This window comes from Euprymna scolopes, chromosome 7 (assembly GCF_053919585.1).
Source record: "Euprymna scolopes isolate OS-2025 chromosome 7, ASM5391958v1, whole genome shotgun sequence".
In the NCBI taxonomy this organism is placed as follows: domain Eukaryota; kingdom Metazoa; phylum Mollusca; class Cephalopoda; order Sepiida; family Sepiolidae; genus Euprymna; species Euprymna scolopes.
This window is the reverse complement of record NC_136488.1, coordinates 77,911,680-77,983,768: the sequence shown is the minus strand read 5'-3', so window position 1 is coordinate 77,983,768 and position 72,089 is coordinate 77,911,680. Positions and strand designations below refer to the sequence as shown.

The window sequence follows — 72,089 nt, the reverse complement described above, 5'->3', positions numbered from 1 at the left end:
GCCCAGAAGCTTGTCAAAACATGAGGTCTCCTTAAGACGAGAGCCATTCATTTCAGTTGATGCCAGATGGGGATCTGAACGTTGATGATGTAAAGATAAAAGCTTGGTCTTAGATGCATTGAAAGTAACAAGCTACCTTTATCTCCATTGTATCACTGGCTCAAGATCAGAGGAGAGAGAATCAGAGAGAACTTGGACGTTTACGGTCTTAGATGTGCTACCATAGAAAGTAGTGTCATCAGCATAGATGTCTACGAATGATGTAAGGATGTTATTTGAAAGATCATTAATATAGATCAGGAAGAGAGTAGGATCCAGGATGGACCCCTGAGGGACTCCAGCATTAATACTAAGAGGTGATTTCTGCCCATCAACCACTACTCTTATGAACCTATCAGAGAGAAATAATTTAATAATTGAGAAGACATTTCCAGCTATACCATAGCTGGATATCTTGTGAAGTAAACTTTTATGCCATACTCTATCAAAGGCATTTGATATGTCAAGAGCAATTGCCCTAGAAAGGTAGCCTCCGTCGAGAGATTCGCAAATCCTATGAGATATAACTGCAAGCACATCTGCTGTAGATCTAGCATAACGGGAAACATAGTGCGTGTCAATAAGAAGGTTATTTTTGCTAAGATGGTTGATTACTTCTCTATTTAACACATATTCCAGCAACTTACTCATGACGCACAGGAGACTTATTGGCTTGAACTTTGTTGCTCAGGCCCCGCTGGCGCAGGCCAATCGAGTTGATTATTTATTTACGCTGTTATGGGAAAATAAACGATGTAAAAAAACAGAAAGTATTAACAATTGTTTATGTGGATAATGTAAACGCGAAAGATAAATAAACAATTGGGACGCTGAAACTTACTCAGTAAAACTACGTTTTATTGTTGAGTTGATTATTTACGCTATTATGGGTTTATGTCTGTGTATGCATGCGCAACCGGAAGTTGAAAACCGAGTGTTGGGTTACAACACTCGTTACAAGGTCATTTGAGTTTTATAATTATATACATTTTGTTATGAGTATAAATATTAATAGTGTATATAGACAGAGAGAGAGAGAGACAGAGACAGACAGACAGACTGAGACAGACAGACAGAGAGACAGATAGACAGAGACAGAGAGATATAGAGAGGGACAGGGACAAAGAACGGTTTGGAGAACAGTTAAAATACAGATTTCTTTTCTGGTGTGCATGTTAAGTCAGGAATGAAAGTATTTCCACTGTCTATTGGCATTGAAATTTGAGAAATAGACTGGTTGAGAGATAAGTCTAAATGTCTGATCATTTTATTTTATTAGGTTAAGAAAAAAGTTTTGGAATTTTTAACTGTGTTTTCAAATGATGTATTTGCAAATAAATTTTCGATATAATCCCCTTACTTTACATTTTAAAGAGCTTTTATCGCGTTATGTAATCCTTTAAATTACCATCGTTTTAAAACAATGATCCTTTCTTTTCCAAACGTTGAATAGCTGATGGGGGAAAAAAAACAAATTTGCACAATTTTCTTATTTCAATCCTAGCTATGTCTAATAGATGCTGAAACAGCTTGCGATGTCAAGGAAGTGTTCGGCTGAGGAACCACGAACACAGTGGCTTAAGAAATCTCGTAGCAGTGACGAGAGTCTTAAAGATAATGAGCGTTTTGGTCGGCCATCGGATGTTTACACCGATAAAATAAGAGCTTTAGTCGAAACTCATTCAGGCATAACTGTTCGAGACTATGCTTCTAAATTATACGTAACGTATACGATTATTTCCAATCAGTGGAAAGAGATTAGAAAGACAAAAAAGGACTTGATAAATGGGTGCCTTGTGAATTGAACGACAACCAAAAGAAACACTTTTATTAAGTGTCATCTTGCCTTCCTTTGCGCATCAAGAACGACCCGTTTTTCGACTGTGTTGTGACTTGAGATAACATGTGGTGTCTTTACGAAAACCAACGACCCTTCGCTCAGTAGTTTGACGCCATCGAAGCTCCACAACAGATCCTGAAACCAGAGTAGCACCAGAATAAGGTCATGCTGATTGTTTGACGGTATATAACCGGTTTCATATATGTCAACTTTTTGAAACCATTACGGCGGAGAAGTACTGTCAACAAGTGGATGAAATGCATCTGAAACTTCGGCAATAACATCCAGCATTAGTGAACAGAAAAGGTATAATTCTCCCTGATAATGCCAGACTTCACGTTGTTTAACTGACCCTACAGAGGTTGAAAGAAGTTGGCTACGAATCTCTGACTTATCCGCCATACCTTCGAGACTTCTAACCTACTGACTTCTTTTTTTTAAGCATCTCGAAACTTTCGATATTTAAAATGATTAAAAACCCTAAGTGATATAAAAAAAACGCCTTCAGCGATTTCCTCGCATTCAGAACCCAAGATTTTTAAATTACTGGTAGAAATACACTTGTTTTGCGTTGGCAAAAGTGTATTGATTCTGATTGCGCTAATTTTCATCAATAAAGTTTTGTTCGAGCCGAGATATGTTCATCTAAATTTAAAAGCAAAAAGATTCAACACTTTCTAGTCAACCTGATAATAAACATACATAATTATGTGTTTACATTATATCTTTCAACCTATGTAGGAGCCTTCCTAACAAACAGAGACAATATTTTTCTTTTCTGTATTTAGAATTGTACCCAGAGACTAGTGAAGTGAGAATCAGGGAAGCAACAAGTCAAACTTTCCACCCCCGCAGAATCCGTTCACAGATAATCGAATACAAATAACGTACAAGGGCCCGTTAACACTTACCGTACTTTGGGGGTAATTGCGCTAACTAGCTAACTGTGCTCTTTTGGCAACCACGCATATAAAGATCACTTTTTTTTGTTAGCGCAATTACCCCCAGAGTTGGTGCAATTACCCAACAGTATGGAATAGACGAAAACAGATATCATCAACAATCTCCGTTCTACTGACTGTATAACATCTAAAACGCCTCTTTTCTTAACCCCATAGATGTGATGTATATTACAAGCCGGGTCACGGATCATTATCACTATACAATAGGATAACACGACCGTTAATGATTCAAAATCGCTGGCGACGTTCCATTACTGGCGACACCATAAACACTATAACAGTATCTCAGTTTATATGCCCTAACCCTTGCGGCAGCGATCTTGTCCACAAAAGGTGCAGCATTCTCCGATCAAGCCGCAGCATTATCACCATCGTTTTCATCACTCACTTTAGCAGACTTTTCCAGAGGCGTATTTATTTATAACCAAATAAAGTTTAGTTTTGCCTGTTTTTATTTGTTGTTTCTTTTTTATATATAAATTATCACATTTATCACGATTCAGTTGGTCTCTCTATAAGTAAATTACTTGCTTACGGATGCAAATTAGTTCCAATCATCCAATCAGAAACATCTGTCAGTATGAACACGGCTTTTCTGTCGCATGAAAACATTTGCGCAGTACGAGAACCATCAAATACACTTAGTATCCGAAAATCATCGTTTTTCGTCATTATTGCTACACTCATTTAATGTTTATGCCTTCTCCTTTAATTATTTACGCTATTCGAACTCTCTACTTTTTATCAATTCATTTGTTTCATCTAAAACCTTAATTTGTAGACGAAAGGTGAACAGTAACAAAAGGGTTATATGGTGAAAAATATCATTCTAATATATATATATATATATATATATATATATATATATATATATATATATATATACGAAAAGCATATATTTAGGCAGCAGCCTTTCATTTAATCAGATATTATCAAATAAAACACAGATACTTTGCTTTATGAGTCTTCTTTTTAACTTTTCGATTTTTCGTATTACATTTTTTATATAAAAATCACAAATATTGATGAAACGTCTTGATTTTAATTTAAAAATGATTATACGGAAAATCGAAAAAAGAACCATAAAGCAATAGATCTCCATTGTATTTAATCATGCCTGCTTGAATATATATATATATATATATATATATATATATATATATATATATATATACATATATATATATGTGTATATATATATACATAGTAATTGAGTATTGAGCATTTTGAAGTAAATACGTAATGTTTAAGCATAAATCTATACTTTCGTATATTAATTTTATGTGAGTAAATTAAGTAGTTATCCTTAGTTCCTGAAACAGTGGAGAACTCTCAAAAGAATTTATTTCACCACAATTAAAATAGATATGGAAAGAGTAAATTTCGAAACCTCGCTAAAAAAACATCCCCATACCTTGCAAGCATAGCTATATTATTAAATAAATCCAAAAAACAGATGAACTAATACGCCGAATGCGATGGCGAGCAACTTTCTTCCTTAAAAATAAAAACGTAAACAAAAAAGAATCCTATGGTTTTAAAACACTTAAAATGCAAAAACAGTAGACCTTTTGATAAACTTTGAAAATGACCTTTTAAACGTAATTAAAAACTTAGAATTCCACAATCAACCTAACAATTTCCAACGGAAACTACACAAAATCGTTAGAAACATAAACAACTCTAATAAAATCTTGGTAAAAGCAGATAAAACTAGAAACTTTTATAAAATAGATAAGCAAGAATGTAACAAACTAATCAAAGAAAACATTATAAAAAACTACAAAAAAAACTAGACACAAACGAATACAACTACATAGATATAATAAATACTGAAAGTAAACAAATTACCGATAAATTAAAAATTAGCGATAGAGTTGGCAAATTGAAATCTGGAGAGGCATACATTCTGCTTAAAGACCACAAATGGGACATTAATAATAATCCTAGCACCCGCCTGATAAACCCAACTAAACCAGACATATGTAGAATTAGCAAAACTATACTTTCTAGAGTAAACAAACAAATCAAACAAGACCTAGAACTAAACCAGTGGGCAAATACTGCCGAAGCAATAACCTGGTTTAAAAATATAGAAAACAAAGATAAATGTGCGTTTATACAGTTTGACAGCATAGACTTTTATCCCTCGATATCCGAAAAACATTTTAACATTGCCCTAGAATTTGCCGAGGCATACACTGATATATCCTCGGAAGAAATCAATACCAGTAAAAAATGTAGAAAATCAGTTCTAATAAATAACAATAACCAATGGATAAAAACAAAAATGAAAAATTCGTTTGATTTGGCGATGGGTGTCAGGGATTCTTCAGAGGCATAAGATCTTGTGGGATTATTCATTCTATATACCCTCACAAGCATATTTGATACTACGGATATCGGCCTATATAGAGATGACGGACTTGCTATAATAAAAAAAACTCCAACAAAGTCAAGGGAGATATTTTTAAGAAAATCATACACAAGGAAATAAACAAATTAGGCCTAAAAGCAGGCGTATCAGCTAACATAAAAATAACAAACTTCCTGGACGTCACGTTAAATTTAGATAAACACGCATATGAACCCGACTTAAAAGATAACGCTACTCCGATGTACGTAAACCCTAAGTCCAATCACCCGCCATCAATTATAAAACAGATTCCTAACTCGATCGTAAGTAGACGCAGTAATAACTCAAGCGATGAAAATGCATTTAACAGGTCAAACAATATCTACGAAACAGCCCAAAAAATAGTGGATACAAAAATATCGATATCAAATATAAGCAACAAAACACCAATAACTATAATAAAATTAAAAATAGAAGAAAAAGAACTATAATTGTGTATAGGCCCCATACAATCAGATGTAAAAACAAAACTTGGCAAGAAATTTCTAGATCTTATTGAAAAGCACTTTCCCCCAACCAACCCTTACACAAAATCTTCAATAAAAATACCTTAAAGTTATCCTACAGTTGTTGCGAAAATTTAGAGATGATAATAAAGCACATAATAACAAAATATTAAATAAAATAATGTAAACAACAACAAAATAAACAATAAAAAAGTAGACACCATGACAAAAATAAAACTAACACCAGCAGAAATAATAATAATAATAATAATAATAATAATAATAATAATAATAATAATAATAATAATAATAATATTAATAATAATAATAAACCAACCCCAGACAAGAACAACCATACTAGAAATAAAAATACTAATAACGAACAAGATAAATACAACTGTAGACACCGCACACATTGCCCCCTTCAAAATAAATGTCTAACCAAAAGTGTAGTTTACCAGGTCACAATATTTGTGAAAGAAAACCCGAATAACAAGAAATATTACGTAGGTATGAGTTTTTTAGATTTCAAAACCCAATACTATGACCACAAAAGCACATTCAACAATAAAAAACCCGTATGAAAACAACACTAGCGAATAAATACTGGGAACTCAAAGAAAGCGGACATTCGCCCGTAGTCGAATGGAAAATAATAAGACAAGCTACCATGTGTAGGGATCTAGATGACCCATGTAGATTATGCCTTCATGAAAAATTTGCTATCCTGTACTTTAAAGAACCCCAACATTTATTAAACTGTAGAAGAGAAATAGCAAACAACTGTGTTCACAGGATAAAATTTGCTCTAGGATAGCGATGCAAAATAGTTTTAAAACGTACAAAAACAATAGAAAATAAACAAATAAATAAATTAAATAAACATGAATATACATAAACGATCACACATATATGTATGTATATATATGTATATATAAGCATATATGCATGTACATATATATATATATATATATATATATATAAACTAACAGTAAAAAAATACTAACCTAATTTTAAAACAGATCAAAAAACTAAATAGAGCACACACAAGAGAACAGGTCAACCAGAGGTCAAATAGGTCTTTGTCCGATAAATGCATGCTGATTGGCTGATAGGAAGGGCGCGGTGGATACTAGAAAGCTGATTGGCTAACTAAAATCTCAATAGAAGAGGAGCATATAAAAACGATAAACAACTACATAATTCGAACATAAACCTGAAGAGTCCTAGAGCAGATGAAACGCGGAATAGTCGGTGTAGCTTAATCGCCATATATATTTTATAAATTACTAACTAGCACTACCAACGTATTGAGCACTTTTGAAGTAAATACTTAAAGTTTACGCATAAATCTATACTTTTGTATATTAATTTTATGTGAGTAAATTAAGTAGTTATATATATATATATATATATATATTTATAATTTTTGTACTTTAATATTCATATCAGAATCCCTTTTTTTCTATTTATTTAGTTATTTATTTGCTTACACACTGCGCGAATTAGGCACACAGCTGTTTTTTTTAATGTTGAGAGTGAGGGGAGGAGGCCCAACTCCTCCGAGAGTGAAGTGTAGAGTGACAATTGCTATGAAAGGTTTCCCCGACATTGACCAAAACTGATTGCTCAAGAACAATGATCTGATACGAGCGGTTACCCCTCACATATTATTTGATTGCAGTATCTGCCGAAACAGATACTACATTTTGATAATAGAAAAAAGATCTTAGCCCGAAGGCCAAGAAGAAAAAAAGGCGGACCTTTGTTCTATATATATATATATATATATATATATATATATATATATAAAACTTCGTTATTTATGAGTCGTGGAATTGCATTCATCTGCCAAACATCTAGCCAATTTGCATTTTCTTTTAAACATTAATTTTAATTAATTCCTTATTAGTTTTTTACGGTTTTCTTATGGGATTGTCATACTTGGTTTACTATTACGTGTAATTATATTCATGCAGATATTACTTGCGCAATATTTGCATAAAAAGATGATCGTAAACTCAAATCTGTTACTATATATATATATATATATATATATATATATATATATATATATATATATATATGTGTGTGTGTGTGTATATATGTGTTTGTGTGTATATATATTTGTTTAAAAATGTTGCCTACCAAATTCCTCTGTCAGTCTTCTTTCTACATGCATGAAACTAAATATATAGGGCATTCTAACCCATAAAAACTTTATGTTTCGGTTTTAACCGGGGAAAATCGGTCGAGAAGTATGAAAACAAAAAAAAAAAATAGTGTTTGCCAGGTTAAGGTGGAACGACGGCATTACATATATGCATGCGTAACGTAATAGCTATTGGTTCGTATTTTAAGTTTTAGCTTTGCACCAAACGGTTCATCATGGCTCAGGCATTAACATCAAATGAAAAAATTAAATCGAACGCTAAACGTTTTGGTTTCGATTCTCGGTTGTGGCGTACGAGTCATTAATTTAAATTCATCTAGAATGAAGCAAAAAATATGAGAGTATACGAGATGAGTGAAATCGATAAGGCCATCATAAATAATCCAAGAAGCAAATCTTTTTAAACGTATCATTCTGTGCAATAAAGTAACAGCTTTAGATGAAGATTAATGGTTTTTATTATTTAAATTATTTGGACTATTGCTTGTTGGTGGAATTTTACTGATAAAAACCGCCAATGTATGTAGAGATATTCAATAGCTGCGTATGCCTGCACGCATGCAGGAAAAGGTGAAACTCTTTACCGTTAGAAAATGAGGAAAAACTGTAAAATTAGAAGTGCAGTATAAAGTATGAGAATTCAAACTAGGAACACAAATCTTGGGCGACAATAGCTTATTAAGTAAAACCTGTACCGAATAATCATTACACGCGCACACACACACACACACACACACACACACACACACACATATATATACACACACACATATATATAACTACTTCATTTAGTCAGATAAGATTAATATACAAAAGTATAAATTTATGCGTAAACTTTAAGTATTTACTTCCAAAGTGCTCAATACGTAGGTAGACCTACTTAGTAATTTATAAAATATATATGGCGATTAAGTTACACTGAAGAATCCTAGAGTGGATGAAACGCGGAATATTCAGTGTAGCTTAATCGCTCTATATATCTTATAAATTACTATATATATATATATATATATATATATATATATATATATATATATATATATATATATATATATAACATTTATTACCGTTTTATCTGTTTAATTACACATGCTTCCACTACCGACGTATCTACGGTCCAGTAAGTTCGTCAGACTTGGACAGACTATCGCCTTTTTAAATCATAATAATAACCACTTCTATCCAAGTCTGGCGACGTTACTGGATCGTTGATACGCTTCAGTAGCGGAACATGAGCAACTAAACAGATAAAACGGTAATAAATTAAAAAATATATATATATATATTTGCTCTGCAATAGTATTTCGCACCTTCTTCAAATTTTACTATTTACCAGTTCTTCTCTCTCTCTCTCTCTTTCTCTCTCTCTCTCTCTATTTCTATACACACACACACTCACACACACAAACTCACACACACACACACACACACACACACATATATATATATATATGTATGTATATATGTGTGTATATATACTGGTTTTATCGATTTATTTTCTAGACGCAAATCAAATGGAACTCGCGTAATTATTAAAAGGGCTAAATCTAAAACAGAGCTGGTATATAAGCTACTTCTTATACACACCTTATTATACACTTCATCAGACCAAAAAACGAATTGACTGATTCTTTTATTGGTCTGATCTGGTGTTATTTTTGAATTGGGATTCCACTGAAATATGTATGCCCATATATAAACAATGATGTTTGTATAATAAACAGTATATATATATATATATATATATATATATATATATATATATATGTGTGTGTGTGTGTGTGTGTGTGTGTATATATGTGTATATATATATATATATATATATATATATATATATATATATATATATACAAATAGCGAGAGTAATACGTACTCCCATTTAAGAAGACTATGCACATTAGCCAATAATATGTTAAAAGATATGAAAATTCATATTAAAACTGTTCGCATAAATTCGTGCTCTATCTGATATGAGAGGTAATTTAGTATCAATTTTTACCGACACATTTTTTGGAGTAGCATTTTTGATCCTCGTTACTAACAGATAATTACCAATAACTTCTACCTTTTAATGGCTGAGGAATTGAGAGCAATCTATCCCCTGATTTAGTTCAAAAGTGCGCATATGTTCCCGAGTTCGATATAAACATTCCCGAGTTGGACAAGACGCACTTAAAGAAGGTCGGAGGTCACTATAGAAATATAACATTTTCACACGAGAACAGTTTTCTGAATAATACCAATAATTGCAAGAAAATATATGCTTGAAAATGTCAATGAGATAGGGTCAAAGGTATTGTTATATTTACACATTTTAAGGTAACTTTGTATAAATTATGACGACATAAAAATACACGAAAAATAATTTCCTATAAGCCAAAGGTTAATCTATTTTTATAAGCAGTAATAATCATGATGTCAGGCAAGCAAAAATATTTCATTCGTACTCACTATAAATAAAAGACCTTTTGAATTGATGTTTGTGGATTTGATATGTATTATTTTGATTTTCTTATAAACTATTATGGTTTTGCATTTTGGAGATAAGAATTGATGATTCGTTTTATCTGGTTTCTTCAACATATTGCTTTCATATTGAATATAATTTTGACAATGTATTGGTCGATGTAAACTCCGACTATATTCAGGTGGATTTTATCTAACTCGGAGATCGTTCTGTTGAACTCGGGAACCTGCTCGGAATTAAAAACAAAATGGATTTATTTAATTCACAGCGTTGGCATGTTTTTCTTCCGGCTGTCCTGAGTGGTTATAAATCCTGATAATTTGCTATCGTAGTTTAAGTGTCACCCGCACTTAATATTGGAAATTTATTTTGAAATGTGTAACGTTTAACAGAATTTCTCCAAATACTTTATCCTCTATGCGACTGTTTTTGTTTGTTTTTGTTGATTTTTTCGTGATAATTTTCTTTATATTTAATAGGTTTTTATTCTTATATTAGATGACAGTCTCATGACGTTTAACTGCTATAAGATATTTAGAAATATCTTTCCCAACTCTAGAAATTAAACGATTATAATGCTAAGTTTTAGATTCATTATACAGTTCCGAGTTCGACAAAACGCGTTTGAGAAAATTTTCGAAAGTAATATCGCGCGAAACCTTGTAGGAATAACATTCAAAATGTAAATGTATTAACGAATATCTAATATGTAAAAGGCTTCATTTTTATCGTCCTGTTTCCATATTTTAAACTTTATCTCTACCGAAACTAAAAGTCGCAGAGGGGCGTTGGGAGTCTCAAATGATATGATTGTTAATGACCGTTCTTATTGGGTCTTTAGCCCGGTAAAATGGTCAAAGAGATAAAAATGGGTCAAACTTGAAAAAATCGTTACATATTTTATACATTTATCCTAGTTTATTTTTACATTTTAATTTCTAATCAGTTAATGTGCGTGTAACGTTAGAGCAGTGGTTACGTCACCAGCTTTAAATGCTACAGTTTTGCTTTCGTTTTCGATTCTGGCTGATGGCAGCCAAATATTTTTTATTTACTTTTGAAATCACGACTCCATAATAATATAAAAAAGAACCCCGTGATACGACATTAATTAGTTCCAGGCTTGGGATCGTAAGATGAAATCGCGGTATGACGAGGTCCAAGAAAATTTTTATATAGTACATATTAAAAATTAATAACAATATATTATATAAATACAGTATATAATACACATGTATATAATCAAATAACATTATATGTAATATCGTAACAAAGGGCTGGAGCACATTGTCACCTTTAACACCGTATCCAGGGGCTACCGTATCCCGCACTCACCGTGTCCCGGGTTATACTGTATACGAAATTTGGACAAATTAAAAATATTTAATTTAAGCGTATTTTAGGACCGAACACCTTCCCCCCCCCCATCCTAGCATAGATATAAAAAAAACGGTTGTTGTAAATTGACGATTATTGGAGATCAACATTTTTTTTGCTCAATGCCTACAAAGATATGCATGAACAATAAGATATTTATGAATGCAAATAAAAGTAAACGCCACCAAATTCCAGCTACTTAGCAAAATCTTGAATTTTTTAGAATCAGAAACTGAATTGAAACTGATTTTCGTAATTCACGAAGAGCTATAGTGTCTCCCCTACCTCTCCCTATTCAATTGTTCCAATCATTAATCTGAAAGCCACACACTAAGCTGCCATCAATTTCGATCAATACTCACACCGCACACTCTCTCTACCTCCGTCTTGCTCATCCCCCCGTACAGTCATCATGGACCGGCCGGATATTTCGACTAATTATGCCATTTATAGTTTGCTGGTAGTTTGCTCGCGAGGAACGGTTTGTTAGAGGATTTCGCCAGGCGATACAGGCCGTCATTTTCTGTCAGGATGACTAAGAAGGCCGTAGTAACCCGATTAGTGTGTTTGATAATGTGCCAAGCAGGATTGACCCGATAGCTCCGGTCGCCCTCTCTGACCAACCCGGGACCAGATCTAATCCATAATGTTGGCCAATCACTGCACGTTTAGTCAAATGGAATGCTGGCCTGGGAAAGATCATGTCAGAAATGATGGAACACATGCGATATTTTATTTCATTAATTTTATATGTCCTAAAAAATTATTATCAGCCGTTAATTAACAGGTCGGCTTTCGGAAATGGCAACTCAATGTGCGTTAGCTATTTCGGAATTGCCATTCTATGACTGTAAAAATAGACATACACACGTACACATATTGTGCATGTATTTATCCACCATTTTTTTTCATTGAAGCAAGCATTGTTAAAAATAAAAGAACTCCAAGTATAATTGTACTTTTTTATGCATTCGATTTGCTCTAATATCTGTGCTTAAATAAAGTATGTCTATCTCATAAATTTGCCGCTCTTTGTCGAATCATCATCAGGAAAATGAACAAAATGCTAAAGAAAGGAAAGAAATTCACAGGGATGGCTCTACCATTGGGCAGTGAACAGTAAGATGCCAAGAGAACGTTGCCACTCAGAAACGACGTTAACAACTACGTGATGCCAATATGATTATGATTGGACTACATTGTTTATTGTTAATCATTCTAAATTATTTTGAATGATTTCATGGGAAAACTGCTGAACATTATCAAACTGATGCTTTGTAATCGTTCAAAAAAAGTACATTGAAACATTATTAAAACTGCAGATTGAGCAACGACAACGCACAGAGGAAGGACAACAATAATTATTTGAACACGCAAACCGATCAGATGAAATACTTCAATAACAGTGCATGGAAAAGCTGTTGATACAAGTCATAAAAATAATGCGTTCACGGATAATAATACCGCATTTTTACAAGAGTCAATATGAAATGTAATTGAAATTTCTGCTACAGACCTGAAGAAGGTAAATCATTTGAAGTTTATTTTAGTATATAAAGGTTTTCAGTATCAACTGCAAGCAGTGGTAGGACAAGAAACAGGTTCGTTTATTATTAATGAAACAAGAGACGACCGATCATATCAAGTTTGGATTTTATTTTACCACGTAAAACGTCGGAATAAACTTTCACCAATACGATGGGACCTCTTACAGAACTATTTAGCCCCAAAGTCTCTTTATTCCATAAGCGTTGGCCATGTCTAGATTTACAGAACATGACAAAGATGATTTCGCAACGTGCTCAGCCATTGTAAATAAACATTGCGACGAACTCAAACTTACAAACCTCAGTGCAGACAATTTTAAATGCTCAGTATTTGCGCAGGGACTAATTTTTGTCGAGATGGTGAAATTAAAAGGTGTGCCTTAATATTAAAAAAAATGTACCAAACCTAATCCCACAAAAGTTTACGGAAGACTGCCAGAAAACAGAAATTCTTGAAAAGAGATTCGATGGATATCGAAGCATGATGCAAGCAGATAAAAAAGTAGACATCCAATAAAAAAACACGTAAAAAATAAAACACAAGTAAGTGAAAAAGGGCACACATATCGACACGTAGATAGGAAAGAAGTGAAGAGAGAAGAATCCCGTCTTCGTGTAATCGACGTGATATTTCCCATTTAGTTAAGGAATGTTCATATTTATTAAGATAATGTTTGATATGTAAATAAATAAAACACAAATGTACACATTGCAGGAATAAAATGAAATACAAAACACGAGTGTGTTTGGTGGAGACTGAAAATAACGAAGAAATATTGCGAAAATATTTGACTATAAAATTTCATGATAAACAAATAAAAATGGTACCTGATTCGGATTCAGACCTTTCGATAGTAAATTTAAATACCTGGGTGAAATTGTATAAACCCACAATGCTGAGAACACACAAAACAGCAAAGACTGTTAACGGTACGAAAAATAATTTCAAAGGTGAATTTTTAGTGAACATCACATAAATGTGAAAGAGGAAAACATTAAAAGCTTATGCATTAAATAATACCACTAATCTACTGAGCTCGGACTGAATTCGTAGATTCAAAAATTATGGAACCGGCCAATCAATATTGTTTTGAAAAACGGAAATAAAATCTACAACATATACTGATGCATTAAAAGACACATTAAAAGGAATCATTTTTTGCTCTAGCCAAACGGAAGGCGTAAAAAAGCCGATAGTTTCGTAGACTGAACAAAAGTAGCTCTCCCCTAACGAGAACAGCGCCGGAACGTAAATCAAGAAACGAAAACCAAGTAAAAGTCATGCCAACCTCGCCAACCGACCCAGTTGTAAATGTCTCAAATGCTGCTGCAGGCGATTTTTCACTGGATACGGAAACTTCACCTACACCACAACATGCACCAGTCGCAACTCTATATTTACCCAGTATTGGAACATTATTTACCGAAAGACAACGTCACACAAAGATAATACATGCAGCAAAATATTAGCACTTCAATTTTTTTTTCAACAATTTTTTTTTCATCAGATCAACAGAAATAGTGGAAACCCCTGGGATAATATTTCCCATTGTCTGATCGATTATTACATGTGGGGTCCTAGGTAAGGTTTATTGCCTCTTAATTACCTGTGAGAGCGTATGTTCACGCAAGTAATCAATTGTTTTATTAAATTCTCCCAATAAATACACGAGAACATGCCAATACAACGTTGTTCTTGCAGATCAAAAGAGAAAAAATGGCCCTGAACAATGAATTCCCCAGGAATCATGTGCTATGGCAACCGTCTACGATACATTTGATATTGAGCCTCCCTCAAATACCATCAGAAACACGACGTTCATATTCCATCAAATGAGGGAAAACTACAGATACACCGTCCGCAGTTATCAGTATGAGAGTGGGTATTATGGTGGAACTTACTTATGTTACCTACTAATAGACTATTCCAAATTCCAATAAATACCGAAAGACTAAGCCGTAAGATCTCAGTCGATATCCGCTACCTGTACTGGGCTGGTTACTGAAGTGTGGTGTCTGCACAGATGATGCACTCAAATTAATTGTCCTTAGTCAATGGAGGGGGACACCCTTCTATACTAAGGCAATTTTATTTTTGCAGAATGCCCCTATTGAGGAGTGCTGGTTATCTCCCACATCAAACCGACCTTGTGTCACATGGGGAACAAATAAATAACCAGTCGATATCCGGTCGACAAAACTAGGTTGTTCTTCGACTACGACGAACATCTCACCAATTGTAAGGTTTGCCAATACATGTTGTTACCTTATTTTGGTGGTCTGTTTTTTTTTGTTTTTTTTTTGTAACCCATTTAAACAGGGATCTAAAAAATCAAACCATTTCTATAAGCTAATGCTGATTGTTTAATTTATTTTGTTTATTGTTTGATTAGTATTTGGGAGGGGGAATCTCATCGTAGTTATTGCAATTTGATGTGTTTAATTGTATGCTTTGTTTTATAGTGGGTGTATTCTATTATATTTAATTGTATCTATTTGTTACTTTTAAGAATTATAGAAGGTTGTTTTGGTCTACTGTGTCAAAAAGGTCTTTTAAACTGTTTCTTTTAAAGTAATAGTTTTGCAAATTTGTTGAATCCTTGTAATTTATTAGAGTATGTTTTACAGTATAGGGTTCCTGACATTGAATTCAGATTGGAACTTCTTCGCTCTTTTGTAAGTATGAATGTCTGATAGCAGTGTGTCCTCTTTGGAATGTTGCTATTACTAATTTTTACTTTCTTGGCATAATTTTAGTAGAGATGTTTTTCTGTTTTATTTAGCGTTAGTAAAGTTTCTTGTATCTGTAGGATTTCCGTTTAGATATATTTGTTGATTAAGGGTCTGTAGTTAGTAAAGAATACTTTTATATTGCCAGTGTTCAATGTTAGTGATCTTTTTGCAGTTATATCATTTTTTTTTAATTTTCCTTGCATCCTCTTTGTCTGGGAATCTAACATAAGGATGATGTTTGTGTTTTGAAAGCTATAATTAATTCGTTGTAAATAATCGATGAGTAATTCTTTATAAGAATTGATAATTAGGGAATTGTTTAAGTTTTTGTTTTTTATTTGTTTTTATATGATAATTTGTTATAAGAGGATTTGTCTTAGTTCGTTTAAAGAGTGATGTCAAATGCTCATTCTATGTCTGTTGTTTCAGAATAAAAATTAAGCTGCTGTTTAGTAGGCGTTTTTTAATGATAAGTCTAGCTATGGCTGCAATTTAGACTGGGGTCAGGTCTTTACATGTTTCGGTGTATACATGTGTCTAGTTTAGGTCTATGTAGAGCAATACCTAAACTGGACACATATACACGTATAGTTTTTTCTATGAAACTTGCAGAGCGTGTATAAGACTTGGAATCTTTTGTTAAGATTATGATAGTTGGTTATATAGACAGTTAGGGTTTTCTAGAAATTTAAATTTTTGGATTTTGTTTTTTACGAAAATATTTTGGTATTTGGAAAATATTTTGGTATTTGGAAAATATTTTGGTATTTGGAATGGAACACACGTTTGTACATAAGGTTATTAAGGTTTGAGTAGCGTTTAATGTTCTATCGGAGTACTGGTTATTCTCGTCTCAGGGCGAGTCGATATTGAAAAGCTTCTGCATACATACTGTGTGTTGGTGAAGTTCTATCAGCTCCGACAATTATACTGAGTCGTTGGTTACGAATTATTCTTAGATCTATTTGATAAAATTTTCAGGCACATCCATAGATGAAGCTAACATAGTAAGTTGTTCCAATGAGCGATATGTATATTTTCAATAAGTTTTTCTTATCTTTTCCCAGATTGCAGTGGGAATTATTCTCATTAACTGAATTGTTTTGTTACATGAATTCTACCACCACAGTAGATATCTCACTGCCGATGAAATTCTCTATCTGTATAAGAGCCAACTACGTTTTAAAATGGAGTACTCGTTCTAACATTGGCAAGAGCTACTCGGCGCGCACTATCTTATCTTAAAGTATAAAATCAGCTTTGAAACCTAGCGGATTCCCTTTTTTCTCCCCTGCAACCTCTTTCCCACAGAAGAGACTTTGTAAGTCTGTCCCTGCTGTATCGTTATTTTCATGGCAATTGCTATTCTGTGCTCCAATTGAAAAACTTTACAAAAACACTTGACTGGCTACAGCCACTACCAACATTTCACCTCAGTCTCTATCTGTGCCTGAAACTAAATGCAAAATTCATGAACGAAGCTTCTTTCCCAGAAATGCCAGCCTGTTGAACACTGTCCCGCTGGCCTGCTACCTGGATGATTACAATATGATAACATTCAAGTCTAATGTAAACAATTCTTGATGAGCTATGCCCTTAAACAATCCAAGATTTACTCAATCTACACTATTCATGATTACTAAATTACCACCTTAAACACGTAAATCTTTGTTTTGAAGTGGCTTTAGGACTTTGGAAAGTGGGGACTCTCTTGTGAAAAATAGTTCTGAAGCAATTTAAATGTTCTTTGTATGCCAACTTTTGTTGAAGAATATGGCTAGAAATATATGTTCTTCATTTAAGGGTATGTCTTTATTATTTGGTTTGAGAGAGTATTTGTTTTTTTTTTATTTACAACGCGCGGCTCTTTACAAACAGATTTTTCTACCTCTAACTTTACACCATGGCAGAGATGAAGAAAAGGAAAAAGAAACAAAAAAAAACACACTGAAGATAAAAATTATTTGTTTATTTCCTCATATTAAATTGTGAATTGGCTTTCAATCGCACTTGATGCGTATTTTATTTCATTCAAATTAAATCAACGTTTCTATATGAACTCACATTCTTGACGTTATTCTCGCGTTGCCTGCGCTTAGTTCAAACATTTCAAAATACAACCGCTGGATACAACGTGCGGCTGTTTACGAACAGACCTTTCGTTCTCCAACTTTACAACATGGCAAGGAAGAAGAAAAGAAAAAAGAAACAAAATAACACACTGAAGATGGGGGTATATCTTTGTAAATATATTTGTTATAAATTTCAAACAAGTAAAGTATTTGTTCATTTCCTCATATTACGTTATAATTTGGCTTTCAGGCGCACTTGATGCGTATGTTGTTTTATTGTTTTGTAATTGATTTGTATAAGATCAGAAAGTAATCGAAATACAGAAAAAGGTTCTTCACAGAGATTCATAATGTTTACAATACGTTGACTATGAAATTTTCTATGAATCCGAATTAATAAGTTCCAGCAGTATACTACACTGCCATGTAGTGGCAATTGCCTTCTCGTAATAAAAAAACAGATTGGAATTAAAAGTTTATATTTGAATAAGGCATTTCCGATGAATGTTTCTAATAGTCAACTGTGATCTGCCGTTTTATGTAACCAGCTCGAAATTTAGTAAGGAGATTGTTGATTTTTAGAGTTTAAGTTAGTCTGTTGTTGACCAGGGTTTAAAATAACACCTGCTTAGGCAAATGCGTCCATGGCTGGATGTGTTTGATAATCTTTTCCAGTTTTTAGTATGAAAGTACTGTTATTCGGTTTCAAGAGATTGGGTACTTTACCATTTATGCAGATATTATTGAAGATGTTCAGAATGCATTTTATAAAAGGGTCTGAAAGCTGTATGAAGAATTCCTAGTGTATATTATCTGTTCATACGGAGATATTAAGCTATTGGGTAAGGAAGTTCTGTAGTTCAGCGAAGGTAAAAAGCATTTGTATTTTTCAGTGTTTTTAGAGTGAAAGTCCATTTTTCTTTTTTCGCTATTTTCTTACTATTCTGCATTTTATAGTAATTTGTAGGAGAGGAGTTTTGCGCCGTGTGTTGAGCAAACAATGTTTTGGTGATTTCGTTGAGGTCAGTTATTATTGTATTGTTTTTGTTTAGATGTTTGCGAGGGGTGGTTATACGTTTCTTACTGGTTTTACTATCATTTCCCACGCTGGTTTTGTTTTAAATGAACAAGTTTATTTTGGATATGAAATCTTTTCATGTAGACATTTGAGATTGTTTAATTTTCCTTCGCGCTTTGACTCTGCATATTTTGAAAGAATTAAAGTTGTCCTCTATTGGAACTGTCCTCAATTTGTGTAGAGCAGATTTGCGTAATTTGCATTTATTGTTGACGCAAACAGTGTTGTGTTTGTGTTTTTTACATGGTGTATAATTGTGTAGAATCTAAGATGAATACGTTTTAGCACACTAATACTCACACATACATACATATATGTGTGTATGGGTGTGGGTGTTTGTGTGCTAGAACGTATTCATCTTAAATTCTACGCAGTTATACACAATGTAAAAAACTATGTATTAGAAAGTAAGTGTAATAGTTAATTGAAACCATTTATCTAATAAGAACCCATCAAAATGAATAGTTAATAAATGAACTCATTTTTTTAAAACGAATATGCAAATAAGTAAACCTTCAAGAAGTCTATCGCATATCCATGACTAAGTATATTAAGAAGTTGTGTTTAATAATTATTAAATAGAAAAAAAAGTAGGCTTTTTAATGGTAATGTAATAGCGAAAAAATGAAATTCTTACAAATATATATATATATATATATATATATATAATAGTACATCTAGAATGAATGACAAAATGCTTTACCAAAATAATACATTCAAATTAATAATTATAGATCTTTTTGAGAAAACAACGATAGTAAAAGAGATGCTGCTCCAGTAATAATTAAAACTTGTTAAATGCAATAAAATTATACAAAATCAAAATAGGTTTTAATTTAAAGTTATATGCGTCGAGTAGCAAAAGTAATAATTGAAATTCTTGCAGCACGAACCGGAAAAAGTATAAATTAATGCATGATATCATCATTTTTACTTTCTTTCAATAAATTATATATGATATACTTTGTGTGGCTGTCTTATAATATAAGTGACGAAGACAGAGATTTGAATGTCGGACAAAGGCATATCCACCGTGAACGTCGTATGGAAAAAGAGCAATAATTGCATAAAACAAAAGCAAACACAACAGTATTATTCGGGATATAATTGGAAGCAGAAGATATTGCCCGTCTTTGTCACAAACAATAAGAACACATATATAACTTCGACAAAAAGTGATTTAAAATGGATCTAATAAAGGAATAAATGAAAATTATATAAAAGTCGAACAGAACCAATCGACTGAAAATTTTGTTATTAAATATATTAGTCAGCTAGAAAAATCATTGGACTTTATCCATCTATATAATACATGTTTTTATACGATTTGGTTAATGAGTGAAAATAGACTTTAACTTTATTGCGATTGTATACTGGTAACTATACATTTTATTTGAATAGTTTGTTTTTGTTATAACGAGCTGATGGCATAGGACTAGAGCTGTTCACTTGAATAATTGAAGTAGCATTTGTTCACTTATAAAAAGAAAGCAATGGAAACTATAATCATTTTTAAATGGTAAGAAAGCATTTGTTTTTCATGACCCGATTATAAATGAGAAGTTAAATAGGATTACGTCTCTTTATATTTAAGGAATTTGTTTGAGTAACGAGATGATGACATCTGTTTCTATCGTAATATCGGCATATTATTATTATTATTATTATTATTATTATTATTATTATTATTATTATTATTATTATTATTATTATTATTATTGGTCCACAAGGGGCTTTCGCACAGGTCATCAAAAGTTTTTTTCTTGAAAACAGCCTGTGGTCTTCCCTGGAAGCGAAGTGACAACAACCCTCCCCAGATTTCTATTACTTTCCACCTCTTTCGACAGTATTTGCAAATAAATTTGTATTATCACAACATCTGCTTGCCATTCATTTCTCGTTTGCAGCGGCTATTGCTCTTCACTTGAATTTTAGTTACAATAAGCCTCTCCAAGATCCCAGTTCTATCGAACTTATACAACTGAGATCTGTTAAGTTCTCTCTCCTTATGCATGGGTGCCGTATTGATATTTATATATTTGTATGTCTTTTAAAATGTTCTTTGTAGATAAATGCTATCTAACTAATACATTAAAGAGGAGTGTACAATGTCTGCGAGAATGTCATAGAGAGAACGAAACTAGCTTGTGCAGCTAATGAAAGAAACGACGCTTGAGTAATTAATATGGTAAAACACTAGATACTTGAATAGCAATCCAAATGAGTCGATTATTCCGTGACACTAGAATAATTTCCACACTATAACCTCCATATAATAAATCAGCTAAAAGGTAATGTTGTAGAGGATATTATGGTTATTACAGAAAATATATAATGCCCCGTAAAGAATGCATTAATACATGTGAGGATAGTGTTATGACGACTAAAAATGTACAACACGTGCTTTCTCTGTCATAGGAGAAAGAAATACCTAGAAAAAATTATCTCATGACAAAAGAAAACAAAAAGAACATATAATGCACAGCCAACCTTCAAAAAGGAGGATGTAATGCTTTGGATGATAGTATCATAACAGTAAAAGAGTTACCATACAATATATTTAATTGAGAATTGGATGCACACTATATTGAGCATAATAACGCGTTGGTCACGTCACGGAGTGCAAACATAGGTGTTCGAATCATCTTCGTTCAAATCAATTTATCAAACCAATACCTGTCTATGCTTAGAAAAAAGTAAGCATAATAAATATTAATATTTTAGTTTCACTTTAGAATGCTATCTTAGAAATCTTCATTACAACGATAAATAATAATATAATAAGTTGAAAAGAAGGTTATTGTGGGATTGTTAATTTTGATTTCAAATGATGTATTTTCAAATAAGTTTCGTGATAATACCTTTTACATATCATTTTTAAGTGCGTTTTATACTTTAACTTATCGTTTTAATTACAAGCGCTTTATAAATTATGTCTTCTGTTCGGAACATCGAATACAAGATCGAAATAAAAGCAAATTCGCACAATTTTCTTATTTTAATTCAAGCTAGACCGAAAAGCTGCATAAACAGTTAGCGATATCAGTGAATCGTTTGACCCACTTCTGGACACACAACACAACTGTGCTTAAAGAAATTTCGTGATGGCGACGAGAGTTTTGAAGATGGTGAACGTAGTGGTAGACCGTCCGATACTGACAAGGATCACTTAATAACTTTAATCGAAGGCAATTCACGCAAAATTGGTCAAAAACTTACTTCTGAATTACCAGTGACGTATACGAAAATTGGAAATAGATTAGAAATACAAAAAAAAAAAAAAAACTTTATAAGTGGATGTCTCACGAATTAAACGAACAAAAAGTTATGAAGTGTAATCTCGTTTTTTACTTAAAAAGAACGACTCGTTTCTCGACCGGGCTGTGACACGTGATAAAAAAATGGGTTCTTTATGACAATCGGCGACGCTCATCTCAGTTGTAAGACGCCGAGGATGCTTCACGACGCTTCTCGAAGCCAGAGTTGCACAAAAAGATCATGCTGACTGTTTGATTGTCTGCGACCAGTTTCACCGTTACAGCTTTTTGAATGCATGCAAAACAATTCAGAAATACATAAAAAATGTTGACAACAACCCCTAGCATTAGTCAACAAAAATAACCCACTTCTCATCCACAACAATGCCCGACCATACATTGCTTAACCGACCTTGTATAAATTGAACAAATGTGTCTACGAAACTCCGCTATTCTCTTCAGACTACTCACCTACCGACGACTAAGTTTTCAAGCATCTCGACAACTTTCCTCGTGAGAAATGCTTCAATACCGTAAGCGATATCAAAAACGACTTCACCGCACGTAGCACGTAAGATTTATTCTTTAGTGGCATAGATACACATGTTCTGCCTTGAAAGACGTGGGTTGATTTTGATAGAGCTTATTTCTGTCAATAGATTTGTGCATGAACCGATACATATTCATCTGAATTTAAAAGTTTCAAACCGCAACATCTTTCCTGGCAAATTGAATTTTTCGAATTCAGTCAGCCAGATATCATACTCTATTAGCAAAATATCTGTATTATATATACCGTTGATTTAGTAATATTGGACTAGTTTAGTATTGAATAGAGATAACATTAATATATGGATATGCTTCATTTCGTCGGCCAATTGTAAAGATTATCTAATTTCATAGCCAAATGTAGAGAAGTTTAGCAATTACTGGCCGATATCGTAAGCTTTTTTTTCACTAAAAAACATCGTTAACGCTGGTTAATGCAATCACATTTAAAGGGAAGCTTAGGTAATATTTACCATGATCTAGCTAAGGACAGATTTGACAGAAAAAACGGAAAGAGGTAGAAAATAACGTTAACTTTGTTAATGATATTTCCACGAAAAAATTTCGTCATACGAGATGCATTATTCTCTTCTTCGAACGACATTTACGTAAATCTTATGTGTCACTCCCTTAGATTTAAAATAGGTGATCATGACTGCAGTGAGTGGCAGGAAGATAATTTACTAGAAATCGAAGCCAGAGAACAAGGAAAAGGTTTGGGTTCTATCACAAAATGAGGAAATCGAATTCGGATCAGTGCATCACGTCCGATCATTTTCGGGGTAGATTCCAGTAGTGCATCATCATTTTGTTCTTCATTTCACACACATTCACACACACTAATATATATATGAATACAAATATATATATATATATATATATATGTATATATATATACATATGTGTGTGTGTGTTTGTGTGTGTGTATAAGCACCTACGATTTACTCTACATGTAAGCACGTATATTTATATATATAAATACATCGTTAACGCTGGTTAATGTAATTACATTTAAAGGGAAGCTTAGGTAATATTTACTATGATCTAGCTAAGGACATATTTGACAGAAAAAACGGAAAGAATAGATTAGAAATACAAAATAGAAATACATATGAATACAAATACATGCATATATACATATATGTATATATATACATATATATATAAATATATATATATATACACGCATGCACGTATATATATGCATGCATGTATATATATATGTGTGTATGTGAGTTTTAATTATATATTTATTAGATTTGTGTATATATAAAGTATGGACACAGTCAAATGCAATATATACAAGAAGACATATGAAAAAGGCGACCTCTCGTATCTGTGTCCTTTTGTTCATCTATTCTAGTCCAATTCGTAACCAATACATCTTACTTTAAATCTTATAATGGTAAATTTATCTGAGAGGAAATACCAACCTTAATCTTACCAGAATTTAGAGAGCTCGAACTCTGCGATGATAAAAGGTCTAATTAGAACCTTATATGGCTAATCATCTCGTAACCATGCTCGTATATGTATATACACCCATGTACATATGTTCATACATAAACAAACACCGATATCTGCTGCAACATATCCCCTCAACCACATGAACATATAAAGGAATTCGTGTCTCCTCACATCCAAACGCCTTTATACCTGAAACACTTTCTCTGTTTTATGACATATTACATAAGTATTTTACTGCATTATACACAAACCTGAATCACGCTCATTTCTATCTCGATGCCGTCTCTTCCAGTTTACTGTCAGTCTCAATACGTGAAACTAAATTACACTATATATATATATATATATATATATATATATATATATATATATATATATATATATGTCATCCACATAAATGTTATGGACTTCTTGCCACTAGACTCCAACAGTGCAGATTCAGGAGACGTGTGGTTTAGGATTGCGCAACATTTGGCTTACAATAGCACGTGCAGTTTCCCGTACAGGGAGTATCCCTTGTCTTTCGATATTGAACGAAGACATTGTTCATCGCTAAGAGCGCTGATTGCGTAAATGCATGTTACAGAATAGACGTTATTTACATTGTTTTCTCTTGTTATTTATGAAATCATTTTTTTTTCTTTTTTCCTTTCCTCTTTTTCTTCAACTTCTCTACCTTTTTTATTGTTTGTTTTGTTTTTATTATTGCTTTAATCCTTCATCTTCTTTTTCATCTTATTATAATTACCTTATTCTTATGCTAATTATTTATTATTATTATTATTATTATTATTATTATTATTATTATTATTGATTCTACTATTAGCATCGACATCGTAAATGCCGCAATGATTGTTTTCGCAGTTGCGTTTAGACTTGTTTAGATTTGAATTGGTTATTTTTATTTGCCTGCCATTTTTTATATTTATTTTCTGATATTCCTTTGTTTATCATTACAGTTCGTTCGGTGGTGAAATTCGTCTACCGTACTCAATAACAGGAATTTTAATGAGTGCCGAAATTTCAAAACTCTGGCTAAAAATCGACCTGTAATTACAGGACAGCACGCAATTGCGCGCGAAGCCACCACCTGCTACCTCAGCCAACGCTCCATCCAAAGCAGACCCAACCTCCTCGTCCTTCAGTAAAACAGAATAAACAACATATATATATATATATATATATATATATATATATAGTAATTACATCAAAGACGATAAATGAAAACAAAAATACGATTCATAATGAGTTTTCAAATTAAATTATAATTGAGGAACATACACCTCTTTCTGTCTTTTCCTCCGCTTTCCTTTCAGTCTGTTTAATATATGTAACAATATACACATACTATACACTCTCTCTCTTTCTCTCAATCTTTATCTCTCATGATCTCTTTATACATGTATGTATATTTATATTCATATATATATATACATATATGAATATATATATATATATATATATAAGTATATATTGGTATGTGTATGGAAACACATAAATTAAATCTCTCTCTCTCTCTCTATATATATATAGAGAGAGAGAGAGAGAAAGATGGAAACAGAGAGAGACATTGTTAGAGAGAAAGCGGGATAATAGAGTGTTAATGTAAAAAGAGTGACTAAGATAGGACATAGTTAGAGATAAACGATACACTTGCATTCCATAAACTGTTATTTATATAGATTTGCTGAACTAGATTGGACATAACATTAAGTAAGTCTCAATACGGGTTCACATAGATGCATATATTCTATGCAACATTCCTCTACTATTAAAATGTTTGTTTAATACAGAATTAAAATTCTTCTTTACATTTTCTTTTAAGAAAATGAGAATTATTACTGTGGTCACAAAACAAATTTAAGATGAATAGAGTTTTATGTACCAATCATTTAATTTGGTGCAAAACTTTATATTTGTATGAATCAAACTAAATATATTGATCTACTTTAATGGTATGTTTGTGTATTTTTTTACTAATGTGTCGCTATGTTTATACATTGTTATCTATATATTAATAAAATAGCATGTGTGTTCGTTTGTGTGTCACGCTTTTCGGCAAATTTGATTGGTTGGGATTTTATCCTGGAATAGATATTTAATTTCGGAATACACATTTACGAACGTATTAGGTTCTATTCGATTAACGTGTTCGCAGATATATTTATTTTTAATTCTATAACATTTAGTGTTTTATCTTACAAAAGTTGTTAAGAAATAATACATTTTAAGTTATTCGGTAATAAAAAAAAAACAATAACACGCATCTCTCGGCCGGTTGGGACAAAAATTGAGCAGTTATTTATTTATTTTTCATTGTTTAGTTTTCTTTACATTTGTTTATTGAGAGAGAGAGAGAGAGAGAGAGAGAGAGAGAGAGAGAGGGGTGAGAACAAGAGAGGGACGCTGATGTCTTCATTCATTAAAATATTATCACTACTACTAATTGCTATAACATGTAAACAAAAGCCCAGATGCATATGTTATGGAACCTCAATGTTAGCAACACGTTATTAGCGAAACGAAACTGGTCTTGTGCATAAAATATTTTAATAAAAACATTAATTTTAATATATATATACATATATATATATATATGTATATATGTATATATATATTAAATGACAGCTCCTTTTTCTAAATAAATTATTTTTATTACAACATTGTTTTAACTAAAATAGTTTCACAACATTGTTTTAACTTAAATTGCTTTTGGTGCATAAAATATTTTATGTACTTATGCTGAGAATGATCCAGACGTAACTCAGAGTCCACCCGACTTTCTCCGGAACATGACGTCAACAGCCGGAGTAAGCCGAGCGTCGCGTAGGAAATTAAGCTGAGCGTCGCCGGTGTAAGCATACCAAGAAAAGAAAACTTGCCTTAAATTTTAAGTTTTATTAACAGTAAAGAAAAATGTTATAACAATATGTTTTCGTTTTTTTTGTTTGCTATATATATATATATATATATATATATATATTTCAAAAATATTTTTAAACAATTTTTTATTTTGTTTTTTGGGTGTTATTTTTTTTCAAGGAAAACCTGAGAACAAGGAAATTTGAAACAAAACTGTGTGGGATGTTTTTTTTTCCATATTAAAACAGATATTGTTTTTGTTTCTTCAGGCCGTTGTTTTATTAATATTGTTTGTGCGTAGATCGTATTCCGCATTCGAACTGGAGCTCTTTCTGTGTTGCTCGCCCGAACGCCCACAAGTGGATGATTTTATTATGATGGCAATTGTCAGTCTAGACTTGCCAAAAAAGTTACCAGTCCGGATGATGAAAAGGTTCATTTAAAAAGGGTATTTGGTAGCCTGATACCTTCAGGCATAGCCATCGCTATAGCCATTTCCTCTTATAATAAGATTGCACCTGTGTTCACATGGTGAACAAGTTTTTGTCTGTGCCAGTAAATTTTTCTTGACAAAATCGAGGACTCCGGCTGGTGTTTTCGAGCTGCTTACTTAACGCTGTAAAATTCATGTTTTCTTTCTGACGTGAAAGTAATAAATGGTGAGCTTTTTTTTTTTTTTACTAATTTGTTTTCTTTTGTTCCTCTTCCAAATTGTCTTCTGCTGCTTTCATTGTCATTAGCTCAGCTTTATGTTACGTCCGACAGCTTAATTTCATCGGTGACGCACGGCTGTTGACGTCATGTTCCGAGGAAAGCCGGGCGTGCGCGCGCGCTGAGTAACGTCTCGATCACTCTCTGCATGAGTACCATATTTCAATCTATATATTAATACGATAGCGTGTGTGTTATTTTCTGTATCACATTTATTTTTTTTCTTCCGAGTGTCTGTCATTTAATTGTTATGCCTTTCTATTTCTTGTAATAAATAATTTTAACGAGAATTCTTCATCAGTTTTGGTTTTCGTTTCGATTATAGCTGAAAGAACTCAAATTATATATACACACATTCTTTTTTTCTTCATAAGTTTTGGTTTCAGTTCCGATGCAAGCTGATGCACCCAAACCATATGGATATATTTTTTATATTTTTTTATTATTGAAATCACAGGTTAATAATATATAAGAATGAACCGAAAATTGGCTCTTATAGTAATATATACGAAATCTGCATGAATTAAAATAACATATTTAAGCATATTTTACGACCAGGCTATGCGGGCGTCCCTGCTTGCTTAGATATATACGTTTGCAGTATTAACAAAAGAACTACAATAATATCAGGGTGTCTCCATTTACGCTGAGCATCTACAAAAATGCCAACATCAATATATTACGTATGAAAGAATCCACTATGGAATTTCCACAGGTCCCACTAGTATAAAATAATATTATATATATATATATATATATTTATAAATAAATATATATATATATATATATATATATATATATATAGAGAGAGAGAGAGAGAGAGAGAGAGAGAGAGAGAAAGAGAGAGAGAGAAATAATACTCCAGAGGAAGTCTCGAAAAAAAACAAGTAATGTTGATAAACACATTACTCGGTTTGTTAATTTCTATTTTTTCTCTAACTCTCTCTCTCTCTCTCTCTCTCTCTCTCTCTCTATGTATATATATATATATATATACATACATATATATATGTATATATATGCGCATACACATATCAATATATACTTATATATATATATATATATATATATATATATATATATATAGATAGATAGATAGATAGATAGATAGATATAGATATAGATAAAGATATAGATGTAGATATGCATACATGTATAAACAGAGAGAATGGGGGATAAACCCTGAGAAAAAGAAGAGAGATAGTGGATAATATGTATATATTGTTACATATATATATATATATATATATATATATATATATATATATACACACACTTACGCCCCATATATATATATATATATATATATATATATATATATATATAAGATTTGTTGTCGCTAGACGGTATTGTACTATTTCACTCTTGCAATTATTTTAAGCATGTATATACTTCATCTGAACAATGACAGCTGCACATGTGGAAGCAAATTACTGAGGAGAGGAGATTTTACTCTAGAACTTCTGTGAGATTATACACTTTAATTTCTGCTTTAAACCGCTCAGTAACCTAATTTGCTCACTCTTCCTCAGTCAGGGGAAATATAATACTTTATGGAGCATATTTGATGTTATCTTTAATTGCTTCCCATTGTGTCCTTTAAAATATTTTGTCTTTTTCAGCAATAGCTCTTTAGCTTTGGGTCGAAAGTTTAAGGTAATGTGTACAAATATTAGAGTAGACTGTTAAACAATCATTGGAAACAGTGGTAAAAATAAATCAAGGAGTGATGCCAGGTCATCCTATCGATCTGGAGACGCGTCGGCAACGTGACTCTTTGAAACATTAAATGGGTTATAGAAAAGCAATAGGTGATAACTACTAATTCCGTTTATGGAACTAGAGCTACCAACTCAATTACTGTTACCAAATGCCTGTACTCGGGCGCTAGTATTTAGTGAGAATTTTGCATCTAGGTTGTCAAGAATTATTTATTACTGTAGCTGTGGGTCGGGAAAATAGAGAAAATATAAGTAGCAAACGCTATGTCAGGTTTAGTCGCAAACACATAAAGTCTAATTCTAGTTTGTTACGAATATAAACTACATATCCGTGCAATTTTCTTTCTGAGTTCTTATGGGAAAGTACGAAATATTCAGGCATGTTAATATGGTTAGAGCAGATGGGGGAGTGTACATTAGTTTCACTTAACACTAGAATTTATTGCTTAAAGAAATTATTTTACATTGTCTAAATTAGCTCTAATCTAAAGATATCTGTGAATGTGCAAGTAAATATAGGCAACATATTGATTTTGTTTAAATGCCCGTCTAGTTTGATCGTATATTTTGTTTGAGCTGTAATTTTATTAAATAGTTTCAAATTTAGAGTGATAGATGATGGACAAAGTAGATAAGCATAATACTAAAATATGCAACACAAGAAGACGTTCAAGTGACTCTTCATCCACAGGCATGAGATTTGTAATGCATACAACCATCGAGAGATTATAGAACAGGCGATATAGTAGCTCTAAGTGCTAGCAAAGAGTTAAGACACATGTATGAAATATAACAGACAGAAGAAAAAAAATCTGTCAAACCGTTACTTTCAAACCTCTTAAATAAGTGTGGCACAATCTAATAGTGTGAACATATGTGGCAATTAAGCACTCTAAAATGTCCAGTTAAGAAGAATGGAAGAAGACAGAACCGGGATGATGTTCATTGTGCTAGTAAAGAAACCAGGCCAAGCACCGGGGTTTACTTCTAGGTTCATGTTCTCGCACATGCAAATAGCTAATAAGCAAAACAGGAGTATGAAATTCGCTTGATAGGCAACGCTACTTTTTTTCTGAGGCAGTTTAGGTATGCCAACAGGTAATTTGCTTGTGTCCCGAGCTCTAATCAGAGATAAAGGAGGGTTCCTTAACCAATTTGTTTAATGCCAAGACGTATGCGATCAGTAGCTCAGGCTTAACATCAGAATTGTCCTTCTCCTAGATAGATGACATGTGGAGATCTATAGGTTTATCAGCAACGAAAGGTATAGGCATCTCCCGCCTCCGCATGTTCAGAACTGCTTAGGAAATAGACAGCTCCAACCTTCACATGTTAAGCACGGCATTCAGATTAAACATTCACAACCGCTTATGTTATGAACGGCTTTCGGAATAGACACTGACAAATTAAATGAGATTTTACGTAAATAACATAGTCAAAAACATATAATAGTCGTCATTTAAAAGAAAATTGTGGAGGTGGAGCTAATGTAAAAATTTACTAAAAAAAACAACACAGTTATTGTCCTCTGTATAAAGTGATTCTAATCGGTTTATATGTTTAATTTTTTGGGGTTTTTTTTCAGCTCGATTGTCGATGTAGAGAGCGTCGATAATGGGTTAATTTGTTTAATTTGGGGGGGGGCGACGCCAATCGGTTAATATGTTTATTTATTTTTTTCTTTTTTGTTCAGCACGATTGTAATATTAAGAGAGCGACAACAGTCGGTAATTATGTTTCATTTATTTAATATTTTAGCACGAGTTGCTTCTATAGAGAATGATGCCATATTGTATTTTTGCTGGGGCGCTCGTTTCTTTATTGCAGAAGTGGATTACGGAATAGGCGAATTGTCAGGTATCAGCTAATCAAAATGGGCTGAATTTGAGAATTGAGAATTTATTATTTTAGAATCAGGAAATGGGGAAATTATATTATGTGGATGTATGTAATAACTAGTTAATGGCGGTTCAAGCAAACTATCGTATGAACATAAAGAATTTGACCCAGTAGCAGTGGGAGCACTAAATAATGAGAAAGAAAATATAGACGTCTTCCTCTGTGGATGTAACAGTTGTGATGGTGTTGCTCACCAGGTGTAATGTAGCATTTTATTATCACGTGTGAATATAGCATAAATGGTGGTCGTAAGCTACATAAGATAATTTGTGTCAGGGTTGATGTATTGAATTTGTATTGTGCATCTGTTGTTTCAAACCTACGATACTTTGGTCCAGAAGGAAATTTCTACAACTAAAATATTATATATGCAGATTGCGTGCTACCTGTTTTATGATTAACAGAGTTTTGTCTTCTTTTTTTTAAATATTATTTCATTACATGATATTAATGTTCTATATTTGATGACTCCATAATTTCTTGAGTCATGTGGCGTCTATCATTCTTTAATGTATAACGACATGCGTGATAGCGTAATTAAAAGGTTTCCCATCTTATTAACCAAATGATGGAAGAATATGACATATCTCTTATACGTTTTCGCTGTAATAAAAACGTCTAAATTATAATTACATATGATAAGTGAAACTGTCAAATTATATTATTCAATAAATATATTTTATCTTTACACATTTGAAATTTAGAATATGCTGCGAGGGGAGAGAGATGGGGAAGTAGAGAGTGCGCAATTGTAAAAAAAGAGCAGATGCATTTTTTTCTTTGGGGGGCATTATAGTTTGATTGAACGATATCTGGTATCCAAAACTAGATGCAAATGTTTTCTCGACTTTTCTACGAAGAGCTCTTATTCGTGGAATATGTATATTTTTATCTACATCTAAAGATTGAGATAGCTTCGTGCTTCTATTTTCTAGTGGTGTGATACGAGATTCCAATTCTAGTGAGCTGGCTCGATTCGCCTGCTGTGCAGCTAGTGAAACTGTATACAGCGTTCTTTCTTTTTGAATAACTTTTAATAGTATTTCGAATTATATATTATATTGCAGCATTCAGATTTTTTAAACATTTAATTTATAACATCATATAATTAATTCTTAATGCTGCAATATTTTAAGTTATAATCGAATTATATTTTTTACTAGAATATATTGTTCTTTTATTTTCCAGTTTTAACAACTAGTCCTTTACTTTTTCTGTTTTAAGCAACGATATTACTTTTCATACTCGCATTTTTCTATTATAATTGTTACATAATTATGTATTGAATGTCTAGTAAAAGTATTTATCAAAATCCATAGCAAACAAATGTTGGCACCGTTGGTGTAGTGATAAATTACTAGACTCACGTTGCCGTGAGCGTGGTTCGATTACCTGACGCTGCAGTTACTGAAAATGTACGCAGCTGTTATTGTTTTAAATAACCTTCTTTTTTATTGTACTAGCAATGGGTGCCCGGCGTTACCCGGGTGTTTGGAGGTGTATGCAGAGAAAAAAAACAAAACAAAAAAAAACGGTAATTTTTTTAAACTTTGACTCCTATTATGCCTGCTTAATATTTATTGTTTTGGGCGCAAATCAAGTTATTAAGTTAGATCCATGCCCAAGAAACCTATATCTAAAATTTCAAGTGTTTAGACCCAAAATTGTCGGAGAAGTTTGGTAGAGTTCTCAAAGGTCAAATAATTGAACTTTGACCCCTTAACAGCGAAATTTCTGGCTGAAACCCGATCACATCGATTTTCCCAAATCTCAGTACTCTGTATATCAAATTTCGAGTCTATAGACTAAAAATTCACAGAATTATTGCGTAGGGAAATGTACACAGACACACAGACACGTTCATTTTTATAGATATATAGATAATGAATTATTTATAATATGCTTCCTCATCATGCATAGTACTATCGTTTTATTAATCTCTAGCGAACGAATCATAGCTATGTCGTGGTAGTGGTATCATGCAAAATTTGCATATTCGTGAGCCGTGTTTGATTCCCGGGCTGTGCAGCTAGAAAAACTGCACGCAGCGGTTATTATATTTTAAACAGTGCTTAAGTGTAAAATGAATTACATATCAACTATCTAGTAATCGTATATGGTAATACGTTTTATAAAAATCCATAGCGAAATAACGGTGCGACGTTGATGTAGAGGAAACATGTGGGATTCCCATAGTTATGAGTTAGGGTTCGATTCCTGGACAGTGCAGCTGTAGAAAATTCTTGCGGCGGTTTTGTTTGATAAATAAGGTTTGATTGTATTATATAATATTTATAATAGTAATCGTGTAGATACTGCAGTTGATATAAATATTTTGCGATAGAATAACGGCACTGTTGATGCAGTGGTATCATGTGAGATTACCGATATTGTAAGCCAGGTTCAACTGTGAAAATGTGTGCAGCGATTATTACTTGTTAAATAACTTTTGATCAAGGCCCGGAGGCCACTCGAGTATAAGTGTTAATGCGTGTACAGTAGTTAACGGTAAAATGTCGCAGTAATCGTTAGTAGTGGAGATTTTGTGAATTGGATTACTTAAGGAGGATGGCTCATCAAGGAATTGTTTTTATTGGACTTAAAAACGACCTTATTGTTGTCAGTTGGAAAGCAGCCAAACGGAACAGAGTCTACAGGCGTGCTGTTCTAAGAAAGATTGTATCATGAATAAAATAATATTTGTCCAGTAATCGAATATTATACGTTAGTTTATAAGAATTTCTGGCTTCAGAACAATAGCACCGTTGGTGTAGTGGAATCATGCAAGGTTCCCATTCTCGTGATCCGGGTTCGATTCCCGGACGGTGCAAATGTATGCAGCGTTTTTTTTTCTAACTTTTTGATTGTATTATGAATAATATATTTTTGTCTAGTAATCTTATACGGTACGACCGTATATATCACTCTCGAGCAAACGAATGACTGTACCGTTGGGTTGCAGTAGTATGTACCTTTCTCACTGTGGAAAGACGGGTTCTAATTCCTGTCGATGTAGCATTTGAAGATGTACACAGTAGTTGTTAATTTTAGATTTGATCGTGTTATGAATTATATATTATTTGTCTAGGAATCGTATATGGTACTACGGTTTGTATAAATCTCTAGCGAACGGACGTTTATAATGTTGATATAATCGGATCATACGACTGTATCATAATCGTGAAACGGGTCCGATTCCCTGACGGTTTAGCTAGTGAGAATGTATGCAGCCGTTATAGCAGTTTAAATATCTTGTTATGGCAATATAAATTACATATTATTTGTCTAGTAATCGTATATGTTATTACAGTTTATATAAATTTCTATCGCACGAATAATCTCACCGTAAGTATACTGGTGTCATGCGTTATTTTTATTCTTGTCGGTCGGGTTCGATTCCCGAGCAGTGAGTTAGAAAATATGTATGCAGTCGGTATACTTTTAAAATTACTTTTTATTGTATTATGAATTATGTATAATTAGTCTAATAATCGGATACTGTACTACGGTTTATATAAATCTCTAGCGGACGGATTGGTGTAGTGGTGTGATACGAGAGTTATTTTGTGAGGCGGGTTTTATTCCATGAGTTGTAAGTTAGCTAAGATGTGCGTAACGGCTATTACTTTTCGAACAACTTTTTATTGTATTATAGATTATACATTATGCGTCTATTAATTCTATATAGTACTAACGTTTATATAAATCTCTAGCGGACGCGTCCTGGCAACATTTGTTTCGTGGTAACGTTCGAAATTGCCTTTTTCGTGAGCCGGATTCGATTCCTGACGGCGAAGTTAGTTAAGCTGTATGCAATTCTAGTCACGGTTTAAATAACTTGTTATTGTGTTATGAATTTTATATTATTTGTCTAGTAATAAGTGCTATACGGTACTACGGTTTATATAAACCTGTCTCGCACGTATAATAGTCCCGTTGTGCAATGGAATAATGCGTTATCTTCATTCTTGCCGGTGAGGTGGGATTCACGAACTTTGCAGCTAGAAAATATGTATGCAAACGTTATACTCTTTATATTATATTTTATTGTATATATTTGTTGTCTCGTAATGTTATATAGTACTACAGGTTGGAAAGATCTCTAGCGAACGAATGAGGGCAACGTTAGTGAAGTTGTATCCCGCGAGATTCCCATTTCCGTGAGATAGTTCGATTGCCGTTTGGTGAAGCCTGTGAGAATGTATGCAGTGGTTATTACTTTGAAAATAAATGTTACGGTATTTTCTTTTGTCAAGTAAGCGTATATGGTCCTACGGTTTGTATAAATCTGTAGCGAATGATTACGGCACCGTTGGTGAAATTATATTATTCGAGATGTCTATTCTCTTCAACCGGTTTTCATTCCCAGCCGATGCAACTTGTGAGAATGTATGCAGTGATTATTACTTTGGAAATAACTGTTTATGAATGATATACTATTTGTCTATTTATCGTATATTGTACTACAAGTTTTATAAATGTCTACCAAATGAGTAAAGGTACCGTTTGTGTTTTGGTATCATGTGAAATAATTTTTATAGTGAGCCGGTTTTGAATCCAGGGCAGTGCAGCTAGTTCAATTGGATGCCACGGTTGTTACATTTTAAATAACTTTTACTGTATGTATATATAGATGCGATAGCGTGTGTGTTATTTTCTGTGGCACGCTTACATCAGGGTCGTTTAATTCTGATGTGCTTCCATTTCTTGTAACAAATAATTATTCCAAGAATTCCGCATGAGTTTTGGTTTCGGATTCAATTATAGCTGATGTCATTTTGATTTTTTTAATAAATAATTTTACTAAGAATTCTTCATAATTTTGGTTTCGGCTTCGATTTTAGCTAATGGCACTGTAATATGCTATTATTTTTTAAATAATTTATCAAGAATTTTGCATAAGTTTAGTTTCGGTTTCGATTTTAGCTGATGCGACCTTAGCAATCTATTTTTTATCAAGAATTCTACGTAAGTTTTGGTTTCAGTTCCGATTATAACTGAAGGAACTAAACGCATACCCCCTATATATATATATATATATATATATATATATATATATATATATATATATATTATATATATATATATATATAACCAAGGTAATGTTCACCCCAGCTCCAAACAGCCGCTACGAGGAACCGGTCATCTGTGTAAATGGAAAGAAACTGGGCACCGTTGAGGACTTTGTATATCTTGGCAGTACTATATCGAGCGACGGAACCCTCGATAAGGAAATCTTAGGAAGGAACAATAAGGCAAGTAAGGCCTTTGGTAATCTCGAAAAACGAGTGTGGGCAGACAGAGCCCTGACCTTCAAAACAAAGATAAAAGTATACGAGACTTGTGTACTACCTGTCCTCCTATATGCCTCGGAAACATGGACGACATATCACTGTCATATCAAGGCTCTGGAAAGATTCCACTAGACATGCCTACGCAGGATATTTAATGTCACCAAACAAGCTCTCTTGTCCGATGAAGAGGTGCTCAAGAAGGCGAGCACATTCAGCATAGAGGCTCGAGTCTTTCGAAACCAGACTCGATGGGCGGGTCACGTAGTGAGAATGGAGGATTATAGGATACCTAAGCAATTGTTCTATGGGGAGCTTGAATGTGGCAAACGACCCAATCACAAACCTCGGAAAAGATACAAAGATGTAGTTAAGGGAAACCTGCGGGCACTTGGCATAGAAATAACAAGGTGGGAAGAGATAGCTGAAGACCGGGAAAGTTGGAGGCGCTACGTCTACGCGGGATGTGAGAATTTTGAGGTTTTGAGAGTTGAGCACGCCACTATAAAGCGAGCCTTACGAAAGCGAGAGGATACAGAGGACTTTGATCTCTACCCCGCGTACTCGTGCGCGATATGCGGCAGGGTGTGCCTGTCAAAGCCAGGCCTCAAGAGTCATGGAACTACGCACGCGGGACATGAATTGGGAACACGGGAGGGAGGGGGCGGTCACCAACAAGGTTATCCTGCAGAATATGCGGCAAACTGTGCAGGCCGGGTGGGGCTATGTGGAATAATATGCGGACTCACTCACACGCCATCGTATCGTGAGGGTTGGCCGTCTTCTGTAAAGAAGTGGCAGTCACCATATATATGTATGTATATGTATATGTATATATATATATATATATATATATATATATATATTCATAAGTTTGTGATTCGATTTCAATTCAAGCTGATAAACCGAAGTGATATATCCCTATTAACCCCCCTAACCCTCGCTGCTCATGCAGGGGAGGAGATACCTGTCCTCTGGGGGGAGGCTGCACAATCAAATCTATCGTTTACCAGGCCAAAGTCATTCCTGAAAATAACCCAGATAAAGAAGAAATCTACATTGGAATGACCCAGGGTACCTTCAAGCAGAGGTTGTATGCACATAATTCACTTTCAAATATCCCCAAAAGAAATTTGACACATCTTTAGCCACCAAGATTTGGTCGCTTAAAGAATCTAATACTCCATATAAAATAAAATGGTCGATCATGGATATTAAAAAATCTTACGACCCAACCTCCAAGACCTGCTCACTTTGCACTACTGAAAAATTTAGGATCCTTTAGGCTATCAATAACCCATCGATAGCCTGTATGAATATTAAAAACGAAATCTTCAGACAATGTCCCCACAAAAGAAAATTCCTCCTCGCCAAATGGCCTAACAACAGCATAACTTAACCGATTCTCACCCCATTTACACAAAGACTCCTAATTCACACATAGACACCTAAACCTCAAACCATCTCTCTTCTAATCATACCTCAACATTCCTCGCCACCTTACCTCCTTACTATCACACACCTTATTTACACAAAGACACCCTATTCAGGCATAGACACCTAAACTCCACATTCACCTCTCATTCTAAACTCCAAACCAACTCTCTTCTACTCATATCTCAACCTTTCTCACCACCTAATATCCTTAACTTTACCATATAAAACCCCCCAATAATAAGGATAACCTTTATGGAGAAACTATTCCCCTCCCCCCCCACAACCTTCACATCTGATAGTTGTTAAGTCTTTTAATATTGATTAATTTCCTTTAATTATTTTAATTATCTTAAATTTCTCCATTCACTATTATTCTCTCATAATTAAAATATTAATATTTTTCTTTAAAATTAAAAATTCTTTTACAGTTCTTATTTTTTATTTATTTATTAAATTTACCTTATTTATCTTTATCCTTATTTTATTTAATTTAATTAATTTAAATGATTTAAAATTTTAAAATCATATTAATATATTCATGCCTTTCTCATTATTTATTACACTGGTCAACAAATTTTTATTTTTTTTCTTTGGCAGACCATCTAGGAGTGTTTTCTGGGGTTTTGAAGGTCGCTGATTACGAATATAACATTGGTTTTGCCAGATTGGCTCTAGTTTAGAAGATACTGATAGCCCCAAATACGCCTAAACTGCTAAAATTCTCCCTGAAATACTTCAATATAGAAGCAGTAAATAATAATTTTCTGATATTATTGAATCATTATAATGATTATGTATATATTGAAGTATTTCAGGGAGAATTTTTATATAATTATTTATATAGGGAGAATTTTTATATAATTATATACTGTAATTACTTAATAACATGTTCCATAAATATAGTTGCAGTATAAATTAAACAGTAATTAAGAATTTTCTTTTTAATTCCACAGTTGAAAATGAGTTCCAGAGAGAAAATGAGTTCTTCTAGAAGATGTTGCAGATATGAACAGAATGTCTTTTGTTACATCTGTGGACAGTATATGATGGCACAACAAAAGAGGAATATTACAGACTTTGTCAAGAGGGCGTACAAAGCGTACTTCGATATGATACTTGGTGACCAAGACAAGTCTTGGGCCCCACATATGGTGTGCAAAACCTGTGTAGAAAGTCTCCGCGGTTGGACCAACGGTAAGCTTAAGTTGAAGTTTGCTGTACCAATGGTGTGGAGAGAGCCCAACAGTCATTTTGATGACTGCTACTTCTGTCTCAATGACATGATGGGGTTTAACAAGCACAAGAAAGCAAATTGGCAGTATCCGAGCCTGGATTCTGCTATCCGTCCTGTTGCGCACTCTGAGGATCTACCTGTGCCTGTTTTCACCAGTTTGCCTGAAATCGATGAAACCGAAGAGATTCCAGCTGATCTTTCAATATCAAGTGATGATAGCTGTAGTGACTATGAAGAACCCTCAAATGGCCCTCAGCTTTTCAATCAATCTGAACTTAATGACCTAGTGCGAGACCTTTGTTTGTCGATGGAGCAGTCTGAAGTTCTTGCATCACGACTCCAAGAGAAAAAACATTCTTGATTCTGGCACAAAAGTAACATACTATAGGACAAGGGAAGGCAGCTTGCTTCGTTTCTTTTCTAAAGAAGACGACCTGGTCTTTTGTAATGACGTTTCTGCACTTCTTAACTGCATGGGGATCTCATCATATGACCCAGCAGATTGGCGTCTCTTCATAGATAGCTTGAAAGCAAGTCTAAAAATTGTACTTTTGCACAATAGCAATAAGTTTGCTCCTGTACCAATTAGCCATTCTACCAAGATGAAAGAAGAGTATCATGCTATCAAATTTGTTCTTGAAAAGCTGAATTACAACACTCATAAATGGCTGATTTGTGTGGACTTGAAAATGGTGAATTTTCTGCTTGGTCAGCAAAGTGGGTACACAAAGTATCCCTGCTTTCTTTGTTTGTGGGATAGCAGAGCAAGAATCCAGCACTGGAGAAGGGAGAACTGGCCAGAACGAGAAAGTCTCGAAGTCGGCACAGCCAACGTCATCAATGAGCCTTTGGTACCCAGGGATAGAATCATCTTCCCTCAATTGCACATAAAACTAGGGCTCATGAAGCAGTTTGTTAAGGCGTTGAACAAGGATGGGGATTGCTTCAAGTACATATGCAGGCAATTTCCAGGTCTTTCCATTGAAAAAGCTAAAGGTGGCATCTTCGATGGACCTCAGATTCGAACGCTCATGAGGGATTCTGACTTCACTAATCATATGAACACGGTTGAGTTAAATGCTTGGGTGTCCTTCACAGATGTAGTGACAAACTTTTTGGGAAATCACAAAGCTGACAATTACAAGCAATTGTTCCGTAAGATGCTTACTGCATACGGAAAACTAGGGTCAAATATGAGCATTAAAGTTCATTTCTTGTTTAGCCACCTCGACAGATTTCCTGGTAATCTTGGTGATTACAGTGAGGAGCAGGGAGAGAGATTCCATCAAGACATCAAAACAATGGAAGAGAGGTATCAAGGCAAATGGGATGAGCACATGATGGCAGACTACTGCTGGAACCTTTTAAGAGACTGCCCAAAAGTTGCTCACAAGCGAAAATCGTATAAACGTCAATTTTAGTTTTGTGAATAAAATATTGTTTTGTGTGTTCATTGTAACTAAGAATCTAGTGTATAATGCTTTGCATTAATTTATGATATATAACTGATTATGTAAATGTTTTTTTTCACTTGGAGAATTAAAATTCAGCAAATTTTCAGCAAATTTTTTGTATATCCTCGAAATCTATGAAAAGTGTTCAGTTATAGGATAAATGAAATGATGTTATATCTAACTTAACTTGTTAGATTGAGATTTTACACTGTCTTTGTGGTTTAAGATTATCATAAAAATCAATATCTGACATTTATGCACTATTTAGCCGTTTTTTGTACGTTTAGCTATGGTCGCGAATGGGTGATTTCAGACTAACGACCCCCCTGTGATATCTCAAAAACTAGAGCCAATTTGAAAAAACTAATGTCAGATTCGGATTCAGCGCCCTTGAAAACCCCAGAAACCAGTCTTACTTTGCCTGCCAAAAATATTGTGTTGACCAGTGTTATCGTTAACTGTCCTACTTTTATTTATTGATATGGCTTTAACAGGACTTTTATATGTTTTTTAGAGAGTTTTCCATAGCATCCCCTTTCCCGCTATGCATGCACACACACACACACACACACACACACACACACACACGCACACACTCACGTACGCACGCACACACACACACACACACACTTTCTTCCTTAGTTTCTTCTATAATCATAATCTGTTGGCGTCGGTTTTAAAACGATATTTTTTAAATGTGAAATTCTGAGTCTTAAACGTTCGTCTAGCGTTTCTTCTATGTTCGTTCATTTTGCATTAGTTCCAGACTTTTCTTTGTCGCCGAAGAGATTATACCGATTTTCCACAGTATATTATTACTGTTTTCGGTGTATCGAAACCAATGGTACGACCTTGAAATATGTATATATAGTGTTATAATAAATATTGTATATATATATATATATATATATATATATATATATATATATATATATATATATATTCATATTACTGTCTGTTTATTTGTGTGATCATCATTTGATTAATATATACAAGACGTGTCTGTCTGTAATCTTTGATTTATTTCTATATATAGTATGATACTTACAAAATATACAATTAAGAGATCACCTTGTTTGCATATGACATTAAGAAAAGTCGATTTTACTAAATAGCGGTAAATGTTTTTAGCAAGAGAATTATTAAAAGTATTCTATTTAAAATTGTTATTTAATAAATTTTAATTAACAATTATAATGTATAATGTATTTAATTTAATTTATTTTGGAATTAATATTTCCAACAACGATCTTAAAAAAAAACAAAACTTTTTAGGTTTATTTGCCCCTAGATGCTATTTTCTAGCTGAAAAATAATTCCGTGTTGATAGAAAAATGTTTTGCCTTTATTGTTTTTTTAAAAAAAATATTCAAACAAAAATCACTTAGGAAAAAACTGAAAATATTTCACTTGTTTGTTTTATTTTATTCCTTAAATTGCTATAAAGAAATCGGCAATGTCTTACCATGTAACCAAGCATAGTTTAATACCTAAAATAATAAAGATCTACTGTGCCAGTCTAAATTCAACAATTTACACTTTTTTTTCACGTTCATCTCATCGATTACAAACTTAATTTTCTAATTAAAAAAAGGTAACTTTATACGAGTCAGCGTTGTTTACCCCTAAAAATTGAAGATTTACTTTTTTTCAGCCTAGTACATTTAAAAATCCTTTATACATGTTATGAGAGAGGAAATTTTGAAAAAAAATAACATGTTAGAAATGGGAATTACTTTTCTAGATAAATTTAACGTAAAATGAGAACCCACCTTTTGGCCACCAAGTGTTCAATGAGATATATCACCTCTAGCATTTTTTCAAGTTTGATATTGAGGGGGAGGGCAAAATATAAAAAATACAATTTGTTTTTTTTCTGGTGGGGGCGCGGAATTACATTGGAAAAATAAAATAACGATGAATTTAATTATTTTTTATGAAACCATTCTCTACTTTCACCTAACAATTTAATAAACACAACAAACCCCAAAATATAACAAATTCACTTTTTTGTGGGGAGAGGATTACATTAGAAACACAAAACGAAAACTAAAAAGCAAATCAATCCCCGATTAAAAAAAAAGAAATCTAAAATTTCCTTTATTTACAAAAGAAGCCAGTAAAAAAAGTGCCCTGACAAAAAATAAAGGTAAATATGTAGTTAAGCGACGTACATTATTTGACAGAAAAAATTAATATAACGAATACGGATTACAGGGAATTAAGAACACCGAAACTGCATATCTACAAGTTCTACCCCCCACTCATGCATCCCCCCATTTTTTCATCATCCCCCCCCAATAAAAAGTGATAATTAAGGGCCGAGAAGGGTCAATAAGGACTTAAAGACCGAGGAGCGAGAGCTAACCAGACCTCGGGTGGACAAGTGCAAAGAGAACTGTGACCTTGAGGAGGCTAAGTGCCACTCAAATTCCAGTATAAACAAATGTCAACTACCAGCGAGAAATCAATGGTAATCGGCTGTTGCGATGATGCAAATTCATTTGAAAATGCTATCGAAGGAGGTGGAGAGAGCTGCACGTCTGGGGAGACTTGCTGTCACTCAGCTTCTAGAGAACACCACATGTTTCCAATCAGATCGTTGGTTGACTTGTGTGAAAGCTCCATGTGAGCCAATAATAATAATTCTGATTTCGTTTATCAGCGTCTCTCTGGAAATAGATGAGATTCATTTCCAGATTATTTCCTTAATCCCGGCTTCAAACCAGGAGCTTCAAAGATCAAGGGTTTTCCGAAGGATGTTGGTGGTACCTATAATTGCAGAGGTGTGAAGGCTGCCTAAAATCTTCAATTGTCCTTCCAGACGACTTGATACTACTCCTAGTGTACCAACCACGACCAGGATTATTTGTGTTTTAATCCCGTGTATACGACTCATCTCCAAAGCCAATGGAGCATAATTGCTCCACTTCTCATTTTCCGTCTTTCTCACATTCCTGTCCCAGGGTACTGAAAAGTCTACAATCTACCAGTTTTTTGAGACCAAATCAGGACGATTATGTTCCAATTACTTGGCCGTTATGACACTTTTGTTCCACCATACCTCTACCTTGCCATCCTCATTTGTTCTCACTCTCAGGCACCTCCTGAAACTATTTTCCAGCACACTTCACCCCAACCCTCTTACACACCTCCCAATATATCAGGAGTCCCATGCGATCGTGTCTTTTGCAGTACTCTCTCTCGGTCAGTCCACTACACCCTGCTGCAAGGTACGCAATTGACTCTGATGTCTTACCACAAATCCGGTATTCTGCAGCAACTTCCTCTCTTAGAACCACTTTTTTGAACGATCGTGGTCCTAATGCCTGCTCTTGTGCTGCACAAACAAAACCTTCAGTACTCTTAGCTAGATATCCAGCTCTAAGCAATTGTCAGGATCTTTCATCAGCCACTTCTGCTATATTCTGGAAGAACCTTCCATGCATTTCTTCCTAGTCAGTTCCTCTGCCCTTTCTGTATCCATACGTTTCATATAATCAGGCTTGGTCTCACATACATCCACTTCATTGGCCACAACCTTAAGCATCCAGTCCTCACTTCTAACCACATACTCCTTCAACGAAATCGCCTCGGTTCTAACACAATCTTTCACACTTTAAAATAATAATAGAAATAATATGTTATATATTTTTTCGGTGTTCATATACTTTTCGGTGTTCATCCTTAAGTTAAAATGAAATAGATAGGATTAATGATTAACAATAGATATATTTATACATACACATGGTGGGAATATTTTTACTTTACCAAATATTCTTTGTCAGTCTTGCCATTTTTCACTAGTTCAGCTTTTATTAGGCAATGGTTGAGCTTAATTTTATCTCATCCTCCTATTTTCCGTCTTAAAAAAGTTAAACAATTCACGTAAATAGAAACATGATTTTTTCTAAGGTTAGAACACTTATATTATGTTCTCTATAGAAGTGCACAAGTAATAACTCATTTAATTTTATTATAAAATCACTGTCTGTATAAGATTATAGTTTGTTTGAATAGACCTATATTGTAATAATTGAAACAAAATGCAGTATACTCTTTAATTACATATGTTGTGTTATATTCAGCTGCATTTGTAATGTTGGCCAGAAGTAATTTCTGATATTTGTATCCTCGCATATTTGCGAACAATAGTAACAATTATATGCCAATTTGAGTATTCTGGTATTCATCAATTAATTTTTTTAGTTATTTTTTCATAATATTTAATTGACACACAATCGATTTCAGAACTTGATGTGTTTATTAATCTTAATCAAAGGTAATTCATGGCTTTATAACCATATAATTAGCAATTAATTTATTTACCATATACAAAGAGAACACCTTCAAATGTTTGTATTTAAAGCTAATAAAAATCATTGAAAAAGGTGAACTGAGGCAAAAGTAGAAACGAGGCGCATTGAAAACGAGGCTAAATTATGATCGGGGAAAAGATAGTAGTTTTTGATATTTGGTAAACAAGAAAGTCTACAATGAAAGCAACAAAGGCAAAAAAACGAAGCGATATATATATATATATATATATATATATATATATATATATATATATATATATATAATGTCTTTGATCAGTTCACGTTGTTTCTGGATTATAAATGGCGTCTCTTTATGGAAAGGGGGGCGATTGAATGCTATCATTAAAAATTAGATTTTTGATAACTATAAATTGTCTTGAACGATTCATTGTCACGAGCTTTTCTAATAAAAGCGTGAGGAAAAAGAACGACAAATGTATTGAAACGGCAAAGAAAGTCGAGAATGGAAGTGAACACGATCATACACGCAACTAATAATTATAGAAAAATACTGCATGTTGTTTCGTCACAACAATACGTGACAAAAAGAATGAACCAGCGCATTCTTTTGGGAATAATAACACGGACGTTTCAATGATGCTAATATTAATACGCAATAATTTCATGGTAAAAGTTTTCATATATTTACTTATATATATATATATATATATATATATATATATATATATATATATATATATAAGAAATTTATTACTGTGAGTCCAGAATGAGTTTACATATTGTTTCTAACTCCCCTTCATCTACGATTTTTCCATTCTTAGTCCATCTATGAATTCTGACTATGCTAGTTGGATATTTCCTCTCTTTGAGGATCTTCTTCTAGTTGAAACAATATATTAACTCATTCTGGACTCACAGTAATAAATTTCTTTTATACTGCTCTGGCTACACATTGAGCACTCTAGTCCGGTTTTTTTCACCACTGGTAAATATATATATATATATATATATATGCATACATATATATGTAGTATATATATATATGTAGTATATATATATATGCAGTGTTTATATATATATATGTAGTATATATATGTAGCATATATATATGTAGTGTTTATATATATATATATATATATATATATATATATATATATATATACTTTCTAATTACCACAAAAAGTCCATCAACCATCATGTTTTTATTTCTTCTATTCGTGTAGATTATTAATATTTTTATCTAAGCTATTTAGCAAATTCCTTTTTTTTTACTTAAACGCTTACTGACAAATTAAGTTCCTACCGATATGAAAATAAAGAATACCTAATGATATAAAAATAGATATCATTATTGACGATTGTCTCTTGTGGTAAGTAGAATGCAAAATCATCATTATGTTAATTATTGAAAACATTTTTGGCCATTTTATAAAGAATAGATATTTGAAAAAATTACAGAGTCGAACGATAAAAATCTCGCTCTAGAAAATGCGTCATGATTCCATTTCCTTTTGATGAAAACTAATTTTCTTTTTTTTTCTTGAAGACTATGTACTAGTTGGCTAGTTGTGTAAAAATTTCAAGAGTGATGGGAGCCTTCTATCATGGCCCACAATGTGACACAATGTTCAATGTGCAAGATCAGAGATGCACGCTGTACAATTCTTGCTCTTTACCGATCTAAGCTATGGCAACACGATCATTGCTAGCACCCTCAAAATACAATCCGGGCGCTTCAACGCTAAGGGTTATGGTCTTTGGTGCACTTTCAAATGAGGACCCCCTTATATCACCCCACATCTTTCAAGTCGGCCTGAAAGTATGCCTGGATGTGCCGAAGAGTATGGTAATCCCATGGTGCGATCAGGTGGCCGCTGGCAAACCCTGAGTGTGGGAGCAGGACTCGGCGCCAGCCCACATGACCAAAGAGACCCATCATTGGCTTCAGAAGGAGTACTGCAACTTTGTACATTTTTTCTCAGTGACCCCCATACCCCGGACCTGAACCCGCTGGTTTACTTCGTTTGGTCATACATCACCAACATAACATCTCACAACAGCAAACTAAGCCTGACCGCCGAGTATTCGTCGAGCTTCCGTTAGCAGGGGTGGAAAAGCCATGTTCCCAGTTACGGACACATATCAAGGCGGCAGCTTGGACCGAAGGCGCCTACATTGAATACTACAGCTCTATTACATAATCAAGTTACTAAAATTGATTTTTTTCAATGAACTTTTAAAAATAAATCTGCACTGCTGTTTTCTTTACGAAGAGAAAATGCACGTTTCACTTAGATTTATATTCTCTCCCCTCTCTCTCTCACTTTATATATATATATATATATATGTGTGTGTGTGTGTGTGTGTGTGCGTGTATATATATATATATATATATATATATATATATATATATATATATATATATATATACTATTATATATTCCTTTTCCTTTGTCAAATAATTATACTATAAATATACTAGTTAGGAGTGCTTTTTGAATTATACAAAAAGTGTGTATAAGCTTATATGCTGCTGTGTGTGCATGTTTGACTGACAATGGTAGACTAAAGGTGCCTATTGATATATATATATATATATATATATATATATATATATAATTTTCATGGACATGTTTTTCTCGGTTATGACCTATCGCTATCTATGATCTTGGTTATATTCGAAGAGATAGATGCTCTATGACGTAACCAATAACCCGGAAACACGTGCCATTGAATCAATATTTTTTTTGCAATAATGATAATTAAATATTCAATATTTAAAAGATAACTAATAAATAATATATATATATATATATATATATATATATATATATTTATATATCCGAGGAACCCCTGACTATCTCATCTTAAAAGACTGACTCTCGAGTTTATTGTACAGTGTATAATATTATTATTAATAGTAGCAATTCTGTGATCCCTTTTTTTTTATGATCTTCATGTCTTTTCTTCTTGGGCATAAGGGTGATCTTTTTGCTCCCCTTTTTGCTGACAATTATTTTATCGAGGATACTGGTGCTGTCCTTCCGGATGTCCTTCGAAAAATGTAAACCTCTATTATTATCACTCCAGAGATGGTTGCGAGCATTCTCGCTGGACTCGACCAATCTATTGCTTCCAGCCCTGATTTGATTCCTATTATTGTTATCAAATGTGATGCACCTGAATTTTCTTCTATCCATTCGAAATTATTCAATCACTGTTACTGTCGGTTCCAAGGACTGGGCAAGCTGATACGTATCTTGGTTATATACGAGTAATGTTAACGTCCTTAAACCGTTAATTACAGAATACATAATATACTTTAAAAGAAGAATACATAAAACACTTTTAAATAGATTAAATCGTAACCATATTTGTGTTGTTTTTGTATTAAAACGATTCGAACATGCAACGAGAAACATTTCAAAAAATCGGTAAAATTCCGATATAAAGATAGAAAAAAACATTAAGATTTTTTTTTCATTTATACATATCAAAAGCGAGAAAAAAGCTTAGCACACCTTTACTCTACGCATTTCTAGTTGGCGCAGTTACCCGCGGATTTTGCGCAATTACCCCATAGCATGATATATGTTTCCCTCCATTATTATGTCACAAACTCAACATCCGTTTATTTCATACATTTCTTTATATAGTATCGCTTGAATTGAAATTAAAATATAAAAGAAAAGCAGTATGGTTCAATAGTGCTCCACACAGACACATTCGTTATAGACACGCCCCTATCTTTCGCGTTTTCCGCGAATTAGGTGAATTGCGTCCGTTAAATGTGTTTTGGTAGGTATAATGTTTATCTACTTGTCGGTAAACCCTATATTCCAGATGTCACAATGAGGTTAACTTTCGACCGGCCTATCTTGTTCGTTTTGTCTGGTACAGTATTAATTTATTAATTTACATTCCGCTGTTAACATTAGAACACTGGTTGATATGCTTAGAGTGTGTATAGCTATATTATTACATTTTGAGCTGTTTAAAGGAACTTTGTTTTGGTAATATGCATATTCAAATAGATTATAAATTAAAAGTACACACACACACACACATATATATATATATATATATGTGTGTGTGTATGTGTATATACATATATATATATTTATATATAAATGGCAATATACAGACACACATATATGTATATACATTTCAGAAATCTATTCGCAATCAAAATTGAAGTCATTTCTTTTATATAAACACGCATTAGTAATGAGATTTACATATTTATGGAAAAAAAATCCATTAAACTTTTTATTTTGAACGATACTTTCATTTCATAACATTAATTTTTTTTCAAAGACATTTTTCAAATTTATGATTCTAATGCCGACTAAGATGTTGGCTCGCGGCCATTTCTTACATATCATTTGGAGCGAAAATTTGTTTACGCGACTTCTGCAAAGAAAAGAAGTCAACAAATAAAAAATGTAAAGCAGTATTAACTATTCGTTTCTCACTTGTCCTATGAGTTTCATATTGGATTTGCATGAGAAATAAATGTATATAATTACTTAATATTTTTATATACATACATATATGTATATATATATATATACATATATGTATGTCTATATGCATATGTGTTTGCATATATATATGTACATATATACATATATAATATATATATATATATATATATATATATATATATATATACATTGTTTTTATTATTTATATTTCGGGGACGTTTACTTAAATAATTACAAGTTGTTCTAATAGACAGGACAATAAATTATACTGCCAATCTCGTCAGACGATCTAAGCCAAAGAGTTTAGATCGTTTGACGAAATCGGCATGATAATTATTTGTTCTGTCTATTGAAATAACGTGTAATGATTTAAGTAAAAAATCCTCGAGGCTGAAATAAGAAAACACATTTAGCGGTATTTTTTCGTATTAGTCACTGTTTTCCTGTTTTTGCTAAACATACCCCCTAATATATATATATATATATATATATATATATATATATATATATATATATATATATATGGGAGGTATGCGGTATGGAATTGAATTATAACACCAATATTAGAATACTAGAATATAATTGTCAATATTGTTACATTAGTAGAATATTCATTTATTTAAATGGTGTTAACTTTAGACTATGGTCGAGACCGCCTCGACGCTTTCCGTTTCATTTGTTACTTTATCACTTTTTAGACAATGCTACCTGTTCTTTCCCGACATCACTTAACTCACCCGTGATACTAAGTTTATAATGCTGTTTGGTAAAAATAAATCAAGTTCCAGTTTTACATTTTTTGTTATAACTTGACATCATTCGTCATCTTTTACGCCTTTTTCCTCTATCGTTCGACCTTTTTGTCCTTGTCATCTTCCTTTCATTTAATTTTGCGAACGATCATGGTTTACAGATATAAATGATCATAATGCACTTTATGTAATACTTTCAAAATTCACATTAACTGAATTAATCTCTATCGACGTAGGGTCTCCAATATATACACGGCGAAGAGAGGATATTCCCCCCTTTCTCTCTCTCTCTCTCTCTCTCTATATATATATATATATATATATATATATATATATAAAACACTGACCTGATAACCTGTGGGTGGAACTCGACTATGAACTATATGTGACTTGCGATGAATTCGAAACTAGCCTCAAAGTTAGGTGTGATATAGCGAAAGATTTCTGACTATCCATTCGTCTATCAATTTCTATGTGTGTGTCTCTCTCTCCCTTCATAACATACAAACACGCAGACACGCACACACGTACACACACGCACATACACACACACGCACATACACCCCCACACACGTATATATATATATATATATATATATATATATATATATATGTATATATATATATATCACAGAACGCACCTTAACATGGAATGCTTAATTACCTCTGTATTTTACATTTCCAGGATTAAAAAAATCTTTTAAGATATTTTAAATCACAATTTTCGCATTTTTTCTCTAACAGGTTTCTTACTATATAGTATTCAGTTCAGCAAAATATTCTGACAGGATATTTTTGGATTATACATTCATTACTGATTCATAACTTTTTTGCTTCTACAATCTTACTTCATGAATACGGCTTGTAAAGTTTAAGTATCCACACTCTTTATTAAATTCCAGACGGGATTTTCCGTTGGATTATCCTTTCGACACAGGAACATATTCTTAATTTTCGATCTCTTCCAGATTTATTTTTCACTAATCTGATAAGAAAACTATAAATTTCTATAGACCTTAAGTAGTGAGTAATCACTTCTTTGACCATTTGATAATTCAACAAATAATATAAACTTTTTGTCGGTCATTAACTAACTTTTTAATGTATAAACGCACCCCCACATACATATACATTCATTTAATTGAGGGCTCCAACTCATACATAATGTATACGAACTTGCCAAACGATATAAGTATACCAATCGCCACCACTCGAGAGCCACTTGTACTACGTCATATTTACATTATATACCATAACTTATTTTCTCTATTTTTTCTGTCTTGTAGTAAATACCTTTGCGAAACTATATCTGTGTCCAGCTTTTTCATAATGACCTTTCCAGGCCACTACCAATCTCGCGAAAAGAAACTCTGGTTTATAAACGGATAGATACTATACAGTATTAGCACCACAAACAAATCCATTTTCAAACAAAAACGAAAAGGATTAATGTACACCAGTGTAACTCTCTGTCCGCGAAATTACATACTCAACTAACAAGATAATATTAGAACTGGTACTACGAATATACCTGACATAAATCCTTCCACAAATAGTGTTAAAATTTGTTTTTATTATACACCAGATAAAAAGTTCTCAAACATGTACTTGAAAAATATTTCGATTAAAACTAACAAAAGCTTCTTTAAGTAAATAGTTTTCCTCATCCTTAGAGTCATAAACTTCCTTCAACCTGCAACATCAAACTGTGATTCGTAAAATTCTATCGGATAATACAAAATAAAGGTTACAAATTTTATTGTCTCGAGTAAGTAAACTTTATTCTTGTAAAAAGGTAACCGATAGATGAAAGAATTCAACGTTTGTATCTATTTATCTATAAAAGTGAAATTGTCTGTGTGTGTGCGTACATTTCCTCATATAACTACTCTGTCAATTTTCAGTGTACAGACTCAAGATTTGACATAAGGGGTATTTGGATGTGGGAAAATCTTTTTAATTTGTTTTCGGACAGAAATTTGGCTGTAAAGGAGGAAAAGTTCAACGATTTGACCTTTGAAAACTCTACCAAATTCCTTCGCCATTTTTTGAAATTAAAGATATAGGTTACTAGAGCATTGATCCAAATTTTAAATTTGATTTGAGCCCAAAAGCAAAATCTTAAGGGGTCTTAATTTGTGTCAAAGTTTTAAAAAATTGACATCTGCGGTCTCTACCAAATTACTCAACCAATGTTTGGTCTTAACATTTGAAATTTACATCAAGTGCATTTAGGCATAGCACAAGCTTTTTAATCGTTTTTTTGCCCGACAATTTGGTTGGCAAGATGTAAAAAGTCAAATGATTTGACCTTTGCTGGCTTTAGCAAACTATTCAGCCAATTTTGGGCCTTAACATTTGAAAGTTTACATAAACGGTATTCAGACATGCAGCATGATTTTAATCAGTTTTTCTGGTGAACATTTCAAAATGCCAACGTTCAAAGAGTTGATCTTTGCAGACTCTACCAAACTTCTCAGCCAATTTTGTGTCTAATCACTTGACATTTTAGGTGTAGTTTATCTGGACATGAGTCAAAAATTTATATATATATACATATATATATATATATATATATATATATATATGCACATAAGGTTAAGGAGAGAACATAGGACCAGAGCAAAGCTGGGCTGATCCGCTAGTTGCTAAGATGATGAAATCATCAACAGTAAACAATAAACTTTGTTTAACAACGACAAGAGCTACAAAAGCAAAAGGTGTAAAACTGAACAAACTTTGATGCAATAATAAGTAAAATGAATCACGTTAACAAGAGCAAAAGAAAATGGGAGAGCATTACAGAAACAAAACAGAAATTACTACTGAAATTCCTGAATAATAACTTGCCTGCTGAGAACAAGAATACGTTTTCGCAAAATGATTCTCTGAAACACCATGAAGACCTTTACCTACTTTGGCAATGAAGATAAAAAGTTCGCTGATGTATTTAAAAGGTATGAGAACTTTCCAGCGTCGATCAGTTTTACGAAAGTTAGGAACTGTTAAATAAACTGAATTTGTGGATTGCATGCTACCTAAAAGAATCCTGATGCAGAGTTTGCTAAAGCCTGAAGTTCCTGTCGGAATTCTTTCAGCCACAATATTTTACTGTTCTAAAAGAGGTGTAAATGATTTAATTTGGCGAATAGGAACGAGGAAGAGTATTTGAAGTTCGCACCAGTCATAATAAGCACCATAATGAATGTGGACTAGCGGAATCGTCGGCATTTTAGATTAGGTGTACGTGTTTGCCAATGCTGTAAAAAACAGATTAATCGTACTAAAAAACCTCGAAAGCAAACCAACTCGTTCTCTACAGAAACATTCAATGGATTGCCCAAGGATCGAAAACAGTAAGAACTATTCAGAACATAGAGTAATCAAACGTAATATTTGTTACAAAAGTACAGTATAAATCTAAATATTATTCCTATGAATCGACAATGTATTCTTGGTTCGGAACACACTCTAAAAGATTGGAAAACATTTCTTGCTGGATATCTGCTAAGAATAATTTCTTAGGTATATCCGGTAGATTGGAGGCGGAAGGCTGTGCAAATAGACAAATCACTCTCCAACACGACAAAACATAACCTCGGGGCGCTTTTGAATTGCTCTCTCTCTCACTCTCACTCTCTCCCCCTCTCTCTCTCTCTCTTCCTCTCTCTTGCTCTCTCTCTTCAATAGCTATGACACCCCTCTTCGATATTGAGGGTTAACTGATGAGACTTTTAAACTATAAGATCAAAAGCTTAAAGAAGTCAATTTTGTCGGGGCCCACAGTAGTATCCTACTTCTGGGACGCCCAATACTTTAATTAAAACAGTAACAAATTTTACAAAAAAAAATCTATACAAAACATTTTTATACAAAAACAAAAACCAACCCTTTGTTGTTACAGATTAAGTTGTGGGGAAAATGGTTTACTGTACAAACGCCCGCGTGCCTGTCTGTTCTGTGAGTCGCCCGCGTCAAGAAAGAAAGAAAGAGTCCATCATGGCGGCCGTGACATTTTGTAGTGAACGAAGTCTCGCGAGATGACGTGCGCGTGCCTTATAAAAACAGTTCACTTGTCGATGGAAGAGGATGCAGAAATCATTTGACGTTTGAGTAGCGGCAAAATCAGTTGGGATAATTTGTGTGAGCAGTAATTTTTGCCTGTTGATCGACCACAAGCTATTTCGGCTCATTATTTTGCAATGGACAAGTATACTTTATAAGTTTTCAGAACTAAAACAAAACGAATAAAATTGTTATCAATGAGAAATAGGCACCTAAATGTCTGTAAATTTTTTATCAATATAATTTAAAAGTGCAACAATAGACATCCTGTCAATTTGAGTGAGAGATCAAACAAAGCAACTCCTGACACAAAACAATAACGTTATAATTTCACAACAATTTCTAAATGAATGTTGTAATATATTTTCAATGAACTTACGAAAAAATTGTACAAATTCTACTTTTAACTTCTTCTTTTGTTCATTTTTTCCAAACCTGCTCGACATATATATTTTACTCTTCTTTCTTTTTGTTTAATCGAGACATTCCACAATTTCATTGTTTAATATTGTTTTCATATATATTTTATAACGTGTCGCCTTTTTCTTAATACTTACTTTACATTTATTTTCTTGTGCCTGTCTGGGTTTTATTTATATTTTCAGTTTTTCTTTCTGCTTCAATATTATTTTCAACTCATTAAGCAATAATTTGAACTCACATTCCTGTTGCTTGTTTTTATTTTCCTTTTATTTATGAACGTTGTGTGTATGTGGTAATCCAGACCTTTACGCTTTCTTGGATCAATCCTGTGGTCATCGCGTACCAAATCAGTACATTTTATGTTACTGGGTATGTATATATATATATATATGTGTGTGTGTGTGTGTGTGTATATATGTGTGTGCATGTAAAGTGTATAGTTATATAATGAAGTTTCTTCATGTCATCTAGTACTTATGAATGCTTACATTACACACACACACGGACATATATATATATATATATATATATATATATATATATATATATATATATATATATATATATACAGTTCAACGGGATATATAACTTTGTTGCAACAGACATTTTCTAAACAAGAAAGGGACGGAAGATATTGTGGAGAAGTTATATATTTCTCAGCGGTAAACATTACCTTCATACCTCTGAGGTCTTGGTTGATAAATCTGGCAAAAGCTGAAATGAACGTTCTTTAAAAAGAAATTACCAGCTTTTATTCCACAGTTTGTTGAAAGTGCGCATGCTTGTGTTAAACTCTTCTTTATTTGCGTACAGATTCATTACAGGCCCTGCATAAAGCACTCCAGCTCATTTCATCGGTTTAGCCTTCTATCTAACTTAGGCTCCGCTTGTATATATATATACATATATATATATATATATATATATATATATATATATATATATATATATATATATATGCGTGTGTGTGTGTGTGTGTGTGTATTAAGTTGATTTCACTTCACTCGACAACATAATAAATATACAGTAGCGTCCAAAAGTTAAGGAACGATCGATCATTTTTTAATGGCTTGTAACTTTATCTATGAAAAAGAAAAAAAAATTTGGTGAATTTTCCAATGTTTAATAATGTTAGTTAAAGAAACAATTTTTTAAAAAAATTTTGATTTTAATACATATTAGGATTTTTTTTTTTTACATATAAATAAATTTAATTAAACTACAGGCGTCCAAAAGTTGTGGAACGCAGAAAATTAAGACAAATGTTAACAATTTTATTAACAACAACAAAATGTCGACTCCGAATATTCGAAAAAGGCTATCTGTACAAGAAAAAACAGCTTATTTGTGACCATTATGATGAAAAAAAGTCCATAGGGAGATTGCTAAAATATCGAAAAGGTCTAAAAGCGTTGTTTTTCGGATTATTGAAAATAGAAAAAAATGTTTACCATTGACTGAAAAGAAAAAATCGGGCCGACCCCGAATAACAACTAAAAGAGAGGATAGAAAAATCACTCGATCATCTCGTTCTGATCGGTTTAAAACTGCGGCTTCGATATCCCGGGATTTTACATCCGAAACTGGACACAATATTTCCCGACAAAGGATCTCACAAAGATTAAACGAAGTTGGATTATTTTCAAGAAGTCCATGCTCAAAGCCTTTAATTTCTATTAAAAATAAAAAAAACCCGGATTGTTATTCGCCGAAAAACATTTGTTTTGGGAAGAAAAAAAATGGGAAAAGGTTCATATTACTGATGCATCTAAATTTAATCTTTTCGGAAAGACCACATGTCAGAAGAAAAAATGGAGAAAGAATGTCCCCTAAGTGCGTTAAAAGTACAATCAAATTTGGAGGCGGCAGTATAATGGAATGGGGCATGATATCTTCAAAAGGAACTGACCCCTTGTGAGAAGTCATGGAAAAGTTAATGCCCGAATATACAAAGAATTGATTAGAGAACATGTGGTAGCTAATCTTTCTAATTTTGATATCTTTATGCAAGGCAACGCACCGTACCATAAAGCAAAAATAGTTTTAGAAGAGCTAAATAGATCCAATATTTGCGTTATGGATTGGCCAGCTCAGAGCCCAGACCTGAATCCAATTGAAAATGTTTGGAAAATTATTGGTGATAAGATGACAGAACGCCCCCCCCCAAATCTTGATGATTTATGGGAATGTATAAAAACATCCTGGAATAATATTTCACCTATACCATGTGAACGATTGGTTCTGTCTCGCGGCAAAAGATGCCATAGAGTGATTGAAAACAAGGGCTTTTCACTAAATACTGAAAGGATTCTTTATTTTTTCATAATGAATTTTCCTCGTTTCTTAATTTTGGACGCCTGTAATTTAATTAAATTTATTTATATGTAAAAAAAAAAAAAACTAATATGTATTAAAATAAAAAACAAATTAACAAAAATTGTTTTCTTTAACTACCGTTATTAAACATTGGAAAATTCACCAAAAAATTGTTTTTTTTTTCTTTTTCATAGATAAAGTTAGAAGCCATTAAAAAACAAAGTGATCGATCGTTCTTTAACTTTTGGATGCTACTGTATGCCTATACATACATATATATATATATATATATATATATATATATATATATATATATATATATATATATACGTATTACGTTGTTTTCACTTCACTCGAAAACCGTCCTTGATTGTTTCTAAATATTTTACTAAAATTTCTTCTCACAGAAAACATTCTCTCTACACATATTTTCTACATAATAGTTACAAAACATTAATACTGTGCATTACCTAACACACACACACGCACACACACACATCTATATATATAAAAATGTAAATGTTGGTTCGTTCGGAGTAAATTGTCTAAAAAACAACTAGACGGATGGCTTCCACGTTTTGGTATAATATGTTTACTATATCCATGTGTGTTTTTATAGATTCCTTTTTAATTATAACATTATACTTAATTTTTCTATGATAAATAGGTGGATTTCTTTGTACCGAGAGTCCATTTTTTTATTAAGGGACAATTATTTATTACCGCTTCCTGTCACGTGACCAGTGTTACAATTTAGCGGTTTTCCTGCTAGATCTGAAGATTTCGTTTACAATCTAGCGGGAAATTCTAGAAAATCTGGAGGTATTTGGCACCCAGACACCCGCATTAGATTGCTTGAAAATACTTTAAAACATAAAATAAACTCATTCATGTAAGTAAAAAAAAGTAGCATTTATTGCCTTTGGTAACAATTATTTATTGATTATTTGTTTTGTTTTTCACCTTTTTTTCGACTAACCATTCTTAAATCTCACTATAAAATCGATTTTTCCAAGTACATTTTAGGTGGGGGGCATTCACATCTCCCCGAAGGGGTTTATATTACTGTACACATAGATTCGAAAAAGTTGTCAAAAAACAAATATATAACAAATAAATGTTATCAAAGGCAAGATAAGTTACTTTTCTGCCAAACTGGCTAGCAATTTTCTGGACATTTCTTTCTCCTGATCTCGCGGTTTTTTTTTTAAATCTCAGTTGACAACATTGCATCACTAAAAAAACACCACAGGCTTAATGTAAACAGAATGTGTTTACAATATCGGTAAATTTTCAATGATAATGTAACCATGTGATTGAATTTTAATTTAAATTAACCACACGTGGTCGCAAAATGAATGCCGACGCTCAAAGTGTATATACATTTTGATTCTTCCCTTTACTTAAAAATTCACCAAAAATCAGGAAATTAACGAATTTTAATGAAAATTGCAGTATTTTTCAAATAATGATCGCAGAATATAATGAACTAATTATTTTTACTTAACTCTTGGTGAAAATGATTTCTTTTGTTTAAACAAAAAATACCTTTACTAAAGTTATGGTTTTCAGTAGTAAATAAAAAACGCAATAATTTATTTTTGCTTTTTTTAAAGCATCGTAATTTGTAACAATAAAAAGTAATTTTTACAGTAACATTACGAAAAAAGCCCCTAAAGTCCGTATTAATGTATTCGATATAACTCGAAGAAAAATGAATTATCGGATACTATTCAGGAAATTAAAGATTCAATTAGATTCCTATTTCAGTCACCTAAATTATTTAGGGTGAAATGAGTTTAGGAATTTATAGCCAAACCTAAATATTTTTTTAGTAAATATCCAGATACGCTACTACAGAACACCGACCACACTAATTTGTTTTTTTTTGGGGGGGGATGATGTTGGGGCGCGCGCGCCAACATCACATCCGCTCCCCCCCATGTTAAATGGTGTTCTAATTGGTAAATGTCGGTGCGTTACTTACGGAAAATTTGAAAATTCGATGTGCCAGGTAAAAAAAAAACAGATAAATTACTCCCCCCCCTACTCCAACTGTGTGTGCTTTCCTTTTCTTATTTTATTTCTTTTTCAGCTAATTTTAAATTTTCCACCCAAAAAGCGCTATAATGTATTTTTGAAAATTCGAAAATTCTATGTCCTGGAAAAAAAATCCCCTCCCCCCCAACATAGTTTGCTTGGTGAAGCCGTCGTTTATGCTACAGCGTGCATGCGCGTAGCATAAACGGATGCTGCAAAATGGTGGAAAGAAGTTCGTGGGTTCAGGCGTAAATACCATGCAAACGGTAAATTTGCCCCAAGTTTGACTATCAGATTCGTTGCCAGCGACCTCTATTACCTATAAAAAAATAAATAAGAGTGGTCGGTGTTCTATAGTAGCGTATCTGGATATTTACCTTTTTTTTTTCTTACTTAAAAAATAGCATTAATACAGTAAGTTAGGTAAACTGACTTTTTCGTTTAAAAATGGAATTATTTCCTTTTTGTTATTAACTTAAATTTTTTTTTATATACATAAAGTACAATTGTTGAATGTTACTGTTTTGATTATATTCGTTTGGGGGGCACAATTAAAAAAATTAAGAAAGATTAAAATGAAGCTAAATTTAAGTTTCCGTTCCATTTTTACAACAACCGTAAAACAGGGCATACTCAGCAAGTGTTATCGTAATTTATAAGCATATTGAAACACTAATCAACATTTTATTTATTTTTTTGCATAATTAATGATGGAAGTATTTTTCTGTTTATTTTTTTAACATCTGTTAAAAAAATAAATAATTTGTACATCCTCTCGAAAAAAAGCATCAAACTTTTCTCTACTTTCACATGTGTTCCATTTTAACAAACTGAGCCACAGCAACGCGTGGCCGGGTACAGCCAGTATATATATATATATATATATATATATATATATATATATATATATATATATATATATATATATTCATGAGCCAAAAATGGGCCAAACAAATTTTATACATTTTATTGCACTAAAAGATATATTGAACAAAGAAAAATTGAACAAGGAAACTTAAACGAGACTAATAACACAGAACAAGACATTTAATTTTACAAATGCTTAGGATGGAATCGCATTCCTTTTAATTTATTTAAAAGATCAATCCTTGTAGACTAAAGTGGAACACCGTGAAAAGGAGATGCTATTCTATTCGCTTCGCACAGCTTTCCACAGTTTGTCATTGCAAAACAAGTTATTCCGGCCAATGCACGAGATATTATGAACCAAATATTCTCAATTGGGTTTAAATCGGGTCTTTGACCTGGCCAAAATATCACATCAATTGAGTTTTCAGGAAACTATTTTTCTGTGAATTTATCAGTGTGTGCAGGGGCATTATCATGTGGAAAAATAATGTTCTAGGATATTCCCAGCTTCTGAATACTTATTAACAGCTCTGTTTCTAATATTCGAATGTATTCCTTTGCATTGATTGACTTATCACATCTAAAAGTTGCCCAGCTTCTGCAGCAGTAACAGTTCCCCATACAATTATCCATTCATTCCCGTGTTAAACCGTCGTTTTCATGCAAATTGGCGAAAATCTTTCTCCATTTCTTCAACTGCACCCTCCGGGAGCATCAGGGGCATAATTAACAAGTCAAAATCTTTATTCTAAAAACAGAAAATATTTCTGGACCAGTCTGTATATTACTTGCCATAGGATGAGAAAAATATCTTTCTATCATTGATGTTCTTAGATAAAAATTGGTTCTTTGAACACCTTTTAGAGGAAAATCCTATTTCTTTCATTGATATAGATATTGTATGTCTAGAAAGATAATTTCCAGTCCTTGTTCTGAATTGTTTGTTATGGTTAACATAAGTATTATTTCGATCCTTCAAAATAGTTCATTTAGGCCTGTAGTAGTCCTTGAATGTGGATGCTCTAAGGCAACCTGATCAAGATTTCCCTTTTACCAAGCATTGGACTTCAGACCTTTTACGTTAACCAATTTTCTTCACTACAGAAAATATGTTTTCCCCATTTTGTTTTCTTAAAATATACAAAAATCTGCTTGTAAGTCATTTTTGACTGCCTTAATCCTGCAATTCGGTGTTTTATATCCTCGCCAAGTTGCGGTCTTACCTTTTTTAGGATTAGTCTTTTCACTTATTATAATATGCTATAATAATAATGATCTGCAATATAGAAATTTTCAGTAAATATTAAAAAAAAATTATGGAAAATATTGAAAATAGATTTCTTCCTTCTTTCACTCTTGGCCCATTTTCTTTTGCTCATGAGTGTATATATATATATATATATATATATATATATATATATATATATATAGAGAGAGAGAGAGAGAGAGAGAGAGAAAGAGAGAGAGAGCGAGAGACTCATGAGCAAATATATATATATATATATATATATATATATATATATATATATTAAATTGTGATTCAATGAATTTCAAAAACCCTTATGGAAATGAAGCGGTTGAGTTTCATATCAAAGAGTTTTATTATTCTAAGCAAGACAAAGAATACTTTAGAAAATTAATCTCCTTAACCTATAGGGGGTCGATGTCTACAATCTCATCAGAGGAGAGAAAATATTAGCAAATATTAATAAAGGTATATACCCTATTTGCTAAAGTAAAGAAGTGAGACATGAAAAGTCAAAGTCAAAATAATTAATTAATCAGAAGTCCTGTAGCAAGAGGATTTGAAGGAAAGGATATGAAAATTATAGGTCCAGATTGCGTGGTAAAATCCATGGTTGACGTTCTTTACAGCAGTTGGGTAATAAGATCCAATTGTATATTGGGTAATCTGCATAACTGAGTAGATATCCGAATCGGGAAAGTTCTTGTATGAATTTGTTTGTGGGTCCAGCGAAAATAATTCAAAGTCTGGTTGAAGCCTTATCATTAGAAGTCTATATTATTATTATTAGTAGGGTGAAGTGTTAGTTCTAGGGAGAGGAGGTAGTGGTGAAAGGTAAGATGTGGGGTGAACACATGTGCATATATATCTATAAATACATACACCCATATATACATACACACACACTCACACACCTCACACGCACACACACACATCTCTTAAATAAAGTTCAAAGACCCATAAAAATTTTGACCGGGTGTCTTAATTGAGGTCAGGTTGTGTACTGGATATAGAGACACGTCCATGGAAGGAAAGGGAAACAAGAAGGAAGATAGAGATGAGAATAAAAATAAAATAAAAAGAAGAAAAAATTAACGGAGTAAAGGACTAAGTAGATATTAATAAGTCCTTACATTATATAGGTGCATCATCAAACTTAATAAAAATAAGAATCTCAACCCACCTACATTCCTTCAGAAATGGAAGATCTCAAAACAGTGATAATAATAGTACACCCTTAACTAAATTAATCAATAGGCTAGAGGACAAGAAAATTCCCTATTCAGTTAAATGGAGAATACTGAATAAATCTAGATCATATGCCCCAGGGGACAAATTTTGCAATATTTGAATATCCGAAGCATGTAACATCATCTTTGTCTTGCTTAGAATAATAAAAATCTTTGATATGAAACTCAACCACTTCATTTCAATAAGGAATTCATTGAATCACAATTTAATTTCTTTGCTCTATCTTGCATATCGAGCAATTCTTATTTAGATGGGATAACTTATAGAATATTACCGCCAGTAATATTTTGTAAATCTTATAATCACAGGTTTCCATACCAACTGATTATTAAATAAAAAAAATTATTCTGAAGTATATATATATATATATATATATATATATATATATATATATATATATATATATACATATATATATATATATATATATGCATACATACATACATACTAGCAGGGAGACGTTGTCTGGGATTAAATGAAAATCAACGAATCCTTCACATGCATAGGATTCGGTGAAATCGCCTATGCTTTTAATCAAATCAATTAGTTGTCTGTCCTAGTAAAGGACCCCTACTCGCGGTGTACCGATTGGGCAGTTTTTCGTACCCCCTCTCACAGTGTCTGCAATACATTGTAGCCTATATTGTACTGTAGTAAATTTAATATTGATGTTATAAAATTACATGTAAAGACTAGCGTTAATGCAAGGTCGAAATCGAAACATAAAGTATCATGGTTCAGTTGTGCTCTAAACGGAAACAATCATTTCGAACGCGCCTCGGTTTTATCAAAAGGGCAACTGTTTATTTTTATAAAATTACTAGCTGTACCCTGCCACGCGTTGCTGTGGCTCAAATTGAGGCAATGGGAAAAAATTCCAAAATGAAGAAATGCATGTTTTTTTATAAGTTTTATCCCCCATTTCGTATGGGTACACAATTTTTGTTGTTCTATTTTCTTAGCTGATATATAGATTTTTTTTGATTTGGTGACTCTTGAACACGTAACATAAATTGTACATGTGAAAAAATAGTCAGTGTATAGCTGTAAGTGACACAATTGTAAAGCTTGTTCCCTGAGCTTTGTTAATGTTTATTGCAAATGACAATAAATTGGAAAGTGCAATTTCCTAAAGTGTAATGGTGTATCCGGTGAAATCATAGGAATGCATGGAATGAAGATATATTCACCTGTGAACGCTCCTATTTAGATTGTTGTTTCTGTGACATTGTTTGTTAATTCTTTTACTGCCATCTGCCGTTGCAAAGCTTGTATCGGTTTATATTTTACATGATAAGGAGTATGCAAATTTTCAGTTGCAGTACATCCCTAACAAATCTAATTGTTGAACAATTCACTACTTTATCTGCTTCCACAACAGCGTCGATGGATTTGTATTTGACTTCTTCACTTGGAATTTTACGTTGAGTAATAGCGTTAAGTTCATGGACGTCTTTGTATTGATCTGCAAGAATAGTTCGTTCACTCTGTCAAGCGGAATTCATATAATTAATTTGAATATCTGAAAAAAAAACCTTTTTAACAAACTCTACTTTTGATGTAATAAAATTACAAAAGTTAAGAGTAAACATTTTCGACCTTAACTGTGATCAGCCGGCACTTATCCTTATCCAAATTCCCACAAGTGATGCAAACATTTCTGTGCGGATCGAGCAGTTTGCAACTGGACACGCATATTTTGAGTTAAGTTTAATGCCATCACATAGCACCAAAAAGTAGAGTATTTGAGGCAAGCATTTATTTCACCTGCTGGTGCTAATTGAGGAATTGCAGGTAACATTTGTCTGAAATCTTCGGCAAGCAATATTACTGCATTCCCAAATGGTCTGAAATCACCACGCAAATCTTGCAACGATCGACCGAGAGCTTCAAGTTATTTTTTCTCATGCCATTGTACATTTACCCTAAACAATAAATTTGCATTTTTGCAATATTTTTCCCCATACTGAATGTTTCGGAGATGTGGAACATGAGATCTTAGAAAAAGTGAATGTTTGATAGTAGTTTCGAAGTAGAATAAGTAGTTCTTCTACTTGGTAGCAAGGTCAACGGTATTCTGCATGCAGCAAGGGTTAAAGCTATGTAATTGTGTTACCGAATGGCTGCCAAAATCAATTTACTTCGAAAGGTTATACCAGTTACTCCTGGTGTTGTTTAAGGTAGCAGCAATTGCCAAATAATTTCTCATCTCACAGTAAGATAATTAGGTGACTAAAATAGGATTTATCCATGTTTTGACAATGCTTGATTCACTGTAATCATTTAGAGATGAGGGATTAGAGGTGGAGAGATAGAGAGGAAGATATATAGATAGAAGAGAGAAAGTAAGAGGGAAATAGAGGAGAGAAGTAGATAGAGGGATATAGAGAGATTGAGAGATAGACAGACAGAGGGAAGAGTTAGAAATAGAGAGGGAGCGACACAGAGGGCAAGAGAAGTAGATAGAGAGGTGGAGTTAGAGAGAGAAAGATGCTGAAAGAAAGAGGGAGAGGGTGATATAGAGAGAAAGATAGATTGGGAGAGATGGATGGAGAGAGATATTAAGAGAGGAAGAGAGAGAGGGAGAGAAACAGAGGGCGAACTACACTTCACCGTTTATTTCCTTGATCGGTGGAGGAGAAATTCTTCGAGACTGAGGCAATTTTTATTTTTGTTAATATCCAGGGTACCCTGTTGTTCGGGAGGTAGATTTTCCACGCATGAGAAAACTTGAATTTAACGTGAAAGTACCGTACTATTCTTAAAAATAGTACGGTACAATAAGTGCATAAGCGCCACTTTATTTTAAATATTTATTTTCCAAAAGAATTGTTTGAATACAAATGACGTCAACAGCCGGATAAAGCCGAGCGTTACCGATGTAATAATCGCAAAGCTATGTGAAAGAAATTATAAAGTAAAATTTTAAATGTAGAAACAAAACATCGACAGAAAAACCACCCAAAACCTACCGTTCATTTGTATTTCTTATTAAATGTTTGTAGAAAATTACATTTTCTTTTGTCAAATAAATACATTTTAAGTATTTTTTGCAATAAATAATTGCAACTTCCTTAAATTTTACGACTTGTCCCAGCGTATTATACAATCTCCCCATGTTAAAAACGACTTTCGGAATAACCCACAAGCTTCCCATGTTAAGAACGACTTTAAAAGTTTGGGTGGGGGTCTTTAATCCGAAAGCCGTTTTTACCATGGAAAAGTTATGGTGTTTATAATAAGCTGGGGCAAATTATAAAAATTAACCAGCAACTTTCGTGTTAAAGTATTTGTTTATAGTTTAAGAAAAAGTTAAACAAACGTTTTGTGTATTTTATTTTGCAAGTATTTAAACAATAAACAAAACTGGTGTATATATATATTTCCGAATCCCTGCGAGTAGTTTATTATTATTATTATTATTATTATTATTATTATTATTATTATTATTATTATTATTATTATTATTATCTTGTTATGCCAGGGAGGAACACTTAAAGAATAAGCAGGAAGAGGGGAAAAAACAAATTAATGCAAGTTTTTCTTAAAAAAAATAAAACAGGAAAAGCGGTATACTTATTGCTATGAAAAATCACTGAATGATCAGAATAATGAAATCAGCTTCAATATAAACCGGTAGTATTTCTGGTAATAGCGTCGGCTGAAATTGGAACGGAAAGTAACGATGTCAAAAGGTTTTTTTTTAATATCGTAATATTTATTACTTTTTAATATTTAAACACACAGTTAGGTTAGATACAATCATTGTTACAAAATATAACCGCAGACGGACCTAGAGTTTTCTAGTTTAGTTAAGCCAAACAAACCAGATGTTCACATTTTATATATAGATTTTTACATCATCACTTGAATTAACGTTAAACTTACAACTGTAGTATTGTTTCATTTTGCTCTAAAACCAAACATTAATTTCGAACGCCCCCTGTCTTATAAAGGAACCAACAGTTAACTTGTTAGGTTTTTCTGCTTCTATGGTGATAACAATTCTTCAATGCACTTGTGATGTTAGGTTGTATAAAAATGTTAACATTGGGTAAAAATAGGACTGCCGTTATTTAATTGGATTATTTAAGTTACTTATCTTTCTTTTTATTTTCATTCTTTCCAAATCCGCATAATCGCGTTGACACACCGGTTCTCCTTAGATCACCGAAGTTAAGCAACTTTGAGCCTGGTTAGTACCAAATGGGTGATCATTTGGGAATTCTAGGCGCTGTATGTCCTCTCCGCTTATCTCGGATTGTTTTCCAGTCGTCCTGAATATACATTTCACTTGCCACTGGTATTTAACAATGTCGACGCAGGAGAGTTGGGTTGGAGATTGCGCACCCCCTGCCATAAACATTTAGCGCGCAGGCACCCCTTCGTGGGTGTCCATTGTCTGTGAAGACTGAAGGCTCCTCTCCCCATTTAAGTTAGCTATTTTGGATACTTATCAGACAGGTTTCGATAAAAAAAAAAACAACGTAAGAATACTCCCAGGCACATCAATTAGATTCGTGTGAATTTTGGAAATATTCGGCTCAGCCGTTTACAAGCCCATAAGAAACTTTCCCTCTCTCTCTCACATACACAAATTTCTTTTTATTTAATAGTAGATACATAAGTATATATAGTATATTAGTATATTTGAATTTATTGAAAAAATAACTATGATCAAAATGTTACTAATAGAAACTGGTTATATTTTACTCGTACGCATCTTTGCATTATTTGCCCCCCCCCACCTCAAAAAGAAAAAAAAATCAAGATGGTGCTGTAGGCTGAGTGGTGTTTGCGCTTATTCCAACTTCGATATTTTTTTCCTTCAAAGACAATTATTCAACCTATTCGCTACTCCTTCTCACAAAACCTAAACTCCCACCAGTGTGACGCTTGTCCTTCCTTGAATCCAATAAAAATGACGAAGACGATTGCGATTCGTGTTGGTGACTGTGGTTGGTGGCGGTCAGTGCAACAACCACCGGCTGTGAATGTCAGGATTTTGAATAGACATTGGTCAGACATTGAACTTATTTACAGCCAGTCGGACTCGTGCCAAGCCCATAACATTCGGTGCACATAAATAGGGAAGTATAGGAAGAGAAAGAGAGAGAGAGACAGAGAGAGGGACAGAGAAAGAGAGAGAAGGCGGAGGCTGTAATATCCACTTTCCATCGAACGGAACGAGTGTCCAACGAGCCAGTTCAATCAAAACGACAGCTGACCTCCAACCAGCCAACCAACTAACCAACAAAAGCGCACGCAAATTCACAACTGTCTAATTCCAAGTCACCTTCTTTCTCCATGGTCATGTCTATTCCTCTCAACTCTCCCATATCCTACGCTGTCTTTGTGCATATATATATATATATATATATATATATATATATATATATATATAGATAGATAGATAGATAGATAGATAGATAGATAGATAGATATATATATACACACATACACACATATATATGTGTGTATATATATATATATATATATATATAACGAGGGTAGATAATAGAAGAGAGTAAATTAAAGTCTATAAGACTCTTAAATACATAAACTACTTACATTAATTAAAACTATGATAAAAACCCTATACCCCTGTTTACACTACACTTTATATAGTACGCACCTCCTTTATTATTATAATTCAATATAGTTCCCCCTAACAGCATCAATAATTCTACTTATTTATTTGGTTCCCGATGATTCCCTCGCTAAAGGACACATCGCCATTATGTTACCTAGCACCTTCTCTACTCTTCTGATGAGAAGCTTTAGGATTCGAAATACCTTGGTATAAACTGTCCCCTTTATCCCCTAACTAAATTTATGTATATCCTTATTAAACAAATGACACATTCTATATTTTCCAATATATAGTATTTGTGAATTCATTTTCTACTCCTAATGTCTCTTATATATATATATATATATATATATATATATATATATATATATATATATATATATATATATATATATATATATATATATATATATACAAGTGCATTACAATATTTAATAAAATCATGGTTATTTCTAAATCAGTATCATGTATTATTTATTAAGCATTATTTAGATAAGATTGAACACTTTGCGAATGCCTTTTTTAAAAATAATTTTATTCCAAGGAATAAATTAATAAACATCTACTTTCTGATTACAAAATGCAATATTGTTTGTATCGTAGATTTCGTAAGGATGATGAATTAACTCTTCTGTTAGAAAAGTATTAAACTGTATTATATGTAGGTAATAATTAGTTTCCTGTCTGTGCTGTTTTCACGTTGACTATTGTCCCAAGCTGGATTAAATTGTGAATGGATCTGGATTTTGATAACGTGAATCGAACTAAGTATTATAGCACCCGTTATTATGCGAAATTATATATTAATATTTGTTGATAAATACGTCTTTAAGTTCACTTCTTCTGGTAAACTACTTAGCTGATCTGGCTGAAATTTTGCATCGATTTTTATGATAAGCAGTTGCAACCCAATTATTATGGTAAGCTTTAGATGCACAATTGGGGGTTGATAGGTATTTGCATTATTGCAGCAATTAACACAAATATATTCTAGTTAATATTTATGTTCCAGATTTATAAAAATACACTACAGTGCAACTTCTTCTTGACAGTTTGCAAGTCCTTTTTTATGATAAGCTGTAGCGAAGCAAGTATTATAGCACAAATAGCAATTTACACAGATTAGTCTTTACTGCAAGAATAAGCACAAATTTCTACATACTGAATTCAATTAGGAATACATTACCGATTATTACTTTGTTGCGTACTTTAATGCGTGTTTTATTGAAAGTTAATTTGTTTTGTAGGTGATTTTAGTATATTAAATTATGTTGTAAGAGATTTCAATATATTAGTGAATACAATAATCCCAAGTCGTTTTCTATTATTAGAAATAATATCGTAAAGCTGTGTTTAAATATGAACCTTAATAAGAAAACTAGAAAAATATTGCTATGAAGTTTTTCAATAATAAACACATGGTTGCTTAATATTTATTCCACAAGTATGGGTTGATTTCATTGATTTTTTTCTCTGGGGGAGGGACTTTAAATATTTTAATTTCCATTTATCAAGATTCTTTTCTTACCAAATCCATTTCTATTCTAAATAAAAAGAAAGGCGTGTCCGATTATTTAATGAGAAATATACTTTTAACTCTGATGAGTTTTCTGGTGCGCTCTCTCAATTAACTGAAACATGTATAAAACGTACTTCATGAACTAAATAGATGAACTATTATGAGTGAGAATTCAATAGATTTTCTGATTTTTGAATGTTGACTAATGATGTATATATATATATATATATAATTATATATATATATATATATATGTTGTGTGTGTATGTGTGTATGTGTTTTTAAGGACAAATACGGTTAAACAGTAACCTTGCATAGAAGCTCATTTTTAATTTACTTAGAAAGTCGTCCATAATTAATTTGGACGTATATAACATTTTATTTAGTTTTATTATCTTTAAAAACAGTAATCTACGTACATGCGTGTTTCAAGGTAACTACCTCTCATCAGCGTAGCTTGGCTGTTTCTAGGAATCAAACTCCAGACCATGTTTACCACAGCCCGGCGCGTTAACGTATATATATATATATATATATATATATATATATATATATATATATATATATATATATATATATATGTGTGTGTGTGTGTGTGTGTGTGTGTGTGTGTGTGTGTGTGTGTGTGTTTCAGGTGGAGAGATATCCAAACATTAAGAATAATTGAATTTTAACAAGGTCATCGATAGTGCTCAATCAAGGAGAGCAAATTATATATATATTTATTATTCTTTATGTAAATACCGTCATATCTTTCTACAATGTGCAGATAGTTTCCATCATAATGGATCTCATGAGTCAAGAAAATAAAAAATTCAAAAATTTTTAAATGGTTCAAGATCAGAGTAACATAATTATTAAGTGAATAATCCTGACATATGAAACAACTGAAAATTCGAGATAGAGCATTTAAAAAAGAAATTGAATTTATATTTTGTAAATTATAATTTACGGCAAATTTATTATTCGCCAGGGAATGCAATTTGTAAACTGAAAAATCTTCCGCATTAAAAAAAATGCTATTTATAATGCAGCACTTTAAAATAGTGGGTATAAGAGCATAGATATAAAATATAATGTAACTAATGCTAGCACAAATAGATCTAGAAATCGTAATAGGAAGCTGAATTGATTCACACCCCCTTTAATACTATGTTGAAAACAAAACTTGGTACATAATTTTTACAACTTATTAACAAGCGTTTCCCACCAAATAATATATTACATAAAATCTTTAATAGAAATACATTAAAATTAAGTTATAGCTGTGGTGATAACTTGGAAAGAATTATAAAAAAAGCATAATGGAAGGATCTTACGGATTACTAAAAGAGAAATTGTAAATGCTAGTGATAACACGGCTGTGAATAAATGTAACTGCCAAAAGCCTGAGGAATACCCAATAAAAATGGATGTCTAATCTCATCAGTGGTATACCAGGCTAGGATATCCTCAGTAGAGAACCTAAGGGATGAAAGATTCTATATAGGTAGTACCCAAATGACTTTCAAAAATGGATTCTATGTACATACGCGTTCGATGAATAATGAAACGTATGAAAAAGACACTTCCTTATCGTTATACCACTGGAAATTAGTTAGAGAAAATAAAACACCTGGAATAGAATGGAAGATTATTAAAAGGGGCACTACTTGCCACTCAATAAACTCACCATGCCCATTATGTTTATTAGAAAAATTTGAGATAACTAGGTTTAAGGATAGGGATAAACTGTTAAATATTAAACAAGAAACTGCTATATCCTGCAAACATTTCAGAATACACGCACTTAAAGAACTCTAAATTAGAAGATCAGAACAACTATGAGTACAACTATCTCCCATCCAATAACCTCCCCTCCCGAAAAGAGGATAAGTGAGATCGTAACTATGATCATACCCGTATGGATTACATAAGTCGCTTAATATTCTAATTTCTCAAGCAGTTGTAATATTACTAACCTAAATAAATACCTTTATGAAAGTATATTTGAACCAAACGAGTAATAGATTGTTTAGATGAACCTCGTAATAATGCATGCGTGTGGATATTTTGGGGTGTGTGCATGTGTGTGTGCATATTATCTGTATGTATATGTATATATACATGGGTAGAAAAAATAATAATAAATAAATAGATAAATAGATGAAAAAAGTAAAAAATGAAAAGTGAAAGAAAAGAAAAGGAAATAAAGAAATAGGGGGGAATGAATAAA

General features: G+C 32.8%; 1 non-coding gene across 1 annotated transcript; it reads left to right on the top strand.

Moving 5' to 3' along the window:
• The first annotated feature begins 34,375 nt into the window (after positions 1–34,375).
• Trnag-ccc (transfer RNA glycine (anticodon CCC)) lies at positions 34,376–34,446 on the top strand. The gene has a single exon. It is a non-coding gene; the product is annotated as a tRNA-Gly (tRNA).
• Positions 34,447–72,089: the final 37,643 nt, after the last annotated feature.